The sequence below is a fragment of the Nerophis lumbriciformis genome, linkage group LG10 (assembly GCF_033978685.3).
Source record: "Nerophis lumbriciformis linkage group LG10, RoL_Nlum_v2.1, whole genome shotgun sequence".
Classification (NCBI taxonomy): domain Eukaryota; kingdom Metazoa; phylum Chordata; class Actinopteri; order Syngnathiformes; family Syngnathidae; genus Nerophis; species Nerophis lumbriciformis.
Window position 1 is genome coordinate 24,990,938 of NC_084557.2, and position 72,089 is coordinate 25,063,026.

The window sequence follows — 72,089 nt, forward strand, 5'->3', positions numbered from 1 at the left end:
TGTTCATTATAAAGTGGCCCGAATATGAGTTTAAATAAATAATTATATAACCTGTCATTATTCACTCAGTTTCCCCTCACTTCATAGCGTAAGGTAGAGAGCCCCTTTAGTGCGTCGGTATCCAATCCATTCCACTTGTTCATATAGAAAATGCCCACATCACTCAAAATCCAGTCCGCATTTTCTTTGCGACCTTGCATATATATATATATATATATATATATATATATATATATATATATATATAAGAAAAACCCAGACACCATCTTTGTAGTCATTTTTCTCCTGCGTGGACTTCCGTCTTCCTTTACAATGAGTGAAGCTGCACGAAACCTTGTGTCTGCAATTGTAAATAATTTAGTTTTTAAGTTTTGTGTTTCTGGTAGAGTCTATATAAAGTAATATACATTATCCTATTGTTAAAATAATGAAAAAAACATCATTAAATATATTTGTTTTATTGTATTGTATTTTCAGAGGGAGGAAAAACCAAGACATTTAATATCAAATGTAAAATTAATAAATACATAAAAAGAAAAAGAAAAACAATGGTTAAAAGCCATTGTCCCGGGGAGCATTTCATTTCGTCACGTGCATTTTTTTTACCGTCCCCGGGACTCCGTTAATCTCAAGCCCTGGAAATTACATTTTATTGTTTGCATTATTTGTTTCAGCATTGCACTTTGAAGATGATCCCTCAACTCTTTGACAGCTTTGGCTCTTTTTCAGATCAGCAGAAAGCAGTCTTTCTTATTTACAGTATATATAAACCTTTCTCATTTCTATTCAGACTTCCATATATATTTAATTTCCTTATCGGCTTGCCATAATATATATATATATATATATATATATATATATATATATATATATATATATAGGGCAGCACGGTGGAAGAGGGGTTAGTGCATCTGCCTCACAATACGAAGGTCCTGAGTAGTCTTGGGTTCAATCCCGGCTCGGGATCTTTCTGTGTGGAGTTTGCATGTTCTCCCCGTGACTGCGTGGGTTCCCTCCGGGTACTCCGGCTTCCTCCCACTTCCAAAGACATGCACCTGGGGATAAGTTGATTGGCAACACTAAATTGGCCCTAGTGTGTGGATGTGAGTGTGAATGTTGTCTGTCTATCTGTGTTGGCCCTGCGATGAGGTGGCGACTTGTCCAGGGTGTACCCCGCCTTTCGCCCGATTGTAGCTGAGATAGGCTCCAGCGCCCCCCGCTACCCCAAAAGGGAATAAGCGGTAGAAAATGGATGGATATATATATATTATATATAAGCCAAATTATCCCGATCCAGATATTATTTTAATTCAAGTAACTAAGTAATATTTCCAGGGCTTTAATTTACAACCATTTTAGTCACATATGTGCCCAAAATGTAATCTGTGCAACTTCAAAATATTTGGGAACAAACAATTATTGTATTGTGAGCTAAAGTGGTGGCATTAGCCTCTATGTTGTGAAGTAATAACATAGAGGCTAATGCCATGACTTTCATTGTGTTTCAGTGTATCTTGAAGGATCATGCAAGTAATTGTTTCTTGTTGATGCTGTAAACAAAATATCACTGTGCAAAGCCATGTTTGTTGTTGTACTGAACACAGATTGAAAATAAACCGACTGAAATAATAATAATAACAATGAATTATTTATAAGTCTTTGTTAGCCGTTTGTGAAGTGTTTTGCTCGTGCGCTACGTTCGCCCGCATCCTGTGCATCTCCTAGGGGCTAAGCCCCCCCCCCCCTTAAAAGCTAGTGACGCCCCTGTTATGCCTTATTATTTATATACTTTTCAATGCTTCTTGTAGTCAGACAATATATATTGTTTGTCTAAAATTATAGTTTAAGTTAATGTGTTAATATTTACACCTAGCCTAAATACAATAATCATAAGACAAAAAAATTGTGTAGCACAAACATTTGGGACAAGTTTGGGGAGATTTTGACAAAGTGTGTGTGATGGTGGGGGCTGGATGACATTACTCGTCAGAACATAAAATAACTTAAAAACCTTAACGGTAGAAACATAAATGTTTACAGCACAAACATATTGCAGTGTTATTTTGATATTTGCAATAATAAAGTGGGCAACTTCATATATGTCTGTATAACAGGTTCCTTTATTTATTTTTTACAAAATGTTAATTTGCAGAATACACTGCACAAGAGAAGAAAACATTTTAACAAACCTTATATATCACATATTGTTCACTGAATAAAGTGCAGAATTGAAGTGAAAATGTCTATTCCATAGTTGCCATCATTTTCAAGTGGGTTCACTTGTTGAAAAATGTTCATTGTTGTCTCATTAATGTTTACATCTATGTCTGGAATTACACACCGACAAGTATTGAAAGCATATGAATAATAAGACATAAGGAACCTTTCTGAGCCAAAAAAGGTTGTTTTCAACACACTGTTGAAAATAATAATCACAATGTTTCTATGTGAAATTGATTGAATATTCCAATTAATATATTTGTGTGCAGAGAAGTTCCATGAATCCAGAGGTTGTTTATTCTGTCCTTGTTGAAATGGTCACGCAGCTGTGTGGTGACTCTGGAATAACAATGTAACAATCAGATCACATGAAAACAGCCAAGACAATATAAGTCATACAGGGAAATGCATTTTTAGACAATATGATTTGCCTGAGCGGCTAGGGGACACCAAAAAATGGATTAGAAAAAACAGATTGAAAATAATAATACAACTTTTTTTTTCTCCAACAGACCAGATGTTGGACTTTGGTGGACCGTAACCGGCCCGCGGGCCGTAGTTTGGGGACCCCTTATCAAGTCGATAGAAAAACGCTAAATAATTGTAATCCATTATCATTAGTATTTGATTAGCTACTGACGTACCACGACGTGACTCACATTACGACATGTTACCATTGTAGCGCACTACAATGCCATGTCGCCTTACATTTCGAGGGATTCAACAATCATTTAGAAATAAATAATGCCTAATTACCTTTTCCTCCTCTTGCTTCGATGTCCATGAACTGAAACGTTGCACTTGATGATGTTGCAGTGTAAATTCGCAAGGTAACATTTGCTCCAGGCTGCTTGGCTGTCGGGAGGAGAAAGGCACCTGTGTGGCCGCTCAGGTGCCGCGTCCTGTAGGGGCGACCCTTGTTGCATTGAAAGTGTTCTTATATTCTCCGCTGAAGCCCTCAAATTATGAAGTGGAGCTCCCGCCTCGGTTAAGCTACTTGTCGGCAGACATTTTTTCAACAACTTGGCTTTAAAAAAAATAAAATAAAATAAAAAAACTTGTCTGAAAAGGGGCGGGGATTATTGGTGACCGGAACCGGAATGCAACATCGCTCACACACACTAGTAAGATGCTCTTACACACACTGGTAAAATGCTTGCATACACACTGGTATGATGCGCTCATACACATAACTGAAATCTTTGCACACATACTACTGAAATTGTTTCTCACACGGACGTGTAAAAAGCACACACACACACACAGGTGAAATCCGTTTATACATACTAGTAAAAAATAATTCCAGGTGTGTGTGCGTGTGTGTGTGTGCGTGAGACAAAAACATTTCAGTAGTGTTTATAAGAGTGTTTCAGTAGTGTATGTAAGAATGTTTCAGTAGTGTTTATAAGAGTGTTTCAGTAGTGTATGTAAGAATGTTTCAGTAGTGTTTATAAGAGTGTTTCAGTAGTGTATGTAAGAATGTTTCAGTAGTGTTTATAAGAGTGTTTCAGTAGTGTATGTAAGAATGTTTCAGTAGTGTTTATAAGAGTGTTTCAGTAGTGTTTATAAGAGTGTTTCAGTAGTGTATGTAAGAGCATTTCAGTAGTGTTTATAAGAGTGTTTCAGTAGTGTATGTAAGAGCATTTCAGTAGTGTTTATAAGAGTGTTTCAGTAGTGTATGTAAGAGCATTTCAGTAGTGTTTATAAGAGTGTTTCAGTAGTGTATGTAAGAGCATTTCAGTAGTGTTTATAAGAGTGTTTCAGTAGTGTGTATAAAAGAAAAACATTTCAGTTGTTTATGTGAGAGCATTTCATTAGCGTATGTAAGAGCATTTTAGTAGTGTTTATAAGAGTGTTTCTGTAGTGTGTATAAAAGAAAAATATTTCAGTTGTTTGTGTGAGAGCATTTCAGTAGTGTATGTAAGAGGTAATTCTGAATAATGTCCGTAACGGCCCCTCATAGTTTGTTGCAACTTTGTGACTTTATTGGACGCAGCCATCCACCAAGCTAGAGCACCTGCACGCACTCACTGTCACCGGTCCCTCACCTCTCTCGCCCACTCACTCACTGACGTCACTCACCTCACATGCTGTCATATCTTAAAGGGCCACACACACACACACATACGCTACTCTCATAACAACTAACAAGACATCATGGCGAAGCCAGAAGTCGAGTTTTTTAACATGGAGATATTCTCAATACTTTTCTTTTGTCGAGCACAAAGAAAATAACATTTTAGTTAAATGTAAGTTGTGTCTTGGATCAAAGATCCTATCTCCTTAAAGTTAAAGTTAAAGTGCCATTATGTTACAGCTATTTAAAATAGTTTTGTCAATTTGTTCTGGCCTGAAATAAATTGGCCCTTTGAAACATATCTTTGTCTTTGTGTGTTGTATGTAGACCACAATGCTTTCTGAGTTCAGTGATGCAAATGCATGTCAAGTTGATCAACAGATTGTATTATTCTCCAGTGCAATAACAGTACTGAAATGAAGGCTAAAAGGGCATTAATGGGAGCCTTAAAAAAAAAAGGGGGGGGGGGGGGGGAGAAGTAACTAAATAGTTACTTTTCACAGTAACGCATTACTTTTTGGTGTAAGTAACTGAGTTAGTAACTGAGTTACTTTTGAAATAAAGTAACTAGTAACTGTAACTAATTACTGGTTTTCAGTAACTAACCCAACACTGCTCTTTCTGTTATTTTCCTCCGCACATGTTAAAATCCTCATCCAGCAGAACGGTACGGCAGACAGCACCTCCATCCATCCATTTTCTACCGCTTATTCCCTTTGGGGTCGCGGGGGGCGCTGGCACCTGTCGGTGATTATTAACCCTTTATGTAACTGACAATAACAAACGATCGCAGGTTCGTACTGGCCCTTTCGACAGCTGATCCCATTCTTACTTTTTCTGCTCCAATGTGTGGTTTATCGTTCACTACTGTCTTTTGTTTGCAGCTCATTGGTATCGCCTGGCCGGGTTTACTCCTACAGCTTGCCACTTGCCTAGTACAAGTTTTTTTTCACCCAACGAGTGATTATTGGGTGAGTGAACTGTTGTTTTTTTTGTTTTTGTGCAGTAAACTCTAAAAAGTACTTTGCAACCTGGCATCATATTGGGAAACATAACAAATTTCCATGTACTCATTATTGCCTTAACTTTGACAGCCCTAATTGTATTAGTTAAATAATAAATAATCACAAGTGTCATTCTACATTGTCTATTAACTTGTCGCATAATTTAGCTATCTGAGAATAGTCTTGGCGTGCTTTTACAGTGTAAGCAAAATATAAAAACAAAGGCACATGATTGAGAGAATGGGATGAGATGGGTATCGGTCTTTTAGAGTGCTTTTTTCTGTTTTATGAAACTATAATGTAATTAGCCATCTCAATCAAGAAACCGGCATAACTGTATAATCAGTCTGTTTGCAATCATTGATCCTGAATGCATCCACTTGTTCAGTAATTCAGTCAACTGCGCTATTTAACAAGCTTTGGTTAATTAGTTCGTAATTTTAGTGACTTCCTTCCACTGGGACTGTTTTAATTAATTCTGAAGGATGACACTAAGGCCAAAGCAAAAAAAGTCACACAGTTAAAACACAGCAGTGAGGAACAAATGGAAACAGTTGATAAAATGAGGCGTCAATCATAATCCTACTATGCAAACAAAGTTTGCGATAGCCATGTAAAACTAAGTTAAGATTAGGCTCTATATTTGCATATGAGCACAAAACCACAATTGGCTTCTGTTATTCACTCCGATTTGATCTTGTTGGGTTTTTATTTATGTAGATCCTGCTGAAAGCACCATGTAGCACCATGGCGCTGTTGGGAGAGTGGCCATGCTAGCAACCTGAGGGTTCCTGGTACGATCCCTAGCTTCTACCAACCTAGTCACGTCCGTTGTGTCCTTGAGCAAGACACTTCACCCTTGCTCCTGATGGGTCGGGGTTAGTGCCTTGCATGGCAACTCCTGCCATTAGTGCGTGAATGTGTGTGTGAAAGGGTGAATGTGGAAATAATGTCAAAGCGCTTTGAGCACCTTGAAGGTAGAAAAGCACTATACAAGTATAACCCATAATTTACCATGGTGGCAATGGTAAATGATATGAGATTTAATACCAACTGTATTAGCTCCTTTTAAATTCCAGTCATTCAGTCATGTATATTCATCCACAATATTCCAATTAATGGCATGTTGTTGCATACAGACAAAAAAAACTTTGTACCAAGACTAAAAAAAAGATTGTTTATTTTAAAAAACACATTCACATACGAGGAACAAAATATGACAATACAGAGATAAATATTACAAGTTAATCGCAAGTTGCTTGTATTTCATAGCTGCATAGTGCTTATTTGATGTTATTCGTGTTTCACTTTGATACTGTGATCGTCATCCTTCCCATATTCGGCATCCGACCTTTATTCGGGATTATCTGATCTGCAGTCATGCTACTGGTGTTTTATTGTTAGGTTACTTTGTGTAAACATAGCTTTCACTGAAGTGTCAACAAAAAGGTACAAAGTTAAAGTCAAAGGTTTCAAATAGCTCTCATCTGTCAAGCTAATGTTACATTACATTGTAATAACAGTATTCATTACTATACAGAAGAAAGACGACAGATGATACAAGGACAGTCTTATTTCTCTGACTCTCTCCAGCCTCTGGCATTCCTACCAAATTTGTAGACCAATCTGCGTCCGTCTACTCGTTCTAGGATTTCCCTCTTGTAATAATATCTGTCAGAGAAAAATGATACACTTATTAATGGAAAAAACATGACAGCAATTGTAACATTACCTATAGTTCATTGCAACAGTCTCTTGATTGATGTTTAATCAGTTGAGTTATGTATGTACGTGGTATTTTAGTTAAGCCAATAAAAACAGTATTACCTGTAAATTTATATTTATATTTTTTGGATATATGGACAGACATGCATTAGAAATCACTGAAATATACACATACGATACATATTTAGAGGTAAACGAAAATCTAATGTATTTCTTAAAAGTGAAGTAATGTACCAACAAAAAGAAAACATAAGACTTTGGTGTGTCAAAACGTCTTACTGTTTGGGGATACTATTTTGCATATTTAATATTTCGTTTTTTGAATGGTTATTTATCAGGTTTTATAGGCGTAATAGAGGAGCTCCCATTGGCTTCACTAAAAGCAGACTTTTATTTACGTTTATTTAATATTTAAAATGCACAAAAAAAAAATTCATTCGTCGTCATGTCTTTCATAATGATTGTGAACGATAGGCAAAATTCCAAAAAAGTGCAGTTCCCCTTTAAGCACTTACATATAGTCACATTAGACTCAGCAATGCATTTTTGCAATGTCTCCTACGGTGGACGTTAAGTACTTACTACTTGTACTTATTAATATAAAATAATGAAGATGGTTACTTATTTTCTACAAAACAGCAGAAAAAATTATGGATGAAAAAAATATATAATTGACACTAGTTATTGACAAAGACAACCTTTTTGACAAATTAAAACTATTATGGTACACTTAGTGCATTGAATCGATTGCAACTTGAATTTTCAGATTATTTTAGAAGACATCTGAGCAGGCTTCATTAGGTAATGCTTACAGCCTTAGATAGGACAGCTTTAGTCTGAGGACCTGGTGCAGGGTGAAAGTATTTTGCCTCTTAGACAAGAACTGTCCCATCTAAGTCTCTTAGCATGACCAAATGAAGCCTGCTTCTAAGACAATCTCAACAGTCCAGTCGAGATCAGTTCAAATCAATGCCCTGACAATACAATGACCTGGATGAATGAGAATATTCATAGATCCATTGTGGCATATTTCTTGTCTTTGAATTGTCTGGTTCTCAGTGGTTCAGTCAGTAAATTTGTCTAACATAGAACATGCATGTATAATTAAAGACATTTCACATATTTAATGTTTTTTAGGATTTTGTTTTTGTGATGTGTTTAAAAGTTTACCCTTCGTCATGCAAATATTATACTACAAACTTTACCTTGCCAGTTCACATATTTCCACACAAAAGCATGTTAAATAATAAGGTGATGATTAGAGGTGATAAGAGTTGAAGTTAAAAGTCAAAGTACCAATGATTGCCACACACACACTAGGTGTGGCAAAATTATTCTCTGCATTTGACCCATCACCCTTGATCACCCCCTGAGAGGGTAGGAGAGCAGTGAGCGGCAGCGGTGGCCACGCCCGAGAATCATTTTTGGTGATTTAACCCCCAATTCCAACCCTTGATGCCGAGTGCCAAGCAAGGAAAGGCATTGAGAATCTAAGAGGATAGTGGCTTGATTTCACTTGCAATTTTGGAAGTTGAAGCTGTAGTGTGGAGTATATTATACCATACTACCATTGGGTAGTACACTGAGGGTTGATCAGTCATGGCAAAATATTGATAGACCAGCTCAACGTTCCAACGCCATGCTAGAGTTAGTTAGCATCTACACCTATGATGACGAGCTCATTGGAATGTAAATCTGCAAAATATTACCAATAAGTCAAATACAATTTGCAGGAAAAAGGCTTAATTAAAGGGAGCATATTCATTGGGTCGAGCAATTATTTTATTGGAATTTACATTGGTGTATAGATAAGGATTAAAAGCAGTACAAACGAATAAAAATAGAGATTAGTCACTTTTACAACAACGGTAAATTGGTATGTATATTTCTGCTGACTCAGCTGTGGAGAATAATAAAACAGTCTTCGGAGTCAGAATGCGCAGTTCTCCCCTTCAACGTAAATTATACAACCACTGAGTGTAATAACTCACTACAACCCAACTCCTTAAAACCCACAGTTTCTTATTTTTTTATTTCTCACGTTAGCAGTGTTGTCATACCTCATTGCTCTGCTCAGCTTCTCGTACGTCATGCTACTGTTGTTTTTCTTCTTGCCCCACAACTGTGCCACTTCCTCGGATTTTAGGAAGCGAAACACCCCTTCCTTCCTATCCTCCCACTTGATCAGGCCTGGGTTGCGTTCAGGGTACAGTAGAATGTCTCTGATAAATTCCCATAAGTGGGTCCCCCTTGGATCTGCAGAGTATAGCAAAAGAGTATTGTAGAAGTACATATTGTATGTATATTATTTATTGTAAAAAAAAAAAAAAAAAAAAAGGTAACAAAAATACACTAAAAGGACAAAATGTATTGGGACACGTGTTTGTTACATGAATTAATCAGAAGTAACTGATGTTAGATTTGAGATTGGGTCTGGCTAACAACCGCTGTTTCCTGTCAAATGTGTTTAATGGGGTTGAGGTCAGGTTTCTTGGGTTGTTCCACACAAAACTCATGTACTCATGTTTCTTTCTACATTTCTACAAAAGCTTTTCTTAATGTGTTTTTGGCCTTAATTAAGTGATTAATTAAGTCTTAATCATGTTTTTTTATTTAATTCAGTGCAGTATTTGTCTTATTTTCAGGCATGTGAGCACCCTTTGAGAAAAAAATAACATTTCTATTGGCATGAAGTGCTGCCACGCCCCGAAAGACAATTTTGAAAATCAAGACTACATTTCTTAAAATCGGGTGCATTTCTACACTATATTTTACATCTAGATGTATTGTCACTTACCATCCTCTTTTGGATGTCTTTTTTGACACTTTCGTGGCCCATGTACTTATTTATTGTATTATTTGATTTTTAGTAGATCATTTTTCGAACATTATTATCATTGAGAATGTAATGTACAATTCTATAACATGCATGCAAAAAACTTAGAAAACATTTCCCATTTGTTCAACTCTAGCCTACAGCCACGCACCCTCAGGTAAAATACTTCTGGTGCTGTGACCTCTGTTTACATCCGTGAATACTCCAGAAGTACAATTGGTTCAGAACTAACAGTCTTTAGATTGTTATCATTCAAATATGATTAGCAAAGTGGACAGCCGCCAACGTTGTGGCTCGGAGAGCGAACAGAGGCGACAACAAGTAAGCTAGCTGGATTGTAAGCTAAGTAGCGAGTGGTTTGTTGCTCCAGACGTTTACCCGTCCTGCAACTCAATGCGCCGTTTAGGCAAGAGTGAGGCGAGTGTTCAACAATTTAGTTTTTTTCATTAAAAAAACGCAGGGGTGAGATTGTGACTTAAAAAATTATTGTTTGCTATTATTTTGTTGTGGCGATCAAAAGATAAAAGTGGGACTTCTGTTTCCGGGTTGAGAGTGACCACTACTAAACAATAACACAAATGGCTATATCTTGACCAACTTTTGATAGAACAACCTTTTGATGTACTTCATCTTCAACACCTGTCTCAAAAGACAGCAGTGGGACGTAGCATCGAGCTAACAAGAATAGCAGCTGTCTGGCCAAAGTCGAGATTAATTATTTTGATGGACTTCTACGACATCAATAACACAGCTTTGGCTTGAGGGGTGTGAAATGATAATGCAGGACACCATGGAATGCTGACAACAGAACTAACGATCATAGTTGCGACTGTCAAGTTGACAAAGTTTTTGTAGAACACTTACGCCTGTGGTTTTAGCACATGGAAGCCCAGTTCTAACTTAGAAGGATTACCCAGAACGAGAGGAAACAATTCCAAGTCGTGGCCGTCTTGTAGTCAGCGCCTCCATACATTTTTCATAGAGGTGGCCGGACCATGGTCACATTTGTCTACTATCAGGTGAGAGCTGCATTAATTATAATGGAGAATTTACTTTTAGCAAGTTTGAGACGAAGCAGAAGCAGCCGTCGGCTCAGTGTGTCAACAATAGCAGCGTAAACTAGCAATAGCTCACTGCTATGCCGCTAAAATAGTCTGTCTACATTGGCGCTTATAATAGCAATATTGCTCATATTAGGTTAATTTTCAGGCCTGTAAATTGAATGTTGTTGGTAGTTTTTGGACGTTTTTAGAGAGCATGTAATGAGCACAACAGAGGACCCTCAAACTGTTGAATCAATTGTTGGCTTTTTATTTATGCATAAAAAAAGCCAACCACATGTGTTCTTGTCTTATGTAAGGATTGTGAATGAAAAACACCACATCTCTTTCAAATGTTTGCATATTTCGAGTATGACGGATCTGATAACATTGTCAGAGTGCAGAAACGTTACTACTGCGATGTCTGCGCAATATTCAAAATGGCTGACTGAATTTGTGGCATTTTCTGATGTTTAACCTGTGTTTTCACATACAGTACTTCGCGGATTGTAAACACAATTGAATATGGTTTAATGGATACAATGAAACACAAATAAGCCTAAAAAAGTCAAGTTGTTTTTCCACTCTACTGGTACTTTAAATCTTGGAGTGGTACATTATAACTATAAACCATCATTTCAGCATTTTATTCTACTGTTGTAGTAAACCGGCCTGTAGAAAGACTTCAGGAAATGCCTCCTGATATAATTTGTTTTATTTTGTGGTCTTGATTTACTAAAAAATATTTTCACTGTTTACTTGTTTAGGTTAGACTTGTAGTGGCCCGGTGACGACCATAGCCATGACGCTTGGAGGATCTTTGGGGCCACCGGTGAGTATCCACTGTAGAAGACAATCAAAGCTACTACATTGAGTGAAACAAAAAGTTGACTATATGGGTGTTATTTCATGTTTAGCGAGATTTTATAATGTTGAAAAAAAAAACATATTTTAGAAGGTTGCAAGACTTAAACAGTTTTTAATGCTCCAACGATGAAAATACGTTGTTTATTTCCAATATTCATATTCTGTGAATATTTGTTTATTTCAGTCAGGCCTGGAACTAATTGGCCGCGGTTGACGAGGGACGACTGTATGTATGCTTTGAAGCACCTTGCTTTGTTCAGTGGGCCAATGCCATGCTGAAAAGGAAAAACCTGCCCCCACAAAGTTGGCAGCGCAGAATTGCTAAAAACGTTATGATAGAGGTTGGAAAACATAAGGCACTGTCTTCAGGGCTCTGATGCAAAGTTCACCAACATTTGGCATTCATTTCAGGAACATGTTGATTACTTGAGCCTGGATGCTGCTGCTATTGTTTAGGCGCACCCCATTGATCAACTTAAAATTCTCAGTTTACTTGCTAAACATTATACATTCCAAGGTATATTAGCGGCACACACTAATTTAATTGTATTATTACCTTAGTAGGTTGTTTTTTTTGGAATTTGTATTTATTTTTTGGGGGAGGGGCTTCATCTATGTGTGTGTGTATGTTTGTATACATATATGCATATCCTTAGTTTTATGTTTTCATAATGCTTTACTGTATTTGTGTATGTGGGTGTGTGTGTAGGTATGTATGCATATATATACTTTTTTTTTTTCTCCACTGACTGTTAAGTTTAGTCTTATTGAAATGTCTCTTCTTGTTGTCTCCTTCCCCCTGTTGTTTGTGGTGTTTTGTGGACATTCGCATTGCCAACATGTCAATGTATACTGCTCTATATGTGTTGTAAAAATTTAAAATCCTAAATAAATCTTTAATAAATTAAAAAAAAACCCATTATGGTAACCCAAAACATTGACAACATGGGTAAACTAAAAGGTTTTTATACTCCTGATTGATGAAATGTTCAAGATTTGTGTCCCAAGACTGTGGTCCAAATGATGTGAAGTGAAGTGAATTATATTTATTTAGCGCTTTTTCTCAAGTGACTCAAAGCGCTTTACATAATGAAACCCAATATCTAAGTTACATTTAAACCATTGTGGGTGGCACTGGGAGCAGGTGGGTAAAATGTCTTGCCCAAGGACACAACGGCAGGGACTAGGATGGTGGAAGCTGGGATCGAACCGGGAACCCTCAAGTTGCTGGCACGGCCACTCTACCAACCGAGCTATACCGGAGGTTTCAAGGGTTTTTTATTCTACTTACTGTATTTTTTGACTTGCTGTGGACGCTTGTAAGACACTTGGATTTCTAAGAAAAAGATAATATACATAATTGGATTTTTGTTCCCCTTACAAATGTGACATGTAAAAATATTCATACGTCATTTGTATATTTATTTATTTACTCTTACCAGGGCTGGAAAGCGAGGGTGAGACATGAGGGGGGATCAAGGAATCAAATACTTCTATATCAAACAGAGGTAAAGGCAACACTTTAATCATGTATTTCGAATTTAAAAAAAATATAGAATCAAAGATGGTATGTGTACATTTACTGTACCTATTTGCGGATAGCTGACATCTGAAAATGCACAGGAAATGTCTACTGTAAAAAAAACAAAAAACATTGTATAAAATAATTGTTAGAAAATTACAATGTGTATCCAGACGAGACAATTAGATTTTTCTTACACTCTGGTTTTAGTTCTGGTTGATTCATTTCCACATGGTATTCCCCTGCAAGGTAGTGAGAGAAAGCATAGAATAAAAACATCATAGTTTGAGTTTTTCTTTTAAAGGGGAACTGCACTATTTTGGAATTTTGCCTATCATTCACAAGCCTTTTGTAAGACAAGAAAACATATGTTTTTCTTTTCTTGTTGCATTCTAAATTTTAAATAAATGCGATCAAAAATCTGCTTACAATGGAGCCTATGGAAGTCGCTCTATTCTGCTTATAAAAGCCCTTAAAGGGAAACTGCACTTTTTGGGGAATTTTGCCTATCCTTCACAATCATTATGAGAGACAAGAAGACAAAAGGTTTTCTTTTTTCCCCTTTCTAACATGTAAAAATCGGGTTGTTCTTGGTGGCTAGCAATGCATCTAATAGAAACAATCAATTCTACCTCTGAATCACTTTAAAAATGAGAAATCAATGCACTAAAGAAATCAGTCTTGGTGTTGAATAAAATTATCAAAATACAGTAAATATTATGGTAACACTTTAGTATGGGGAACACATATTCACCATTAATTAGTTGCTTATTAACATGCAAATTAGTAACATCAGGCTCTTAATTAGTCAATATTAAGTACTTATTAATGCCTTATTCTGTATGGCCTTATTATACAACCAGTAAGCCATTAACTAAGAGTCTTCCCTCAATAACCTCAGAATTATTGCTTATTAGTAACCCTAACCCTAACCCTTATATGTTCCCCTAGTGTCCAAATAACTCTAAATTAAGTCTCTGTTACTTTAATAAGCAACTAATTAATGGTGAATATGTTCCCCATACTAAAGTGTTACCAATATTATATATTGTTTTGAATGCGTCTGTTACTACATTATAAATATACTTGCAGTGTTGATGGAGGGTTTTGAAGTTGTTTTCAAGACTATAATGGTGACTCCTATGAGCCGCATGTTTCAAGTGTTTTTCTCATCTTTAAAATCCTAAAAAAAAAAAAAGACGTGTGTTCTTGTTTCTCATAATGTTTGTGAACGATAGGCTAAATTCCATAAAAGTGCAGTTCCCCTTTAAGAAAGTATACTTGCTACAAACCTCTGTACATCCTTAATGGTTAAAATACTGACATATTTATATCAGTCGTATATATAGTGGTACCTCAACTTAAGAGTGCCCCAACTTAAGAGTGTGTTGAGATAAGAGCAATTTTTGGGCTAATTGTTGTCCTTAAAATGGCAAGCAAACATTTGAGTTACAAGCATCAAATGCAATTCAAAATGCTACAGTGAAAAACATTCCAAAACATTTGGTCTTACTCACTAGCATTAGCTTATAGTTTAAGATAGACATAACTTTGTTTTCCAACCCTGGGAAGGAAGGGAAGAAAGTGAGTGTGAAGGACAGTGATGAGAAGAAGTGTATGATATTCTTTGAATTAAAAACAAGATATCATCAAATCCTTGACCAAGCGTGTCACCAGCTTGGGAAATAAATTCAAGCATGTCACTGCTTGTCTGCGCTGTAGCAGAATGAGTCTAAAAGCAACCAAGAATGTAATAATAATATCTAAATAGAGGCCATTTATCCATAAAAATATTGAGACGGAGAAGCAGCTGGAAAAAGATACCGTAAAAGTCCACTTTTCAAGATAAATACTGTAGATTATTATTCCTATTGCATTACTTCAAAAACTACTGTAGTTGTTGGTATTACACTCTATTATAATGGTTTATACAAGCTTTATACAATAAAAGTTAGTGTTTCTCACCGTAACACAACATAAACACAACAGAACAAATACCCAGAACACCTTGCAGCCCTAACTCTTCCGGGCTGCAATATACACCCCGCTACCACCAAACCCCGCCCACCTCAACCGACGCACAAGGAGGGGGGGGGGGGGGTGCATGGGATTCTGGGTATTTGTTCTGTTGTGTTTATGTTGTTTTACGGTGCGGATGTTCTCCCGAAATGTGTTTGTCATTATTGTTTGGTGTGGATTCACAGTGTGGCGCATATTTCTAACAGTGTTAAAGTTGTTTAAACAACCTCCTTCAGTGTAACCTGTATTGCTGTTGATCAAGTATACGTTGCATTCACTTGTGTATGCGTATAGAAGCCGCACATATCTTGTGACTGGGCCGGCACGTTGTTAGAATGGATGAATAGCGGACGTGACAATAGCGGACGTGACGACAGCTCGTAGAGGACGTTAAAGGCAGTGCCCTTAAGGCACGCCCCCAAGACTGTGGTCCGGGTGGACTACGAGATATACTGACTGATGAACCCCTTCGTTCGATAATGAAGGTTGCCTCAGCTCAAAGCCTAAGCCCCGACATTAATGAACTAGCATCCACGAAAAGATGCCAGGTATCTGGCTTGGGCACATCAGATTAGATCAGTGTGTTGCAAACTGAGCAGTTTAAAGTCCTGAATGGTTGGTTTATGCATTGTTATTTTATTTTCAAATGTATTAGCCTGTGGAAAAAGTTAATTTTGATATTTACCTCAGAAGGCTGCAAATAGCAAAGAGGCATTCAAGTTTTATTTAAATTGTATTTGATATGCCATTGATATTTTTTAATTATTATTTGAAACTCGATTTTGCATGTCACTATAAAGTTATATAAGCCTTGCTTGTTCAATATTAAATGCAAAACTCTTTTGGGTCCCTATTATAAGGTTAATTTGTTCAACCTTGGCCCACGGCTTTGTTCAGTTTTAAATTTTGGCCCACTCTGTATTTGAGTTTGACACCCCTGCAATAGAGAGAGAGAGCGAGAACTACAGTTTTTGTTGTTGCTTTGCACTGTGACCTTTCATTCAAACCTGTTGTACACCTAATTGCGTCATTTCATGTGTTAAAAATGTCTTTGATAGCGGGCGTAGATAAAACGGTTGACAGAATTCACCGGATGCTCGTGAAGCTAAAACATTACGAGGAGATTCATGACTTCATTACTTTATGTCAGTTGCCTTTTCGTTGGATTCTTGATTGAACTTAATGTTCATGTTGAGACACACAATGGTTACCTGAAAAGTCCTTATTCCTTGTGTCTCTATTGTGTATGCTATTGTAGAGTATCACCTCTTTCTGCCTCTGTGACTTTTCTCCTTCTACACATTTTTTCCTTTCACTTTAAAGACAGTCGGAGTAGACGTACCGTTCCACTTGAGCTGTGTTATGCCGTGGAAAAGAATGGGTCCCAGACTTCCTGCTGCTCGAACAAAGTCCTGGTAGGTCAGTTTGCAGAGCTGGTGGCCATCCATATCAAAATTATGGAACGGGATATTGGAGGCATCAATCTGGTTTATGTCCATGACCTGCTGCAGCCACTCCCACACTTGGTATTTACTCCAGAACTCAGGCTGGGAATCATGAGTCCAGAGGCGACCACTTCTGTATCCAGACATCATAATTGGAACTGGAAGATCACGTTAAGAAGTTACAATTTTTTCTGCGAGTTAAGACATGGTAGAGGGACAGAATGGGTGTGCAAGTGTGAGTCGTATGTATCACCATTTGGATGATAGCTGGTCAAATTCCACTGGTTATAGGTGGTAATCTGAGTGTCCAGAGAGATGTTTAGTGGAGTAACGCTCATTTTGTTGCTGCAACACTGGTTTACCCTGGCATGGGTGCAGCTGGAGAAGAGGACTATTGGCTGAAAAGAAAAGCATAATTCTTTCAGCTCCGAAAAACATCGATACATTTTACAGTAATTCTGATAGGCAAATTGGAACCCAGTGGGCATTTAACATCAATATGGCATCAATAAGTTCTGACATCAAGATCTTATCAAATATAGATATGAAAGTGTTAAAACATCGACCCCCGTTTCACAGCAAAAGACTCAGATTAATTTGACCTCAAAATGTATTTTTACATGTAGTGGTTTAAAAAATATCAGTATTATACATTTGTTTTTATTTTGTAATCAGGTATAGTTGCAAACATTAAAACTGCCAATAGAACATTACATATGAAGTAACATTACACGATCACTAATAAAACAAGTTACAAGTCTGAATAAATTCACAGCAATTACTTTGCTAATAATTGCATGACTTGTACAGTAACAGTTCAATAACTTGGTAGTTGGTATTCTACAATTATTTACAACACAGTTATAACAAAAAAACTGAAATATGTTGAGTCTTAACAGTGAATTAGGATGCAGTTAGACTGATATGCTGCAACTTCACATCTGTGATTTTATGATCATGTCTTGTTTTTTTAACATGATTTTTATACATTGAGAACTCAAAAAGTGTTAATAAAGTTCATGTAAATATTTATAATAAAGTCAAGTTTTAAGGTACAGTTGAAAAGTACGGTTTGTCACTTGTGACTGCAGGCTGTTATAAAAGCCAGAGTTGGTGCAACAAAGTACTAGTTGTGTGTTGTAATGTGTAAATTGTTTCCTCAGAATTGAGTGATTCCAAATTTGAAAAATGCAACTCTTTCTTACTACCACAATACATGTTCTTGATTTATTTTAGGGTTTCTTTAAGCAAGAAAATACTGTTATCTGCTTTGTCTACAAAATTAAAGGACTAAATGAACATCGTCCATGTCTGGGGATTTTATAATTTTGCCAAGGTTTTTTGTTAAGGAGAACAATTGTCACGTGGGGGTTGCAGCGGGGTTGTTCTTCCAACGCAAGAACGGCTCCGGACGACAGCGTAAAGGTAGGAAGTGATTTATTTCTCATAAAACACTCACTACCACAAAACACAAAAATACAACCAAAAAAGGCAAGTGTGCCTAAAACATAAAAAGCTGCTAATTAACAAAAACTAGGACATGGACATGGAAACTTACTTTGTCAAAACGAGACCTGAACTGGAGTGACATAACGACAATGCAGGCAGGACAAGTGATGAACAAGGTATGCTTAAATAACAGTGACATGATTGGTGACAGGTGTGTGTGAGTCAAAACGTGAAACAGGTGCGTGACGTGACAGGTGAAAACTAATGGTTGCTATGGTGACCAGACAAGGGAGTGAAAAGACAGAAACTAAACAAAACATGACTTAAAACAAAACATGATAATACAGACATGACAGAGCCCCTCCCTTAAGGACAGATACCAGATGTCCAAGAAAAAAAACTTTAAAAAAGTCATGGGAGGGCGGGAGGGGGACATGGCGGTGGGTCGCCAGACCACGTGTCCCCGTATCCACCGGGGCAGAGTTAGGTGGCGGCGGCGAGTGGAACGCCGCTGCAGCAGGCGAGGCGGGCGCCCAGGGAATGGCCACATTCGTGGCCGAAAGGGAGGTGGGCGCACTTGGCGTGGCGGGCGACCAGGTAGCGGCCATATCCGTGGCCGACGAGGAGGCAGGCGCGTAGTCATCGTGGCAGGCGTGGCTTGGCGTGGTGAGTCAGGCGGCGAAGCTCGGCGTGGCGCGTCAGGCGGCGAAGCTTGGCGTGGCGCGTCAGGCGGCGAAGCTCGGCGTGGGTCTTGGTATAGGTCTTGGTCTTGGCGTGGGTCTTGGTCTTGGCATGGCAGGTCTTGGTCTTGGCATGGCGGGTCTTGGTCTTGGCATGGCGGGTCTTGGTCTTGGCATGGCGGGTCTTGGTCTTGGCATGGCGGGTCTTGGTCTTGGTCTAGGTCTTGGCATGGCGGGTCTTGGTCTTGGTCTAGGTCTTGGCATGGCGGGTCTTGGTCTTGGTCTTGGCATGGCGGGTCTTGGTCTTGGTCTTGGCATGGCGGGTCTTGGTCTTGGTCTTGGCATGGCGGGTCTTGGTCTTGGCATGGCAGGTCTTGGTCTTGGTCTTGGCATAGCGGGTCTTGGTCTTGGTCTTGGTCTTGGCATGGCGGGTCTTGGTCTTGGTCTTGGCATGGCGGGTCTTGGTCTTGGTCTTGGCATGGCTGGTCTTGGTCTTGGCGTGGAGGGTCTTGGTCTTGGACTTGTTGAGCTGGTACCGGAGCTTGGCGTCGTGGAGCTGGTACCGGAGCTTGGCGTCGTGGAGCTGGTACCGGAGCTTGGCGTCGTGGATCTGGTACCGGAGCTTGGCGTCGTGGAGCTGGTACCGGAGCTTGGCGTCGTGGAGCTGGTACCGGAGCTTGGCGTCGTGGAGCTACTGGTGCAGGTGGAGGTGGTCTAGCTGGGGGTTGCGGCTTGGCATGGTAAAAGACTGGTGGTGGCGGCCGTGAGGGAGGCTGTGGCTTGACATGGTGAAGCTGAGTCACCCCACCAGTGCAGTTCCCAGCCCTAGCCCCCCCTCAAGGAGCGGATACCAGACGCGCTCCCTGCGGTCTGGAACTCTCTTTAAGGGTGGGTGGGGGGAGGTATGGAGGGGGGCAGAATCCTCCCCATTAAATTGTCCAGAAAATCTATTCACCACCCCCACTTTAGACTGGGTCTGAAAAAATCTAAATTTAGAAAAAAATTTCTCAAAAGGATTATTTTTTTAAACGAAGTCCTTGGTGGGCGGCTGACGGAGGGTGTAAATAGACTCAAAAAAAAAATCTTGGTTTCTGACGTCATCACCAGTGGGCGGGATGACGTCATCAGCACGGGTCTCCTGCGGCGGGAAGGGAGAATGGGCTGGTTGTGGAATCTTGTTGTCCGGATGAAGATTTTGGGGGAACAACGCGTTATGCTGGCGAGAAAAAGCCTTTCTGGCTGGCTTCCATTTTTGCCAGTGCGTCTCCATCACCTCCTCGTGGCCGGTCTGCGGAAGAACGTATGCTGCCTGCATTCTGTCACGTGGGGGTCGCAGCTTGCTGCGGGGTTGTTCTTCCAACGCAAGAACGGCTCCGGACGACAGCGTAAAGGTAGGAAGTGATTTATTTCTCATAAAACACTGAATACCACAAAACACGAAAATACAACCAAAAAAGGCAAGTGTGCCTAAAACATAAAAAGCTGCTAATTAACAAAAACTAGGACATGGACATAGAAACTTACTTTGTCAAAACGAGACCTGAACCAGAGTGACATAACGACAATGCAGGCAGGACGAGTGATGAACAAGGTATGCTTAAATAACAGTGACATGATTGGTGACAGGTGTGTGTGAGTCAAAACGTGAAACAGGTGCGTGACGTGACAGGTGAAAACTAATGGTTGCTATGGTGACCAGACAAGGGAGTGAAAAGACAGAAACTAAACAAAACATGACTTAAAACAAAACATGATAATACAGACATGACAACAATTGTGTTGAACAGGCATGCATTGACTGTTTTACAATTTGATACTTAACAAACTCCCTTTAAGATCTGGGTCACATCTTCATAAAACACATTCACTTTGACCTGTGTGATTATAAACAGAAAGATCTGGCAAATCAGGTTAAGGCGCTTACAGATCAGTTTGCGCCAAGAGAATCATACCAAACTGGATGAGCGCTATAGACCATAGCAGTGTGTTTACTGGCGGGGTGCCTACTGGCCTTAAAACCAGTATTGACAAAATGGTGTGTAATTTCTGTCAAGAAAACATGCATATTTGTCTTTATTGAACGTCCACATGGAGATATTTTATACAACTTTTTTTTCCAGTTTCTTAGATGTGTTGACAGTGTAAAAGTGCATTGATTATTTGACAGTGTAAAAGTGCATTGATTTTGAAATGTAATGCATTATAAAGGGTTGGTAGAGTATGTATTCCTTAGCTATCTATAGTAAAGCAAACACACATTTGCTATTAACACTGTCATGGTAATTCCACAATGCTGTTTGTAAATGAACAAAAAACTGAACTAATGGGAAAACAGCAAAATGAGCTGTATTTTCTTTTCATTTAGAGTTGTCACACAAAAGTCAAGCTAACGTTTATTTGAGTAATGAATCAAACCTCTCTATTTTTTTATTGGTTTCAGTAATAATATAAAATTGCATGATAACTTACCAGAGCAGGTAGACCCAGGCCTGGTGAAGTCTGTAGCTTTACTCACAAGTTCTATCAAAGTTCTCCCAGTGTGTTTTCACTGAGAAGTGCCTCCCAAATGTGTAAATTGCTGATACACGACAGGTGCTTCCCCATAACAATGGGTATTTTTATACTTCTAACTTCCTTCTGCTTATCCAATTGAGTAACTCCCTTGCTCTACAACAAGGAGATATTTGCATGTTGCTTGCTGACGTCTATCACACACACCCCTGACACCGTTTATTACTTTAAATTTTTTTGTTGGCTTAACCTTTCAGTGCTGGCATTGACTTTTCTCAGTGAATGAAGAAATCACACACTTGTTTAGTTTAATGGCTTTATGTCAGTCAAGTGCACACATCAATATATAACATTGTATACATATATGTTCAAAAACGAAACAGAAAGAAATAATGAAAAAAACAATTATTTTTTTGACTGAAAAGGTGTAGGCTGAAGCATCATTTTATGTGGGCTACTCATCATATATTAACTTAATTTTTTTGTTCATTGATTTAAAAAAAAACTTGCAAAGGGACTTATCAGATATGCTTGGATAAAAAAAAAATCATTGTTGATATGTGTCACCCTTGTGACTGGTTTGGACTTGTGTTGTTTTTTCCCATTTGTGTGGTGTTTTAGTTCTTGTCCAGTGCTCTTAGTTTGGAGTTCCACTTCCCCTGTCTGTCCACTGAGTACTGGCTCCCACACCTATGCCCGTTTGCCAATCAGTCTCCTATTTAGAGTGGCGCTGCTTCACAGCTGTTGTTTTTTGCATGTCATGATTAGATAATAGTGATGGGCAGATGAAGCTTCATGAGGCATTGAGCCAATTGGTTCAAGAATTTCTGATGCTTCAATGCAAGCTTCGGCACAAGACACCACCTGCTGGCCAAATATATAATTACAAGTAGCTGTATCTTAACTACATAATGTGTGACACATTAAATTGTTGCGTCTGTTATGGCTCTTGTAAAATGACCATAAACATAATAAATGTTTGACTGAATGGTTTTGCTAGGTAAGTTAACCAAATATAATAAAATATGTATTATATGTGTATGTATGTATTATATGTGAATATGTACTGTGTGTTCATCATATCATATGATAATGTTTTTCTGTCACATTGAGGGAATGGTATAAAGAGGAAGATGACAATATAATGTAACTTGGACAAAGATGTACATAACAAATGAGATTTAGTGGATTTTAGTTGTGTTTTTTTTTTGACAAAACCTCTCCATCAATCAGCTATTGATTTCTGTTGGCTAGTTAAAAAATATTAATTACAGAATGAGCCACTTTATTCAACGTAATGTTTACAGTGATAAACACATTCGAGAAGTGACGTTGCCGAGAATAGAACCCACGTCAAGTGGCATAAAAGGTGTGCGCACACACCATTACGCCTCCTGAGGTCTGCTGAAAGACTTAATACAGGTTAGCTATTTTATATTAAAGAAGCTAATAAGTTTCGATCAAATTTGCCGTAATTCTTTGATTCTATTGGCATTTTAAAAACAATTTTTATTCTCTATCCAGATCCTGAACTGTAGCTTGGCCAGTTTATGAGTTGTCGAACCTCGTCCCGAAGCGATCACGTGGTACTGTTGTATTTTATAATTTCCCTGCCTTCTCCTTTATTGTGATGTCGGTTTTCTTCAGTTCATTAGTCCTCAGCGAGGGGCGGACACTAAGGCACACCTGCAACCAATTTAAACCTGAGAGTATTTAAGCTCGCCACTGACAGCTTGGCCTTGCCGATTATTATCTCCTGAACCTCTCACGTTCATGCGCCTGTTTCACTTCACCAGTCCTGGTACGTTGTCTCTCCTTAGTCCTGTAATCCCTCACCTCTTTGTGTTTGCCTCCTAGCCTCCCTGAGGTAAAGAGGATTCTGTGTTGGACTTTTTGCTGTGCTCACTGCGCCCTGGCCTGCCGACCACTGAGGAACCTGTTTTTGTTTGTAATTCATGTTGTTGTGCGCTTCTGCCCCATCACCTTTTGTTACACCTATTGGACTAATTAAATTTTTCCCTTTTTGTAATTCAAACTTGCCTCCCGTCTCTGCATCCTGGGGTCAACACCTTGAACAGTTCCTAACAATTATTTTCCAAAGGGGGGTTAGGTTGTCTTTGTTTACTCTGACTCCGGTTTCCATGGTTACTGTTCCTCTGCAGGCTTATTTTGATGATTATTGCCGCTCGCAAATACCACACACCCTCATGTCAGGGCTCTATTGTGTGTCCCTTTTATATGTGTTACCTTCAAACTCACCATTTACAGTAATACCTAATGATATACAATAAGAATTATATGATAGTTAGCGTGCAGAAATATTATGATAAAATCATTATACTCATATCGTTAGGTGTACGTATATGCGAGCAAAATCTGTACTTAGCATTACAAAATGTCAAATCCCTCAATCCTTCAATTTCACACTACCTGTCTAGGTGAAGGTAGAACTGAATAAATTGGCACGGCAGATGATATTGGACCTGTCATCTTGGAGGATGTTGAATCAGGATTTGGTTGTTGTGGGCAGATCAAGGATGGAGGTGTGCGATCAAAGTCATGGTCCACTATATAAGTCACCCAGGCACTGTTGGAAATTAAAAAGGAAACATTCTGAGAAAATGTGTCAGTTCTTTTCATATCAATGTACGTGTCAGATATTTTGAATGTAAGTGTATTAGGTCCTTGTCACAAGAAGTGCCTTCAATGTCTTCAGCATATTCTTTTTTTTTTTTAAACATTCTCTGCTTCAAGCAAAACATTTCCATTGAGTGAATGCTCTCTGAGTTCCCAAATCACCATAAATATTTATATAAATAAATATTATTCATCTTACTTTTCCTGAGAAAAAAACAACAAAACAAAACAAAAAACTAACAACAAAATATTTTTAAAACTCTCTCCTTTCTTTCTCAAATGTTCCCCATAATTTAGACTCATGCAATCTTTTCCCAAATTGTCTAACTTTAATGCATTAAAAATATGTTTATGCATTTTTAATGAACCACAAAATAGCTAAAAAAAAACAAAAAAAAAAACAAGAAACACATTCTTCCATTCATCAAAGTTTCTATATGGAAATATATGTACAAAAATGTAATCATTGATGTCAAAAATAGCACTTAATCATTTTAATGTGCACCAGGATGACCATCCTATGCCCAGGACAAGAATATGTGTGAGACAACTATTAATGTACTAAAACTTTAAAATGATTCCTGAATACCTACTAATGTGTGATGTGTAACCTAAAACAAATTGCGTAAAATGTGTATGCATGAATTTATACCAAGTCTTCTTTTGGCATCGTTTAAAAGGAAAGTATTCCATGCTGACATACCAAACAATGTGAGTGTGAAGGTTGTCTGTCTATCTGTGTTGGCCCTGTGATGAGGTGGCAACTTGTCCAGGGTGTACCCCGCCTTCCGCCCGATTGTAGCTGAGATAGGCTCCAGCGCCCCCCGCGACCCCGAAGGGAATAAGCGGTAGAAAATGGATGGATGGATGGCAATTTGAACGGTTCATACAGCTGAAAACAACACAAGCATAGGGCATTTTTTCTTCGAGAAAGGCTAAATGGCGCCTCGTACTCATTGAAAACAGAGCTACCTTGACCACCACCAATATTCCTTGGGCGGGACGTGAGCTGGACGTGACGTCAGTAACATCCCAGCAATACTTCCAGCTTTCCAACCATCCATTTCCTACCGCTCGTCCCACTCGGGGTCGCAGAGGCGCTGGAGCCTATCCCAGCTGCATTCGAGCGGACACAGTAGGTTAGAAATGTGTGAATGGTACGTTGGCTCGATTTGTTGTGTAGTTGGCTTAGCCTTCTAATGCAAAACAAAAGTTTCACCGTCCTCCAGCAAAATTAAGTGGGAGCTCAATTTACGAACACCTCTACATGCATACTTAGCATACGGGGCGGGGGCGTGGTTGGGGGCGTGGTTAAGATGGGAGGAGTATATTTACAGCTAGAATTCACCAAGTCAAGTATTTCATATATACATATATATGTATATATATATATAAGAAATACTTGACTTTCAGTGAATTCTAGCTATATATACAGGTAAAAGCCAGTAAATTAGAATATTTAGAAAAACTTGATTTATTTCAGTAATTGCATTCAAAAGGTGTAACTTGTACATTATATTTATTCATTGCACACAGACTGATGCATTCAAATGTTTATTTCATTTAATTTTGATGATTTGAAGTGGCAACAAATGAAAATCCAAAATTCCGTGTGTCACAAAATTAGAATATTACTTAAGGCTAATACAAAAAAGGGATTTTTAGAAATGTTGGCCAACTGAAAAGTATGAAAATGACAAATATGAGCATGTACAATACTCAATACTTGGTTGGAGCTCCTTTTGCCTCAATTACTGCGTTAATGCGGCGTGGCATGGAGTCGATGAGTTTCTGGCACTGCTCAGGTGTTATGAGAGCCCAGGTTGCTCTGATAGTGGCCTACAACTCTTCTGCGTTTTTGGGTCTGGCATTCTGCATCTTCCTTTTCACAATACCCCACAGATTTTCTATGGGGCTAAGGTCAGGGGAGTTGGCGGGCCAATTTAGAACAGAAATACCATGGTCCGTAAACCAGGCACGGGTAGATTTTGCGCTGCGTGCAGGCGCCAAGTCCTGTTGGAACTTGAAATCTCCATCTCCATAGAGCAGGTCAGCAGCAGGAAGCATGAAGTGCTCTAAAATGTGCTGGTAGACGGCTGCGTTGACCCTGGATCTCAGGAAACAGAGTGGACCGACACCAGCTGGACTGCTGCTGAGTGGTCCAAAGTCATGTTTTCTGACGAAAGCAAATTTTGCATTTCCTTTGGAAATCGAGGTCCCAGAGTCTGGAGGAAGACAGGAGAGGCACAGGATCCACGTTGCCTGAAGTCTAGTGTAAAGTTTCCACCATCAGTGATGGTTTGCGGTGCCATGTCATCTGCTGGTGTCGGTCCACTCTGTTTCCTGAGATCCAGGGTCAACGCAGCCGTCTACCAGCAAGTTTAGAGCACTTCATGCTTCCTGCTGCTGACCTGCTCTATGGAGATGGAGATTTCAAGTTCCAACAGGACTTGGCGCCTGCACACAGCGCAAAATCTACCCGTGCCTGGTTTACGGACCATGGTATTTCTGTTCTAAATTGGCCCGCCAACTCCCCTGACCTTAGCCCCATAGAAAATCTGTGGGGTATTGTGAAAAGGAAGATGCAGAATGCCAGACCCAAAAACGCAGAAGAGTTGAAGGCCACTATCAGAGCAACCTGGGCTCTCATAACACCTGAGCAGTGCCAGAAACTCATCGACTCCATGCCACGCCGCATTAACGCAGTAATTGAGGCAAAAGGAGCTCCAACCAAGTATTGAGTATTGTACATGCTCATATTTTTCATTTTCATACTTTTCAGTTGGCCAACATTTCTAAAAATCCCTTTTTTTGTATTAGCCTTAAGTAATATTCTAATTTTGTGACACACGGAATTTTGGATTTTCATTTGTTGCCACTTCAAATCATCAAAATTAAATGAAATAAACATTTGAATGCATCAGTCTGTGTGCAATGAATAAATATAATGTACAAGTTACACCTTTTGAATGCAATTACTGAAATAAATGAAGTTTTTCAAAATATTCTAATTTACTGGCTTTTACCTGTATATATATATATATATATATATATATATATATATATATATATATATATATATATATATATATATATATACATATATATATATATATATATATATTTTATTATATATATATATATATATATATGTATATATATATATATATATATATATATATATATATATATATATATATATATATAAATAAGAGAAATACTTGAATTTCAGTGTTCATTTATTTACACATATCGTATATACATATATATATATATATATATATATATATATATATATAAGAAATACTTGACTTTCAGTGAATTCTAGCTATATATATATATATATATATATATATATATATATATATATATATATATATATATATATATATATATATATATATATATAAATAAGAGAAATACTTGAATTTCAGTGTTCATTTATTTACACATATACACACACATAACACTCATCTACTCATTGTTGAGTTAAGGGTTGAATTGTCCATCCTTGTTCTATTCTCTGTCCCTATTTTTCTAACCATGCTGAACACCCTCTCTGATGATGCATTCTGCTTCGTCTCCTTGTTGTGTGCGCAGTTGTGCACTCCACTCTCTAAAAGCTGTAGATGTTATTGTCACATATGCATGTACAGTAGATGGCAGTATTGTCCTGTTTAAGGGTGTCACAACATTGCTGTTTACGGTAGACAAACTGTTTTACGGTAGACGAAAACGTGACTGCTGTTGTTGTGTGTTGTTGCCGCGCTGGGAGGACGTTAATGAAACTGCCTAACAATAAACCCACATAAGAAACCAAGAACTCGCCCTCGATCATTCTACAGTTATAACGTGATTGGGCAGGCACGCTGTTTATATTGTGGGAAAGCGGACGTGAAAACAGGTCAGGTCCGCATGGAGCTGGAGGGGGCGTGGCCTCCAGCTCCGCCTGAATTTCGGGAGATTTTCGGGAGAAAATTTGTCCCGGGAAGTTTTCGGGAGAGGCGCTGATTTTCGGGAGTCTCCCACAAAAAACCGGGAGGGTTGGCAAGTATGCCTTTGAGGCTTGTTTATTTCCACGATTGTCGTAACTTGCGCCGGTCAGAGCTCTATCAGCCTATCTTAGAGATCACTTTGTGTGATCAGAAACGCTTTAAATGTGTCCAAACTCCCACAGTATTGCCGTATGGCTTTGGATTGCCGGACAACAACTAAGTACAGCCTAGGGACCATTTTTAGTACAGAGCTCAACTTTTTGGCCCGTGGCATATTGACATATTTATTGATTAATAATGAAAATGTGAATGTTATGATCAGATAGCATAGCATTGGATAGGAATATGAAGGAGATCCTGCCCATGCAAACACACATGTACATGTACACATTCACTTTTGAACCTTTTGCTTAAGGTCTTGTTTTAATTTAGATGGTTTTGCTGTTTGGTATACCATCCATCCATCCATTTTCTTCCGCTTATTCCCTTCTGGGTCGCGGGGGGCACTGGAGCCTATTTCAGCTGCACACGGGCGGGAGGCAGGGTACACCCTGGACAAGTCGCCACCTCATCGCAGGGCCAACACAGATAGACAGACAACATTCATACTCACATTCACACACTAGGGCCAATTTAGTGTTGCCAATCAACCGTGTCTATGGAAATGGGAGGAAGCCGGAGTACCCGGAGGGAACCCACGCAGTCACGGGGAGGACATGCAAACTCCACACAGAAAGATCCCGAGCGCAGGATCAAACCCAGGACCTTCGTATTGTGAGGCAGACGCACTAACCCCTCTTTCACCGTGCTGGCCCCATTCAAATTGCTGAAAGGATAAACGTTTCCTTCGAGTTCTTCGCGAGGTTTAAAAAAAAAGCAGAGGAGTGCAAGATTTGTGGAAACCAATCCAAGGTTGTGCTAACAAAAGTCAACATTTTATCCATCCATTTTCTACAGCTTAGTCTGTTTAGCTGGTCACCCGTCAATCACAGGGAACATACAGAGACAGACAGCTATTCACACTCACTTTCTAAATGTCACTGTGTGAGGACTAAACCTCCGCTGCCCGCACGGAAGTCAGGTGTGACAAATCCGAGATCATCAGTGACTTTTTCTAAACAAAACAACTGTTTCATCACATCAGGAGGAGAGAGTCCAACAGTTATAAGGACCTTTAGCGTCCAGATGACTGACATTTCACTAACAGGTTCTCTTTATGTGTTTTCGTGCTCCTGAAAATGAGTCAAGCAGGCATTTTCTATTATATGAATTCGTTTTTGAGTTATCAGCAGATAACTAATTGTACTTGGAACAGCCCTTTCCATCACCAGACTTGATATGTCACCCCCTCTTGGTGTGACGTCATCTGCAAAATAATTTTGATCATTTCCTTGCATGTTTTTGTCGCCCTGGTCCATGATTATTTCAAAACTGATGAAATGGTTAACATTACGAGCAAAACAAAAACCCAAATATTATAATATATAGACACCGAGGGCCGGACCAGGCCCGCGAACAGGTTATATCCGGCCAGCGGGATGAGTTTGTTAAGTGTAAAAATGTACCGTATTTTTCGGAGTATAAGTCGCACCTGCCAAAAATGCATAATAAAGAAGGAAAAAAAACATATATAAGTCGCACTGGAGCCCAGCCAAACTATGAAAAAAACTGGGACTTATAGTCCGAAAAATACGCTACCTGAAATTTTTTAATGAAATAAACTGCTGTTCTAAATGTGTCCACTGGATGTCGCAATAGCAATTATTTGTATCTTTGTAGATGATGCTACATATGTACAAAATAAACCACATGATGTTAGTACATCAGTCGAGGAAAATGATCGAACTACATAAATAACATCCTGTAATTTGATTTTGATAAAAAAAAAAGATCTTCATAGATTGAAAATGAACCCCAATGAGTTGACTGATGAACATTATCACATAATTTATTCAGAACATATAAATAACGACAAAAAAAATAAGTGTAAAAAAAAAATCTATTTTTAAAACTATTTTTAAACAAAAAAAAACAATCTGAAGTTGTCTTTATTTTTAAGTTATCGTGCCATGATATTACCAGTCCAACCCACTTGGGAGTAGATTTTTCTCCATGTGGCCCTCGATCTAAAATGAGTTTGACACCCCTGCCATAGGCTAAGAGGCTTTGTTTCCTTATCTTCAATGTCTGCCTCTCATGTCATTTTAAACTTTGTATTCCCCTGCGTTGCCTCTTTTGTGAAGCTACTGGAAATGAGAATTTCTATTGAAGATGGATAAAGTATATATATATATCTATGTTATTTCAGAGTTTTCTCAAGCACAATTCAACTCTACTAAATGTAAAATTTCCGCAATAAAACATTAGTAAGACGCAAAATAGAATACTTGGGGCTTACCTTCTTTTTATCTGCTGTTTGAGCGCTGGTGTAATTGCAGGGGCGCTTGTGTCCACTGTTGCGACTGTGAAGCCGACCTACACTTCCGTATTTACAATTAAAGGGGAACTGCACTTTTTGGGGAATTTTGCCTATCATTCACAATCATTATGAAAGACATGACGAAAAATTTATTATTTTATTGCATTCCAACTCGAAAGTAAACGTAAATAAAAGTCCGCTTACAGCATAGCCAATGAGAGGTCCTCTATTCCGCCCATAAAACCCAATAAAAGACGATTCAAAAACGGCCAACAATGCTCTATATTTACATTTTGTGACTTGAATATTAACTAAGTATTAGTGATAGTGATATGTGGGCTTTGTACCGAGGATGTCGTTGTGGCTTGTGCAGCCCTTTGAGACACTTGTGATTTAGGGCTATATAAATAAAGATTGATTGATTGATAGTGTTATTATAAGTGTTCTAGTCTTACATAAGGATTGTGAATGATAGGCAACATTCCAAAACAAGTGCATATAATGTAAAAAGGAGCCGCAAAGTCAAGTCAAAGCCACCTCATACACTAAGGCGAAAAAGCTTCATTACACTCGCCACTAGTGTGTCAGCTCCAAGAAGGAACCGCAAAGTCCAGGGGCTTCATGTATCGGGACTTGCGAAGATTTCCTATTAAAACAGGGTGTACGCTCAAATCCAGAAAATGTTGTACGCTGAAACAAATCCAGATGTAATGAAGTGTGCGCATGCATTAATTTCTTTTGTACACTCCCTGTCTATGCTCCATTTAAAAACCCAAATCAGTGATGAGCGACATCATATGTCTTTCAGATCCGATACGAAGTAAAATTCAGGCTAAGACAAAATCTGTCTGTAGGAAAACATGCAACTTTTCTCTTACTACAATTGAACATTCACCTACTGAAAATGCAAACTTTTGACCACAAACTTAGTCGCTGCTAGGTGACATTCGTCTAGACGTCAGAACCTGTCTCTCGTCATGCTTATTTAAATTAAAAAGCATTCATTTCAATTTAACAAATAATAACGCTAACATGAGAGGCGGTGAGTTAGTACCTGTTGTATTCAGATGACACATGTTAGCGTTACTGCTGCTGGGATGAGTTTGTAGCAATGGCAATACAGCATAAATACAATAACCTCACTGAGAGGAGATCTCCTTCATAAATAAAGCACAATTGAAATGTTGCCAGTCATTTTAGTGAAACAAACATCTCACCTCTCTTTTTGTCACAGTAGTTTTCATAGTGATGAAAGCTGGAGACCTAATCTATCATAAAGCTGCACACTGAATGTATTCCGTTTTAAGTTAAGCAGGACATGCCTCTGTTAAAGAAATATGTGTATTTGTATTAAGTTAAGCAGTTAATGTTTATGTTTAAGACAAAAAAAAAAGGTGCACTTAATTCTTACTGTACTTACTGTCACCAATTTTTGAGCAAATAATGACTTGCAGTTCAGCAAAACATTTAGAAAACGTTTCCGTATGACATTCTGACTACACAATTGCATTTGTATCCAAATATTAGGGTATTTTTTCATGCAAGCAAATAATAACCTGTGATTAATCATGATTGATCTGATTAAAAAAACGTTAGTCATATATATATATATATATATATATATATATATATATATATATATATATATATATATATAAATCTCCTGACGATTGAGGGTACCCCCCTCATGAAACAGGCCTGTAGAGATGAAATAGTCTTGTGATTTTTTTTCCCCACACATACATATATATATATATATATATATATATAGTCGAGGTTTCTGTGGTTTATCCATCATACAGTGCTCAATACCGGGGTAGAGCGGAATATACGTTAGGTCAGGATATTTATATATATATATATGTATATGTATATATATATGTGTGTATATATATATATATATATATATATATATATATATATATATATATATATATATATATATATATATATATATATATATATACACACATATATATATACATATACATATATATATATATATATATATATATATATATACACATAATTATATATATATGTATATATATATATAAATATGTGTGTATATATATATATATATATATATATATATATATATATATATATATATATATATACATATATGTATATGTATATATATGTGTGTATATATATATGTATATATATATATATATATATATATATATATATATACACACATATATAAATATATACATATGTATATATATATATATACATATATATATATATGTATATATATATATATATACATATGTATATATATATATATATATATATATATATATATATATACATATATATATATATATATATATATATATATATATATATATATATATATATATATATATATACATATGTATATATATATAAATATATATAAATATATATATATATATATATATATATATATATAATATGTGTGTATATATATATATATATATATATATATATATATATATATATATATATATATATATATATATATATATATATATATATATATATATATATATATATATATATATATATATATATATATCTATACCTTAGGTCAGGAAAAACACATAGGCTATGTCATCCCTACAAGCCTGTTTCGCAGGTTTCCTTGCTCGTCAGAGGATTCTATTGAAGTGACTGTGGCTGTTACATGTACTGTACGCAACAAACAGGTCCCATCATGCTGACACAAATACAAGGCACTATTGTGCAACAATGGCCACACTCCCATGTAATGTACCCTATATGTACATGTAACAGCCACAGACACTTCAAAAAAATCCCTTGCGAAACAGGCTTTTAGGGATGCTATAGCCTCTGTGTTTTTTCCTGTCAAAAATTCATTCATTGGCTATTTAATGTTAGAGATTGCTTCTTCCTGTCTGTGTTGAATTAACTGTAGGCATTGTTAGTTAGTATAGTAAGTGTAAAACCCTAACATAACATCAGGACCCAGTAGTAAAACAGCACTGTACTGAACTGAAGCCTCGTGACCGTGGTGGCCAGCAGTCTGAAGGCAGGGCGGTTCTGAGCGAGGGCGATAAGGTCCGACAGGGGCCTGGTTGATGACATCTGGGATGTCCAGGTCCCCTATGGGTGGTGGGTGTGCACACACTATGAAAGCCTGTTTGGCTTGAACTCTATCATCCATTCTTGCGACATGGCTGAAGAATTGCAGCCTTCACCTCTATAAATTCAGTTGAAATCGCCTGCTTTTTTGTAAACTGCATCATTTCTGACATGGTGGAACCACCAGATACGAAGAAGCAGTTCCTGTGAAATGCAGTCTCTGTGGAAAGAGTCAAAGTTTCAAATTCATACAGGAGCACTGGCACCACGCATGAATTTGAAGATGCGCATCTTCGTGGACAGGCCTGGAACGGCCCTGGTATTATTTTTACGATATGCGGAGGCACACAACATACCAGAGGATTTATGCGCACATTGTGTTGTTTCAAACATGTATATAAAGTGTGGTTAAGGTATAGTTTAATTAATGTTTAGGTGAAGTCCGAGAGCCAGCTCCAGCTCGTGGTGCCCAAGACCAGACTTAAATCCAGGGGAGACAGAGCCTTCTCTGTGGTCAGCCCTAAGCTCTGGAACACTCTGCCCCTCCATGTTCAAACTGCTCCCACAGTGGAGTGTTTTAAGTCTTGTCTTAAGACCCACTTTTATTCTTTGGCTTTTAACACTACGTGAGTTGTGTGGTCCTCTGTCCTCTGTTGTCGTCTGTGTTTCTGTCTATCTGTGTTGGCCCTGCGATTAGGTGGCGACTTGTCCAGGGTGTACCCCGCCTTCTGCCCGATTGTAGCTGAGATAGGCTCCAGCGCCCCCCGCGACCCCGAAGGGAATAAGCGGTAGAAAATGGATGGATGGATTTCTATTTACTGTTTTAATTGGTTTTACCCTTTAAAATTGTTTTTGATCAAATGTATTTTTATATTGTTTTTATATTGGTTTTATCTTTATTTATTTTTTGTTTTTATTCAGTCATTGGTGGAGCTAAGGATAATATTTGAATATTGTTTTTAATATTGTTGTATTGAAGTGACAGATCGTCACAGAGAAGACGCTGTCGAAGGTGAGCCACGTAAATAAGACCGCCCACAAAACGGCGCATCCGAAAGCAACTGTCAGAAAGCGGCTTGAAGATGATCTGTGAAACATAATCTGTGCAACATTTTGACCAAAGAACCACCATTACATGTTATGTAGACCACAAGGAAGTGTTTACATTTAGAAAAAAATAAATAAATAATATGACTCCTTTAATGCGCCCTATAATCCGGTGCGCTTATATATGAAAAAAGATCGAAAATAGACCTTTAATCGGCAGTGCGCTTTATAATCCGGTGGCCCTATGGTCCGGAAAATACGGTAATACAAATCAATAAATAGGCATTGATGACAGTTGATGACAATAACACTTTATTACCCACATTAGTAACATTTTCCCCTGGTGATCAATAAAGTTAATCTTAGTCAGACATTATTATACTATTGTTTGATTATTGGTATTTCTGAAATGAAAACTTAGACTATAATCACACTGTCAAAATATATAATCGTTGCATCCCTAGGCGTCAGTCATTGACACGAGAGCACATTTTGACTGCTGGTTGGAGGGCCCCCCCTTGTAACTTTTTGCTCCAAGGGATTCTGGCTCCTGACTACAGGGCCCTTCCGCTGCCCAGGGATGTCATTTGGATTTCCGCTCACAGCTCAGTCTCACATAATGAGGTAGTTCTGTGTTAGCATGATTATTTCTGAGAAGCCCCTTATCCTACCTGATAAGGCAGATAGCTCCAGTTCTAACAAAGAGTATTGAATAGGCTATCTGATAAGTTGCCCCTGGTGCTGCCAAGTTGTAACACAGGTGATATTTTCTTATCTTTTCCTGCAGACAATTGCATTCTTTCCAAAGACCAAATTGCCTCTTGGGTATAATTTGGGACCCACGACGCATTTGTTGGCGTACTACTTTGAATTCTTGACCACATTTCTAGGACTATGATGTTAACTGAACTGATGCACTTCTCATTATTGTCACAATTAGAAGCCCTATTCCGGATGCTTGCTTTTCTCTTACCGCACATCTCAAACGTGTCATTTGCCACAGGATAACAGCTTCCTATTCCATCTGATTGATGTTGTGTGCTTCTTCGGCCCGACTTCTGCAGAGGTCTGCTGGGTGACGAGCAACAGATACAGACAATGTGAGAGAGATCAAAGTCCGTCAAATTAACTCCACTCTCCGTGAGTCAGGCAGTGATCCACTCAGACACGAGAAAATGCCATCCAATTGCTGGCGTTGTAGACAGTGCCTTCTATTTTTAAACACTGAGTCACATCGGGGCTTATGTCACAGTCCAACAATAGCATAACAAAAGGGGCTTATACAATAGTTGGTGAAAATATATTTTAGGATGCAACCAAAAGTTTCTATTTGACACGAGAGGCTGTCAAAACCGTCAGTCAGAGCAAACGGACAAGATGCGAGGAGGGTACCGCCTGCATGCTCTAATGAACAGGAACTTATTAGCGGGAGTGTGCATTACTGTCCCACTTGCCTCCTGTCTTTCATTAGCTGCTTATCTCACACACGCTGGTGTCATCTTTCATACTTCAAAATTTGATTAGCATACGAGCCACAGGGAAAAGAGGAAAAATCATTTTATTAGTGTCAATTACTGCTACAAGTGATCATTTCACCACAAGTTTAACAGGAAAGACAATGAATTATTCACAAACATGATGTTGTGATATTTCCTACGCTTTCGTGTTGCGGGACTGTCTCTGCCATGTCTTTTTGATTTAGCGACATTTATGCAGGGTTCGTAAAAACCTTGAAAATGCTTGGATTTTAATGTTGTGTTTTCAAGGTTTGAAAAATACTTGAATTTTGGGTGAAGTGCTAAATGCTTACAAATGTTCATCATATTTCTCGGCAGTTTGACTCAATAGGCTAATTACAAAATGAAAAAAAAAAAAAAGTTTCCTTAAAAATGAAAGCTACACGCTTGATCTGTTGGCTTTGCACGAGCCCTTACATTAGGTTGTTGTCATGCCAGAGCCGTGTATACGGCTCTGTGTCGACCCCAAGAGGACAGTGGTGCATCGGTCCATCATGCCGGGAGGTTGTCGTTTTATTGAACATTGGATGGAAAATGACTAATACAAACTTTGGATAAAACGTGGACCAAATCGAGTCATATGTAAGGTAAGCCATAGAGATTACGAGCCCTACAAGTTAACTAACGTTAGCTAAAGTTTTGTTTTCTAACCTGTTAGACCTATACTGTGAGATCAGCGCTAGATTACATGTTAATTACGGACAGTTATCACGAGCTATGAAAGGAAAAAAGAGAGCATTTGTCAATGATGAATTATAATGTTAAAAACTTTCCTCAACTAAAAATCGATGTGTTATCTCAGCCACAGTTATAAAGCTAGATATGCTTAATGAAAGGTGACTGAGGTGTTGTGAAAAAAACAAAACATTTTCCTTTAATTTATTATCCTCATATTAATGTGGAACAGTTTTGTTAATAAATGAGTAAAATTGACATTTTGTGGGTGCGTGTATTGATATCACATTATGCAGTTTACAAGCACAAATACTGTGTGAATCAATCTGTGCTGTTCGATGTCATTGAGTGCTGTGAGTAAAAAAAAAGAACAAGAAATTTGAAAAACAACACAAATGGAGACACGTTTGCAAACACCAATGAGATTGAATAGTCTACAGAAACACCCCATTCAGTTAATGATAACTGCTGGTTCAATGTCAGGCTTAGGTTTTAGCAGATTTTCCCTATTTTTCCTACAGACAGCATTTGGTGACCTCAAACAACAAGGCTATGGATTGATTCACACTGGTTTTCGCCTTTTGAAGGGTACTGGAAAAACTGGAAAATTGATCTTGAAAGTCCTTAAAAAGTGCTTGAATTTGGCCATGGAAAAGGTGTACGAACCCTGATATGTGTGTTGAAGCATGGCATTAATGATTGCAAAAAATGCATCTTCACCTGCACTTGAAAGCACTTAAAGTATACATCTAATCACCAGTAGATGACACTGTTGCCTCATATACTGACTGGCTCTGTTCTACTGTATACACACACATGCATTGTATAGTGATAAGGTGTGAAGGTATGGTTTTTGGGAAGGAATGCACGTGGATGCTACTAACCTCACAGGTTTCTGTAACACATTTTCATGAATTACATGTTGGTGAAAGAAGGATTCCTTTGCATGGCTTTTGAGAAAACAGCTGAGTACTCTTTTTGGACATTAATGTTAGAATGGAACACAATATGAACCAGCATGTAAACAGAGAAGCTGAGGTTTTGGTTTACAGTTCAAACTCAAGGGCAGGACTCATAAATACATTAGTGTGTCAATATGCTTAACATAAGTGGAAAAAACAACAACATTTGCATATACTGTACTGTATAAGAATAATTTGGTTCTGCACTAAAGCTGAACTTCTTACTGACACATAGGGTTGTAAGCCATACAGGTATTAGTACCGCAGTACTAATGAATCATTCGGTACTATACCGCCTTTGAAAAGTACCGGTTCACCCCCCGCACCCCCGTCGTCGTCACGTCATGACATTGCTGGTTTACAGCAGAGGAGCATTTTCGGCAGCGCACAATCACAGAGTACTTACAAGCAGACACAGTGTGTAGACAGAAAAGGGAGAACGGACGCATTTTGGCTTAAAAACAAACGATAATGGTGAAGTTATAACATTAAAATGCTCACCGGAAGAGGTGCTTTAAGACATGGCTCGCTAGCTAGCGGCTAACATCCAGCCTGTTAGAATAATTATGTATACATCATCATAACTTTATGCTTAAGGGCCGTTGTTATAAAGTACTGTCAATTGTGCTGAAGTGGTATTTTTGTATTTGTGCAGAGCTCGCAATCCAAAAGATTGCCAGCCTCTTTATCAGTGTTGTGTCCAGACTCGGCCTGCTGACTGCCAAGGTCGAACATTGGGTACCGGGACGCAGACAAAGCAGAGACTGGGCGATAGCACCAAGTGTCAACATATTTGCATTTTTGCGTGATCATATATTGTGTCTAACTGGAGTTGTCAAGATTACCCCCTTCCCTGAGCGACAGTGATGTAATGGGACATTCCTAATAAATTGAGGAGACACGCGGGCAGGATTTTTAGAGCATAGTTTGGATCTGTAACTAAATACAGCCACACATGTTTCCTCATGAGCTAAATTGAACTCTGTCTCAGCATGATTCCTTGCTTCTTGTCTGATTATTAGATGTCATCAGTGTTTGAACCTGACACAGCCCCAGTCGACAGTGTTTTAGCTACTTCTAAATCACTAATCCTCGCCTCCATGGCGACAAATAAAGTACTTTTCTTATAAGTATCATCCCTCCAGGACGAGGAATAGCTAAACATGCTTCACTACACACCGTAGCTCACCGGTGTCACAACTTAAACAAATGCCATTGGTGAATCTACACCTAACATCCAATGTAATGATACCAAGTACAGGCGCGTATCAAGTCGATACTACTATGATTATGTCGCTATTTTTTGGCATCACATCTTCTTTCGTTTTTTTTTAATTTATATTATATTTATAAACTCAGGAAATATGTCCCTGGACACATGAGGACTTTGAATATGACCAATGTATGATCCTGTAACGACTTGGTATTGGATTGATACCCATTTGTGGTATCATCCAAAACTAATGTAAAGTATCCAAACAACAGAAGAATAAATTATTATTACTGTACGTTTTAACAGAAGTGTAGATAGAACATGTTAAAAGAGAAAGTAAGCAGATATTAACAGTAAATGAACAAGTAGATTAATAATTCAATTTAATTTTGACAAAATAATAGAATGATAAATGACACAATATGTTACTGCATATGTCCGCAGACTAATTAGGAGCCTTTGTTTGTTTACTTACTACTAAAAGACAAGTTGTCTTGTATGTTCAGTATTTTATTTAAGGACAAACTTGGACTAATAAACATATGTTTAATGTACCGTAAGATATTTTGTTGAAATAAAGCCAATAATGCAATTTTTTGTGGTTCACTTTATTTAGAAAAGTATCGGAAATTATTTTGGTACCGGTACCAAAATATTGGTATCAGGACAACACTCCTCACACAACATGAGTGTGTCTCCTACGATACAGAGTTGCCACTGAAAATGGCTTTTTGAGAAGGGGATTGGAGAGCGTACTCCATCTACTGTTTGAAAACGGGGATTACAATCTTCAGCCTCACTGACAGACTACTCCACAGTGCTCGGGCCACATATAGTGAAGCTTGTTCACACACAAAACCTGGCCAAAAAGTTGTGTATCGTAATTTTGTGATCTATTAAAACTAGGGCTGTCAAATGTAATTTTTATCACAAAACATTATCGAATTAAACATGTATGAATGAAGATTTAATTTGACTGTACATGATCCTTCACCTTAACATGGATGTTACCTGAAAGGCGGCACAGGTTGCTACATGTATGGTCAGTTATCAGATCAATGCATACATCAGTGCAAAGATGACTTTTGCAGATTTCCAGCTGGCTTCATCAGGGCAGGGTCTTCGGCTGAGTGTGAAGCGACTGGGCTCAGAATCAGCACCTCCAAGTCCCAGTCCATAGTTCTTGCCCGTAAAAGGGAGGAGTGAGGTGATTTTGCACTTTGCTGCTGCTGTATTATACTCACTGCCAGAACCGCAATGAAAATACTTTGCGGGTGGTCCAGTTCTTTCTCTCTCTACAGTTGACACAAAACATAAACAGTATGCTAACTTTAAAAGAGATGAGAAAGAAAATACTATACGGGTTGCTTCAAGGATTGCATTATTTTAAACAAACAATTTGCGTTTTTAAAGTTGTTGAAGACTACTGTCATCATAAACTGCTATTGCTGATGTGGGCGACAGAAAGAGCACCGATGAGTGATTTCTATAGAAATCAGAGAATCATTGGCATCCAGTAACAGTGTGTGCCAAATGAATGGAATAGAATAGAATAGAGTTTTATTGTCATTATTACAGTGAACAGGTTCAAAGAACAACGAAATTGGAGCAGATCCCTAAGGTGCATACACAATAATATAAATAGTAAAAAAGATTTAAAAAAGTTATATATCTACAAACGTTTGTATATATATCTATATATCCACCTAAATGCATATATCCATACATATGCGCATATATACATATACACATACAGTCAGTCATCGGCGGTCACTCAAACGAGTATGATGATCCTCCTGGTAGGAGTGTATCCCTTTATGGAGGATGCCTGTGCGTGACTTTGTTTTACGTGGGGAGACTCGTGCACAGACAGTCACCACACGATCCTTGACAGAATCGGGTCAGGGTCCAGTGGCATGGAGTCCAAGACGACTGGGGACCCTTTTCTGCTGCAGCCTTCTTCCGCCATCGCAGTCGTGGTGGTAGTTCTTAAATCTACCGTCTTCCGCCTGCTCCGCCGTTGAGGTCTTCACCGTATCCCTGGCTAGGGTGCAGTCAGGTACTAGGCCTTTGCCAAGGGCCACCTGGGGTAACAGTAGTAAAGGGGTTAACCTCCTAGTGCCCCAAGACCCCATAGAGTCTTGGGGCTGGTCATGACTTTAACGTCATGACCAGGACAACACACATATATATATATACATATATACACATACATACATATCAGTGACGTGCAATCACTAGAGGCAGGTGAGGCGGGGCCTCACCTGCCATCATGGAAAGAAAAAAATGTAAAAAGAAAAAAAAAAATTAAATTGTTATATGTATCCAGTGATTATACTATAAAGTTGTTTTCCATTTAACTTTGCCAGTTTTAAATTATTTTTATTCAAAATCGCTGAATTTTCACATTTGCCGTTCAAATACTGAGAAGAGACGGTGCGGTGAACAGCAGCCAGTTGAGGCACGTCACTCAGTGCCGCAACATGGATTGTGCAATGACTCGGCTAACTGCTGACCTGCTGTGCAGTGAGACCGTATTGCTATATGAACTATATTATACATTTCCATAGTTTAGTTAGCTGAGGTATATAATGTACAGTGTATTTTGTCAACAACTGTATGTGTGTAAAGTATTTCTTGTGCTGAGCGATCATAAAACGGCTGCAAAAGACGCACTGGCTGAGGCTCGCCTCCTGCACCACCGCCGTAGAATTGTTGTATCAACTAAAGCCCACACTTAAACTTTCCACGTGCAAGATTGAATCTATTTTAAAAAATGATTTCATAAGAAGCCAAAAAGTGCAAAAACAATAATGTTGGTGTTGGAGGAGTTGTGAATGACTGCCGGGACACAACATTAGATACACCTGCAGACTGCAGATGTACCTAATTCACAACTCCTCCAACACAAACATTATTGTTTTTGCACTTTTTGGCTTCTTATTAAATAACTTTTGTAACCTATTTTGATGGGCTTTCCTCTTTGTGATGTTAAGTTCCTGTTATGCGCTGTTATACAGTATATGCCTTGAGCTCTTATTTTGAAGGCGCTAAGAGCGGAAGTGATGTCACGTTGCGGAGGTTTTTGAAAGAAGGTAAATAAAGTGGTCCTCGTGTAAACTGGAGCCTCCGTGTTTGTTATTTTGTAGTTTCATACAATATAGGCAACCCTCGGTTACACTTTTTTAAATAGATTCAATCTTGCACGTGGAAAGTTTAAGTGAGGGCTTTAGTTGCGGCGCATGGACTTAATTTCTAAGTAAAGGTAAGACCATAATAATGTTTTTTTTTAATTAAATGTGCTTTTTTGTGTGCTACAGTTTGTATGTGTAAAGTTAAAGTTAAGTTAAAGTACCAATGATTGTCACACACACACTAGGTGTAATGAAATTTGTCCTCTGCATTTGACCCATCCCCTTGATCACCCCCTGGGAGGTGAGGGGAGCAGTGGGAAGCAGCGGCGCCGCGCCCGGGAATAATTTTTGGTGATTTAACCCCCAATTCCAACCCTTGATGCTGAGTGCCGAGCAGGGAAGAATGCTGGTATGAGCTTTTAAACATAACCCGTTAACTGCTGCCAATCAAATGGTGAATACGATACTCTTTAGGGTTCATATGTTTGTAAATCTGACTGTGATGAAGTCAGTGCCTCACCAGCCATGAACCTCACCGCACGTCACTGATATATACACATATACATATACACACATATATATATATGTATATATATATATATACATATACATATATAAAGTGACAGAGGTGTAAGGTGACAGGTTATTGCACATTATTCTATTTCACAGCAAATGAGTTGCTGCACCTTCAGAGCTGCCCCTAACAGTGTTCATGTAGCTCCCTCCCTATTGCATGCCTACCATTCTGTAGACTGCGATTGACAGTCAAGTAGTTAAAGTGTACTTTCAACCAAAATAAGCTTATATAGACTAAGCCTTCCCTATTTAAATTAGTTTTTGCAAGTATTACCAGCTGTGAACATGAAGACGGTCATTTACCTACACATACCGTATTTTTCGGATTATAGGGCGCACTGCCGATGAGCGGGTCTATTTTCATACAAAAGGCGCACCGGATTATAAGGCGCATTAAAGGGGTCATATTATGATTTTTTTTCTAAACTTAAAACACTTTATTGTGGTCTACATGACATGTAATGGTGGCTCTTTGTTCAAAATGTTGCATAGATTATGTTTTACAGACCATCTTTGAGTCTCTTTCTGACCGTCGCTTCAGGTTTGTGGGCGGTCTTATTTACGTGCCTTTACTTCGACAGCGTCTTCTCCCCGTCGTCTTTGTTGTAGCGGTGTAGCATGCAAGGACGGGAGTGGAAGAAATGTCAAAAGATGGAGCTAACTGTTTAAATGACTTTCAGACTTTACTTAAATCAATAACGACGCATCTCCTCATCCGTGGCTCACTAGTGCAACAACAACACCGGGAATGTGTCCCGTGAAAAACAGTCTCACCGGAACTCTTTAATAACTAAAGTTACGTGGGTGAATTATGTAAACTCACTACATCGGTAGTTATTAGTGCTCCATAGCGAGTCTCCTGACAAATATAAGTTAGAACTTTACACTATTTTAGAAATGGCAACAGCAGAGGGTGAATGCTCCATAACATGAAGATAGAGACAAAGAAGAAGCTTATCGACTACGGGGTCGGCACGTACTAAAAAGGCCTTATATTTTCAGGACTTATGCAGATCCCAAATACACATCAGCTACCAGAAGGTAAAAAAAAGTTGGTTTTGCATAATATTGCAAAACAAAACGCCAGATAATGTCTGCTAATAGGTGCCATTTTGCAGTCCTTATACATACACCATAATAATACCCGTATGTTGAAGAGTACGTCTGACTACGGTAGCCGTAATGCGCCGACAATCCATCAAGCGGTGCGGATTCATAGCTTACCAAAGTTGTTCTAAAATATTTTAGCCCCGGCCGTGTGTAATGTTCTACATTCTCAACGGAACATTTAAAGTTTTGGTGTTGTTTACTGGCGTCATCTTGCAGTCTACGAGTATCTCTTGTGTGACTGATATCTACTGGTCACACTTAACATCACACCATGTACCAAATAAAATAGCTTTGAGGTCGGTAAGCACAACCAAAATTATTCCGTACATTAGGCGCACCGGGTTATAAGCCGCACTGTCCATTTTGGAGAAAATTAAAGGATTTTGAGTGTGCCTTATAGTCCGACAAATACGTTATATGGCCTGTGGTGTTTTGCAATGTTGTGGAACATGTCTTACCCAACTTTAATCTGTACCACCTTTTTTGGAAATATAGAAGCACTCCTTCTGTTTGATTTACAACAGAACCAACATTTAGCATGCTGAAGGTGGACTCCAGAGACGCTGGGACTAATTGCGATGCTGTCCTGGAATGACCAAGTTGCTGGAAGTTTTTTTTTATATTGGATATATTGATTTGTTTTTGGTGTCGGCTGGCTCCAAAACAGCCTTAAAGTCATTAATACACTGAAAGATGGAATTGCTGGACAGACAATATGTCAAATATTTGTATTTATGACAGAAACACATCAAATATCAACATGCAGACAAAAACAATTTCTCTCCCTTGTTAGTTGTTGCACTGATTGCCTCCTTCTGACCACTCTGCAGCCATTTGTGCATTTGTGCCATTTGCATTTAGACGCAATAGCCGACCCAAAACAGTTTCAGGCTTGATAAATCACATTGTGAGTGCTAAATGATTATCTTCATTTGCATCTCCTCCTACTATCTCATGCATTCTAATAATCTGCATACATTCTGCACATACATGAAGACTTACACGCTGAATGGTTGCGCTCGATCCTAGGTGCACACCACGCTTAGTAGATCAGCTTTGCGCATTTTTTAGCACAGGGAAACCTCTAGTAGATCAGGTCCTATAAGTATATTGCATCCATCTAAAGCTGTTTCGAAATATTGTCGAAGTACTTTGCGATGCTGTCAGAGCGTTTTTGATCTGCTCGTGGAAAACATCTAATGTTTCAGAACACATAAGTGTTTGTGCTTGAGAAAAAGTAATAACTCACATGTCAACTATTATATGAATACAAGTAAAACGGTCACACAGATGCAATGACAAAGACATAAACACATTTCATTGTTTTAAAGTTGATGAATGAATATGCCACATTACATCGACACACTCTTCAGACATAATGTAAATATGATGCCACCTCGGCAGCAGTATGAGGATCAGTGTTGGGTTGGTTACCGAAAACCAGCAACTAGTTACAGTTACTAGTTACTTTATTTCAAAAGTAACTCAGTTACTAACTCAGTTACTTATAATGCGTTACTGTGAAAAGTAACTATTTATATATATATATATATATATATATATATATATATATATATATATATATATATATATATATATATATATTTTTATTTTTTTTATTTTTTTTTAAAGGCCCCCTTTAATGCCCTTTTAGTCTTCATTTCAGTACTGTTATTGCACTGGAGAAAAATACAATCTGTTGATCAACTAAACATGCATTTGCATCACTGAACTCTGCTAAGAAATGTGGTCTTCATACAACACACAAAGACAAAGATATGTTTCAAAGCGCCAATTTGTTTCAGGCCAGAACAAATTGTCAAAACTATTTTAAATAGCTGCAACATAACATACATAAGTAACAAACAGCATAATAAAAACATAGCTGTAAACCAAATAAGGCACACACTACATACACAAAGCCTAATCAGGCGTTTTTTTATCTCAAGAAATTCTGACATAAAATCATGTCTGAACCCCAGAACACTCTACACATTTCCCCAGTTTTAGTTTAGAGATAAGGAAAGATTGGCCTGGCCCACTAGGATCCCTCTTTATGTTTGTGAACTTTATAGTCTATACATTTAGAGTGATGTGATAATCAAACACTCTAGAAGTCTAGAATGAAAGAGTATATAAGAGAATTTACAGAGTGTGTACCTTCAGTGCGCAGTGCCTCGTTAAAATCCAGCCGCTGTTGAAGGTGGAGGTGAAGTGTGTCTCTCTTTACTAGCTTCGTCGAAGCATGTTGCTTTTGTAGCTGTTTCAGCAGATTTGAATTGCTAGGATATGATCTTTGATCCAAGACACAACTTACATTTAACTAAAATGTTCTTAACTTTGTTCTCTACAAAAGAAAAGTAGTGAGAATATCTCCATGTTAAAAAACTCGACTTCTGGCCCCGCCATGATGTAAACACAGACACGCCCCCTCCCACACACACACACATACACAGCGCGCACCTCTTTTACGGTCGCCTCTTCCGCACACTCAGATATTCTCAGTTTCTAGCCGATACGACATAAAAAATAACGTAAAATAACGCAGTAACGCATCATGTAGTAACGGTAACTGAGTTACTGAATATAAAAAATAACGCGTTAGATTACTATTTACTGCCGAAAGTAACGCGTTAGTCCCAACACTGATGAGGATGGCAGAAGAGTATTGATTTTTGAATTTTCCTTAAGATTTTCTCAAACAGTGACCACTCTGAGAAAGAGCAAAAGTGGCCACAATAGGCAGGTGGCTACCAATGCAGGTAGCTATGACAAACTCACACGTTTAACATTATGGAAGAAACCACACATACTCATGTTAAGAGTAAAGAAGTACAACTGACCCCTAAATTCCATCAAGTGTGCTTTAAAATAAATCTGGTTGATTTTCAGAACAAAACATTCTGTTTGATAATAGCTTATTTAGGCATTTAAAAGCACAAAATGCAGGGGAAAAAAAGACAAATCCAACCCCTCTTCTCCCTACTCCAGTTGGATTAGGGTATTAGGGTAAACACAGGTGACACAAATTCAAAGATGTGCAGCTCGAAAGTGCACAAAGAGCATACATGCGTATGAAGCACAAAGCAAGCAAGGCCAACACATTGAGATACAGAGCAAAATTATATGGATTGCCAATCGGGGACAGGTGTGTCCTGATTGCTAATTTGGGATAGGTGAAGTGGTGGCAAATGGAGGAAAATAAGAGTGCGGGACAGGACACTATACAAAATACCAGACACTAATGCCTGTAATTGATAACATAAAGAACAATATGTATCAATGCAACATTTTTTTATATTAATGGCCTTGGTCACTGGGCATCATGCATATCGCTTGCTGTCAAACACTGACCTCTGGTCTGTCACTCAAAAATGTCCATGTGCAACATAACCAAAAATAAAAATTCTTGTTTTTACAAGACAGAGAAGTAAATCGAAGGAGATGTCACATAAGTGTGCTGTAAATGCTTTACTGTCATGGCCCGGGCGCATGCCAATGCGCACTCATCTGTGCGCCCTGTTGATTGCGCCTCCAAGAGCGCACCTGCGCGCGTCACTCCGCCGGCAGCCGGCAGCTGCAGTCAATATGCAATCAGCACACCTGTCGGTGATGATCTTCCTGGACTTCTTAAGCAAGTGGAGACCTGCGTTTCGTGCCAGAACATAGTGATCTGTTCCCGTACATGTTTTCGTCCGTCGCCTTGGATTCGAGCTGTGTGTCTCTCTCCCTTGGACTCCCCCTGGATCTTGTCTGCCTTCCCGGATCTCGACCCCCTCGCGTGGACACGGAACTTGACGCCTCTCTCTCTAGCCCCCGGATAACTTGCACGTACCACGGACCTCTGAGCGCTGCCTTGTCCCTCCTGATCTTCCGCCTTTCGCCCAACACTCCCGGTAGCACACTACAGTCGCACACACATACACTCTCTTGGATTTTGGTCACAATCCATTCTCTTGTTGATTAATGTTATTATTGTTTGATTATTATATATATATATATATATATATACATATATATATATATATATATATATATATATATATATATATATATATATATATATACTGTATGTATATATATATATATATATATATATATATATATATATATATATATATATATATATATATATATATATATATATATATAATAAATACCTACGAGTACCCCCTTCCGCCCGAATGCAGCTGAGATAGGCTCCAGCATCCCCCGCGACCCCGAAAGGGACAAGCGGTAGAAATGGATGGATGGATACCTAGAACTATATTGCCCCCTTTTGGTCTGTGCCGTCTGTACTCCTCCTGCAAACATAACATTTACATTGTTATTACATTACTTCATAAAACTACTGTAGTTGTTTGTAATACTTATGTTGTATTGTTTTTCAAATAATATTAATAAATTAATAATAATAATTTTGGATAAATAATAATATTTGTCAGAGCCGAGGATGTCGTTGTGGCTTGTGCAGCCCTAGGAATAATGACAGGATAAGGAATTATGTGCCCTATAAAAAGTCACACTGGGTCACACAGGCAGCAGTTGTCACCACAATTCTATGTTTTTGAATTATAACTTTTCCCCCGATACGGTGCCCCTGACAGTAGTTACATTATTGCATCCAAGTGGGTGTGTAAATCAGAACAAGGTGTGGTCGGTTGCATTGCTGCCACATTCTTATGTTGATTCGGAAACTATTGCATATGAGGGTATCATTAATGTCTCCAAATTTGTGTATCTTTCCTACTTGCGCCAAACATGAATTGCTCAACTTTTGGTAATTAATTAAAAAAAGAACATCCCATTTTGTGTTATGTACACACACTTGGTATTTTTACCTGCATGATTTTTTTATTATTTTTTGCATGGATTTGTTTGAAATCATCTTTTTTAAACCGTGTGGATACCTTAATTAGGGTTTAGACTTTTTAAAGATGGAATTAACATAACTATAACATATCTACATAATTTAAAAAAAGTATATATTTTTTTCTTTACAAAAAAATGCAGAACAAATCCACTATGAAGTGGCAAGAATACTATTTTTTTAATGATCATATAACCTGTCATTATTCACTTAAATATGATTATAAATCTGTCAAGTTTTCATTTACCTCAGAGATTACAGTAGAGATTAGCTGATACACATATGATTATCATCAGTGGATAATACAAATCATAGTAACACACCATTATGTTTTATACCCTTCTTAAAACCCATTTTTATTCACTGGCTTTTAACCCAGCATGAGACTTTAAACTGTTTTTAACTTTTAACTTTTTTAACTTTTTTAACTGTTTTTAACTTTTTAACAGCTTTTTATCTAACAAATTGTTCTTAGGATAATTTGTATTTGCTTTTCAATGTGTATTTTACTTCTGTTTTAAATGTTATTTTTTTTAGTCTGCCCTTTGCCTCTATTTCTTTGTGGTGTACAGCCATTTGTTCTTCAACTGTGCTTGTTTTTAAAGGGCTTTATAAATAAAGTTGGTATAGTATGGTATTATATTATACTATTATTAATGCATCTCCTGGGAATTAAGTCTTCTCCTGTCTTTAAAAAAGTAGTAATGACTCTGTAGAGTGTCCTCGAATGCACCACAGTTATGTGTAATGAGATATAAAAGTAAAATGCATACATCACTTTCTCCAATGCTGCCACAGATATATTTATTATATTTTCACCTTTATTCTACCACCTCATCTTTGTCCTAAAATGTTGGTGTGTGAATGCTGAAAAGTGAGCTTTGATGCCTGTGTTGAGTGATGTGTTCACAGTTAGGTTTGCAGCTATCCAGGTGGAACGAAAATTTTGCATTTTTGATCTTAGACATTCTTAATTTGATTCAATCAACCTTATTATTCAACGTTTCCGTAAAACCTTTTCAGCCTTGGTACTGGTTCTGATCTGATCTGATACATTGAAAGCAAGTGCAATTTAATCGTTATATGAATTTCAAGGAAAATGCGCATAATCGTATTGGTGGACCTGCATGGCGGATTTCCCTGAGATTCGTAACGGATATGCGTCATCGTGCTTCGCTGTCCGTTAATACCAACCAGCAGCGTCTGTCACGGCACTAACTTGACGTGACCCGCGGAAAAGACAAAAGTTTATAACTACCTTGGTTTTGTATTTGGAGTAAGCAACAGCACAGCCGCAACAAACCCTACTATTAGCTATGCACACCACTTCTCATTAGTGAGAAGTGGTGTGGTGCCTATCCGATACTGAGTATAATTCCGACTGGTATCAGCAATACCGATCCGATACTTTGTTCAAATATACCTAATGTGTCAGGTAAAATGTAAAAATATATAATATAAAATATTTAAAATGTTGCTGCCTTGGGGAATTATCTTCAAACGATATAAAATCCCAGGGAGAAACAAAGTATGGCGTTAGTCTGCACTGAATGTGTAATACTGAGTAACACATTTTAATTGAAAGTCATTTTCTTGCTTCGCCATGACATACTTACCAAGGCAGAAGAAAAAGTTGTTCCACCAATCTCTTGTCATTTACAAGATTTACAAAATACAAGATACTAATGATTTAGTTACCGTATTTTTCGGACTACAAGGTGCACTTAAAATCCTTTCATTTTCTCAAAAATCGACAGTACACCTTATAACCCGGTGCGCCTAATGTACGGAATACTTCTGGTTGTGCTTACCGACCTCGAAGCAATTTTATTTGGTACATGGTGTATTGATAAGTGTGACCAGTAGATGGTAATCACACACAAGCAATATATGTAGACTGCAATATGACGCCAGTAAACAACACCAAAACTTTAAATGTTCCATTGAAAATAAAGAACATTACCCACAGCACTTAAAAATCTATCAAAATGTTTTAGTACGACTTTGAAGCCGCACTGCTTAATGGATTGTTGGCCCTTTGCGACTACCGTAGTCAGATGTACAAGTATTATTATGGTGTGTGTAGAAGGGCCGCAAAATGGCACCCATTAGCAGACATATTATCTGGCGTTTTATTTCACAATATTATGCAAAACCAACTTTTATTCCCTACTGGTACCTGCTGATGTGTATTTGAGATCTGCATAAGTCCTGAACATTTGCGCAAGTACGCCACTGTAGTCCGTGCCGATTACGTAGTCGATAAGCTTATTCTTTTTCACTATCTTCTTGTAATGGGACATTCACCCTCTGCTGTTGCCATTTCTAATATAAAGTAGCGTAAAGTTCTAACTTATATCTCGCTATGGAAGCGCTAAAAACTACCGGTGTAGTGGGTTTACATAATTCACCCACGGAACTTTAGTTATTAGACGGTTTTTCACGGGACACATTTCCGGCGTTGTTGCACTAGTGAGCCACGGATGAGAAGATGCTGCTCCGTTATTGATTTAAGTAAAGTATGAATGTCATTAAAACAGTTAGCTCCATCTTTAGACACTTCTTCCACTCCCGTCCTTGCACGCTACACCGCTACAACAAAGATGACAGGGAGAAGACGCTGCCGAAGGTGAGCCACGTATATAAGACCGCCCACAAAATATGACCCCTTTAATGCGCCTTATAATCCGGTGCGCCTTTTGTATGAAAAAAGACCTGACTAGACCCGCTCATCGGCAGTGCGCCTTATAATCCAATGCACCCTATGGTCCAGAAAATACGGTACTTTACACTGTCTTGCTGTTAATGATATACATGATCTCAAATAACTCAAGAATCAAAAGTATCACTATTTTTATTTGAGAATCGATATTAGAGCATAAAGATCTGGTATCAGCAGTATTGATGTTTCTGTCACGGCACAGACTCGTACCCGCATTCCTCCTGCAACTGTTTGTCAGAGTTCCTCCTTGGGCTGCTCGTCTGGACACGCCCCTGGGCGCGGCCCACCCACGCAGCAACAAGGCTGCAAACAATTGTGCATCAGCACACCAGGACTTGACGAGAGGGAGCGGCATAAAAGCCAGTGGACCCAGGAGACCTTCGCCAGAACGTAGCCAATCTCCCCTGAGTAAGCATCACGTCTGTCACCCCTACCTCGTTCCTTGCTCGCCTTATTTGTGCTCTTCCTCGTTCCTTATTGATGTCCTTTGTGTCTTCCACAGTGTCTTCCCTGTTACCCGAGTTCGTGTCTTGCCTCACAACTCCCTCCCGGATATTTGCTTGCCTCCCTCGATCCTTGACCACTGCCTGGACATTGACATTGTTGCCTCTCTCCTGCCCTCGACTGCTTGCATCCCCGCTGACTGCCTCTTTGCCTTCCCCCTTGGATTTGGTGAAAGATTCACTCAACGCTCACCGACAACACCCACTGGTAAATATCACATTGTTAATTCCACACATCGTCCGCATTCATTCACTAGTGGTAGCATACACACCCCACACATTCATCAAAGGTTTAAATAAACCTTTTCTAAACCGCAGTTCTGCCTTGGTGTCGCCTCCTTCCCTTTGACATTACACAACAGTTTCGGTATTAATCCGCACATCACTACTACTCATTCAACTACTGCTAATCACTCCCCTGCTTCTCTCACCCCTGTGTCGGGCCAGAGGTCAGATTGACTTGTAGTCCTCCTTTTTGCTGAATTGATCCACTATCTGGCAAAATTATTAGCTCTGCGCACATTTGACAAAATACTTTATTTTTTAAATTGAAGGTATTTATTTTACATTGGCAAAGGGATTTGTTTTTTGTGTGTTTATTGTTTATTTAAATTGTTTTATTCATGTAATGGGTTTTGGACTGTGCCAGTGCCAAGAACAGCGCGTCCACCGGCGGTGGAAACTGACACGTGGACTAGAATGCAAACTTATCGGTGGTGTTCAGCAGCCTAACGGCTGCTGAACACCACCGATAAATTTCGTTCTTATCTGTGATGTAAAGTTCAAATTTGAATGACAATAAAAAGGAAGTCTAAGTCTAAGTCTGATGCTTATGTGTGCTATAGCTGAGTTTTTTTCCCCTTGGCCTCAGTCTGGACCTCCTTCTCCAGGGGCCTAGGCTTGGACTGAATATGCAATCTTTTTTTTTTTTTTTTTTTTAACTCCCCTTCCTCCTCCCTCCCCATCGTTTACCTGTTTCTCACTTTTTTTGTAAGGAGCGCCAGAAGTTGGCAGACCCGTCAGCGATCCTGTTCTGTCTCCCTGTAATGTTTGTCCGCTCTTGAATGGGATTGTGCTGAAAATGTGAAGTGAAGTGAATTATATTTATATAGTGCTTTTCTCTAGTGACTCAAAGCGCTTTACATAGTGAAACCAAATATCTAAGTTACATTTAAACCAGTGTGGGTGGCACTGGGAGAAGGTGGGTAAAGTGTCTTGCCCAAGGACACAACAGCAGTGACTAGGATGGCGGAAGCGGGAATCGAACCTGGAACCCTCAAGTTGCTAGCACGGCCACTCTACCAACCGAGCTATGCCGCCCCACAAAATGCTTATTTATTCTGATTCTGATGTCATTTTCCTTTTATCTTGAACTGCTTCCCAGAGTACCTGCATCCATTTTAATATTCCCAAAGTCATAATAGAAGGCTTTGTGTGGAAAACTACCTACACAATTAATAACTACCAATATCACCATCCACCACCACCATGATAAAATTGTCAAGATTGCAAGAAAGTAAGGATTAATGATGTGGTAGAGCTGTGAGTGAAAGGATGTATTCTTCCCCATCATGCTCCTCTCACTCGTCCCTTTTCACTCATTCGGCCTTTTGAACAGCTGAAACTTCTGAGATACGTTATTGGAGCTAATCAGATTAAAATGAGGAAAGCGATGAGGTGAGACAGCAGGAATTAACTTCCTCCGCTGCCTGCTTGTGCGCTGCCCGTCTTCACTGGGCTTCTGTTCACACGCTCTCTGATGAAGGTGGAGGAATAATGGTGGAAGGAGGGAGGATGGCAGAGGTAAAGTCATGAAGCTGCGACTCTCCACCCTGAAGTGATGAATTGATTCTCTAATCCAATGAAGGGAAAATGAAAAGAAATGAAGGTTACAATAGAGGGTGATTAAAGCTTAATATCATTTCATTTTTCTTTCTTGTGGTCCAGATGGTGGTAGTTCTTATGGCCGAGCCTTTTTCTTAACAACATATCAATAAGCGTAGAGGAGATATTTCATGGTGAAATCCGTTCTGACATCATATTAAAACACAATTTTGTTACAGTCAGTCTCACTAAAGGGAGAATAATTTTTCATCTGTCATCACGGCAGATTTTATACAATTTCATCCCCATAGATTTGTATTATGAAGCAACAACCTATGTAGGTTGTGTCCAAAATTTCTAACAAGCATGAAGTTTACTATCTCTACCAAGGACTTAAAGGGGAACATTATCACCAGACCTATGTAAGCGTCAATATATACCTTGATGTTGCAGAAAAAAGACCATATATTTTTTTAACCGATTTCCAAACTCTAAATGGGTGAATTTTGGCGAATTAAACGCCTTTCTATTATTCTCTCTCGGAGCGATGACGTCACAATGTGACGTCACATCGGGAAGCAATCCGCCATTTTCTCAAACACATTACAAACACCGAGTCAAATCAGCTCTGTTATTTTCCGTTTTTTCGACTGTTTTCCGTACCTTGGAGACATCATGCCTCGTCGGTGTGTTGTCGGAGGGTGTAACAACACGAACAGGGACGGATTCAAGTTGCACCAGTGGCCCAAATATGCGAAAGTGGCAAGAAATTGGACGTTTGTTCCGCACACTTTACCGACGAAAGCTATGCTACGACAGAGATGGCATAGAAGAATATCGACCCTAGCTTCCCTGGCCTGCTGACATCAACTCCAAAACTGGACAGATCAGCTTTCAGGAAAAGAGAGCGGATGAGGGTATGTCTACAGAATATATTAATTGATGAAAACTGGGCTGTCTGCACTCTCAAAGTGCATGTTGTTGCCAAATGTATTTCATATGCTGTAAACCTAGTTCATAATTGTTAGTTTCCTTTAATGCCAAACAAACACATACCAATCGTTGGTTAGAAGGCGATCGCCAAATTCGTCCTCGCTTTCTCCCGTGTCGCTGGCTGTCGTGTCGTTTTCGGCGGTTTCGCTTGCATACGGTTCAAACCGATATGGCTCAATAGCTTCAGTTTCTTCTTCAATTTCGTTTTCGCTACCTGCCTCCACACTACAACCATCCGTTTCAATACATGCGTAATCTGTTGAATCGCTTAAGCCGCTGAAATCCGAGTCTGAATCCGAGCTAATGTCGCTATACCTTGCTGTTCTTTCCACCATGTTTGTTTGTATTGGCATCACTGTGTGACGTCACAGGAAAATGGACGGGTGTATATATCCATCCATCCATTTTCTACCGCTTATTCCCTTTTGGGGTTGCAGGGGGCGCTGGAGCCTATCTCAGCTACAATCGGGCGGAAGGCGGTGTACACCCTGGACAAGTCGCCACCTCATCGCAGGGCCAACACAGATAAACAGACAACATTCACACTCACATTCACACACTAGGGCCAATTTAGTGTTGCCAATCAACCTATCCCCAGGTGCATGTTTTTTGTATATAATGATGGTTAAAATCAGGCACTTTGAAGCTTTTTTTAGGGATATTGCGTGATGGGCAAAATTTTGAAAAAAACTTCGAAAAATAAAATAAGGCACTGGGAACTGATTTTTAATGGTTTTAACCCTTCTGAAATTGTGATAATGTTCCCCTTTAAAAGTGGGCTTCACATGTTAATATTCTTTAAGTGTGACAGATACCTCAAAGTGGTGTGGTCTAGGGTTGTACGGTATACCGGTATTAGTATAGTACCGCGATACTAATTAACAATTTACTGTACTATACCGCCTCTGAAAAATACCGGTCCGCTATCCCCCAAATCCCCGCCGTCGTCACTTCATGTCATTGCTGGTTAACGAGCAGACGGGAATGTTCCGAAGTGCACAATCACTGAGTACTTACAAGCAGACACAGTGTGTAGACAGAAAAGGGAGACAGACGCATTTTGGCTTTAAAACTAACGATAAAGGTGAAGTTCTAACACTGAAACGCCGTCAGAAAGAGGTGCTTTAAGACATGGCTAGCTAGCTAGTGGCTAGCTAGCCCCAGTCGTCAGTCTTTTAGCTACTTCTAAATCACTAATCTTCGCCTCTATGGCGACAAATATAGTAAGTTTCTTACAAGTATCATCCCTGCAGGACGAGGAATAGCTAAACATGCTTCACTACACACCGTAGCTCACCGGCGTCAACATGTAAACAAACGCCATTGGTGGATCTACACCTGACATCCACTGTAATGATACCAAGTACAATCGAGACAGGTTTTGTAGCTCCTTTCGATACACGGCAACACAGGAAAGTTCTTTTTTGTAAAACGGGCATTTATTGACTCCTCCTTCTTGCTGTATACACCATCCACGCCAACACGCCGACACGCCAACACGCCAACACGCCTACACGCCTACACGCCGTGAGAACTTACAAAATACAGTATAATACAATACATCAGACTTTGATTTCACAACAATAAACACTCAGAAAGAAATTAAATTACAAAAATACAATACCTCGTTGGCTGCTTGTAACGAAAAGAGGATCTAATAATCACTTGCTTGAAGTTTTGCACAAATCATCGAATACACTTAAATCTTTTGAGGAGCTGAAGACAACGTGCTCAAGCACCCTCCCCTCTTGCGTGTTCTGCCTTATTTACTGTCCATGGGGTCGCAACATCACAACAATCGTTCCGCTTTGCAACACAAGTAACACAATACATTTACATTTTACTCAAGAGATTTTACAATCACACATTTTCTAATAATATTTTATAACTCTGCATCAGTAACTTATTTATTAATATTTATTTATTTATGACACATATTTAAAGCATGCAAACTCTCAGCAACAGCTACAGGTTTTTTTTTTACAAGTCGAGTCGATACTACTGTGATTATGTCGATATTTTCTGGCATCACAACATCTTTATTTTTTTTCCATCCATCCATCCCATCCCATCCATTTCCTACCGCTTATTCCCTTTGGGGTCGCGGGGGGCGCTGGAGCCTATCTCAGCTACAATCGGGCGGAAGGCGGGGTACACCCTGGACAAGTCTCCACCTCATCGCAGGGCCAACACAGATAGACAGACAACATTCACACTCACATTCACACACTAGGGCCAATTTAGTGTTGCCAATCAACTTATCCCCAGGTGCATGTCATGTCTTATTTTTTTTCCAATTGATATAATGTTTATAAACTCAGGAAATATGTCCCTGGACACACGAGGACTTTGAATATGACCAATGTATGATCCTGTAACTACTTGGTATCGGATTGATACCCACGTTTGTGGTATCATCCAAAACTAATGTAAAGTATCCAAACAGAATAATAAGTGATTATTACATTTTAACAGAAGTGTAGATAGAATATGTTAGCAGATAATAACAGTAAATGAACAAGTAGATTAGTAATTCATTTTCTACCACTTATCCTTAATAATTTTGACAAAATAATAGACTGGAAAATGACACAATATTTTACTGCATATGTCAGCAACTAAATTAGGAGCCTTTGTTTGTTTACTTACTACTATAAGACAAGTTGTCTTGTATGTTCACTATTTTATTTAAGGACAAACTTGCAATAAGAAACATATGTTTAACATACCGTAAGAGTTTTTCTTAAAATAAAGCCAATAATGCAATTTTTTGTGGTTCCCTTTATTTAGAAAAGTATCAAAATATTGGTTTCGGGACAACACTAGTGTGATCTTATTGTTCTTGCACACAGCATCTGTGAATCCTGTGTCAGTGGGTCCCCACATTGCCGGTGCCCAAATTTCCACAAAATAAATAAAAGCATTCCCGAGACTTACCTTTTCTGTAAGGGAAGGCATGGATGTGGCGTTTCTCTCCACTGCCTGTCTTCCTTCTTTTGCACTGCCTATGGTTCACTCAGCTCCAAGGACGATTCCTGTCGCTCGGCTCCCTTATCATCATCTCTCCCGCTGGCTTCACGCTCACTTGCCTAACTTGGCTCCTTCACCGTACTGTTGTGTAGCACTCCTTTTGAGTGCGTCTTTTGTTTATTTCCCACTCTGTTTGGAAAAAATGTAAATCCAAGATTTCAACTGATTGTGACGGGATTGATATGAAAACGATAAAAAAAAGGTTATTGAAGAGATTTGAAAACCTTTAACATATATCAGCAACCTACAGTAGAGTAGAGTTTGTGTTTATTTCGAACATGCATGCATACAATATGATACATCACAATTTCCAGATTCTCTATTCAACATGTTTGAAAAGGAGTAGGAAGAAGCTGAGCTTATTTAATCCTACCCCTTTTCCTTTACAGAGCAGTTGCTAAAACTTTTGTTCACTTCCTGTTCTCAATTTATTCACAATATACTCCATAAGTAATAACATTAAACATAAATGAATAAATACATAATAATGAGTGAAGTAAGTTATATTTCATATGGTGAGATAAATAAGAATATCTAGAAAACAAATGAATGGATGAAATACATTCAGAATGTTTATCATGGTTCTTCTTCTTTGTACTTTGTAAACACTTTAAGTTTGAAGAGTTTCATGAAGTGGATCATAGTGCATTGTTTGATTTCTTTGCTTAATCATTTCCATAATTTAATTCCACATACTGATATACTGAAGGGCTTAAGTGTTGTACGTGCGTATAAATGTTTTAAATTACATTTTTCTCTAAGATTATATTTTTTCCTCTTTTGTTGTGAAGAATTGTTGTATATTATTGGGTAGCAGATTGAAGTTTGCTTTGTGCATAATTTTAGCTGTTCGCAAATTCACTATGTCGTGGAATTTCAGTATTTTCGATTCAATGATTAAAGGGTTTGTATGTTCTCTATATCCAACATTATGTACTATTCTAACTGATCTTTTTTGTAACACGGTTAATGAATGCAGTGTACTTTTATAGTTATTTCCCCATATGTCTGCACAGTAACTCAGATATGGTAACACTAGTGAGCAGCAGAGAATATGAAGGGAGTTTTGGTCGAGAACATGTTTTACTTTATTCATTATTGACGTGTTTCTTGCTACTTTATATTGTATATTTTTTACATGAGATTTCCAGTTAATTTTTATCATCAACCATTATACCTAGAAATTTGGTTTCATTTACTCTTTCAATTTCTATTCCGTCTATTTGTATTTGTGTTTGACTTTCTCTTCTACTGTCATGATTACACATTTCCGGCGTATGTAATTGCAAACAGACCAATTCACAGATAAAACGAAAATAGCAAAAGTCGGACCTCTTTATAAAACGGGAGACAAACACCAGTCTACAAACTACACACCTGTTTCTGTTTATCTGCTTCCACAATTTTCTAAAATTATTGAAAAATTGTTTAACAACAGATTAGACAAATTCATGAATAAAAATTAAACACTCAACCAACCAATACAGACGCAGAGCCAACATCTCAACATCAATGGCATTAATCAAAATAATGGAAGGGATTACCAATGAAATAGATAGCAAAAAACTTGCTGCTGCAGTGTTTCTGGATTTAACAAAAGCATTTGCCACAATTAATCATAATATCTTAATAAACAAATTAGAACGGTATGGAATCAGAGGGTTGGTCTTGAACTGGGTGAGAAGCTACTTAACCAACAGGAAGCAATACGTGAAGATAGGCAAACACACTTCCAAAGAGCTGAAAATATCTTGTGGCGTACCTCAGGGATCAATACTGGGACCAAAATTGATCAATCTTTATATAAACGACATTTGTATGTTACAAAGGACTTGAAGTTAATATTATTTGCAGATGATACAACTGTGTTTTGTTCAGGAGAGAACACACAGAAGATAATACAAATAATAACATAAGAAATTAACAAATTAAAAAGATGGTTTGACAAAAACATACTATCTTTGAATCTCAGTAAGACTAAAATAATGCTATTTGGTAACAGTAGAAGAGAAAGTCAAACACAAATAGACGGAGTAGACATTGAAAGGGTAAAATAAAACACATTTTTGGGTGTAAAAATAGATTATAAAATTAACTGGAAACCTATATGTTCTTTACTGCTCGCTAGTGTTACCCTATCTGAGTTATTGTGTAGAAATATGGGGAAACAACTACAAATGTGTGCTTCATTCACTAACGGTGTTACAAAAAATATATTAGAATAACACATAATGTTGGATATAGAGAACATACAAACCCAAACCCCACCATTAAATCACATATATTACAATTCAATAATTTGATGCATTTGCAAACATGTAAAATGATGTACAAAGCAAACTATAACCTGCTACCCAAAAATGTACTACAATTCTTCTCAACAAAAGAGGAGAAATATAACATTAGAGGGGAATATAATTTAAAACATTTGTATGCACGTACAACACTTACAACCTTTAGCATATCTGTATGTAGAATTAAATTATGGAATGGATTAAGCAAATAAATCAAACAAAGCACCAATATGATTCAGTTTAAGAGACTGTTCAAACTACAAGTGTTAACAAAGAATTATTATGATAATTATGATGAACATCTTGAACTTTTTTTTTTTTAGATGATTATTTATCTAATTAATATTTGTTTACTTACTTTGGTGTATTATTTATTTTTTATGTATTTATTCACTGTTCTGTTACAAACAGAGAACAAGGACATGGGATAAAATTGCTAAGGTATGAAAAGGGGTAGGATTAAATAAGCTCTGCTTCTTCCTACTCCATTTCGTAATGAAACAACTGGAAAAATGTGATGCATTACATATATATGCATGTTTCAAATAAACTGAAAGTCAACTGAACTGAACTGTTTGAGTGTGCCTTATGTAATTTTTTTCACTCCTCGTGAGTGCATTTTTTTGTTAAACATTATTGTTTTTTCCTAAAGTACCAGTAGAGTGGAAAAACATGTTGCCTCTATATTGAAGGTACTATCATATATTTCTGATGTATGACACCAAAAGACTTACAACGTTTGCAAGTAAATAGATATGGTCAAAATAGTATTAATCTCACAAAGATTCTTGAGCCATTTTGAGAGTTAATGAATTATCCAGTCACTTGATCGCGTGACATAGAGGTAGGGACCGCAGATCTCTTCCCCACCAACAACAATGCAAATCATGCAGACTTTGTGAAAGCCAATAACAATTTTTTTGGGAAAAAATATGATCCAGAAACGTATATTTTGGAACCTGAATATAAAGAGAATGAGTTACACGTTTTAGAAGCTCTGCTAAACAGATCCATCCAGCCTTAGTGAAACACTAAGCATCTTGTAGCGGTATCGCTAAGTGCTCTACAAAAAATACAAACTACCGACATAGTAAAACGATGTCTGCTCTTACTTCGATGATGACTGATAGAATGTCCATATCTTCCCGTTTATATGAAGAATTAATCATGATGCACACGAAGGGTTAACAAGGAAAAGTCTCCCTTCAGACACTGTCTTTGGTTGCGTGTTTGTCTCCATCTCCGGGTATGAATTGAATGTCACAGATGAGCGACTTCTAGATTTATGGATAAATTCTCCTAATATCCAGATGAGATGCGTGGTTTTATAATCTAAAAAAACCTTTGACGAGCTGAGGCGCGATGATGCGGTAGCAGCAGGACATCGCGGCCAGCTCTCAGTAAACCAGCAGAAATCTACTAAACTGTGTGTTATCAATCCTCCGCTGAAATATAGTTTGTCTGCGTTGGCGCTTATAATAATAACATGGCTAATATTTGGATAATTTTCAGGTCGCAATATGTATACAGAGTATTGTTGGCTGGTTTTTGATGGTTATTTAGAGGGTTTTGTGGGCGGAATAGAGAGCCCTCATTGATAAAGTTAAAATTAAAGTACCAATGATTGTCACACACACACACTAGGTGTGGCGAAATTATTCTCTGCATTTAACCCATCACCCTTGATCACCCCCTGGGAGGTGAGGGGAGCAGTGAGCAGCAGCAGTGGCCGCGCCCGGGAATCATTTTTGGTGATTTAACCCCCAATTCCAACCCTTGATGCTGAGTGCCAAGCAGGGAGGTAATGGGTCCCATTTTTATAGTCTTTGGTATGACTCGGCCGGGGTTTGAACTCACAACCTACCGATCTCAGGGCGGACACTCTAACCACTAGGCCACTGAGTAGGTTTGAGGGACTATTTATGTATTTATTTATTTACGACGTAGAATGCATTTAAAAAAATGCATAAAAAAAGAATTACGTGTTCATGTCTTACATAGGGATTGTGAATAATAGACATCACATCTCTCTCTAATTTTTACATATTTCCAGTATGACTGATCTGATACTATAGTCAGAGTGCAGAAGTGTCTAATTAGCCTCTAAACGTTTTCATATAAAGGTTCATATGTAAATGGCTTTAAATGTTAATAGAAATGCATTTATTTTCACAAATATATTTTTTTAGATCCTTCAGTTGCTGGAACTTTGCCGTAACACTACATACTTTCAATTCATGGGAACGTTTTACCGACAAATACATGGTTTTACCATGAGATCACCTGTTTCCCCAATAGTAGCAAACCTTTACATGGAGGACATGGAAAAGAGAGCTCTAAGCTCTTTTAAAGGAACAGCACCAAGTCATTGGTACAGATATGTGGATGACACATGAGTGAATGTCAGAAACCAAGAAGTGCAAGCCTTCACTGAGCACATTAACTCAGTGGACTAAAACATAAAGTTCACACATGAGGACATCAAAGATAATACATTGCCTTTTTTGGACTGTGATGTCCACATTGGAGAAACCAGGGGCCTCCATGTTGGGGTTTACTGAAAACCCACAGATACCGATCAATACCTACTTTTTGACTCACACCACCCACTTGAACACAAACTGGGCGTTATCAGAACCCAACAACACAGAGCTGATAATGTTCCTACCAGCCCACGGGCCACAGAGAAAGAGCATAGGCATTTGAGGGAAGCCCTCAAAACCTGTGGTTACCCCAGCTGGTCGTTTGTGAAAAGTGCATCCAGTTCCAGAAATAACAAGAACTGAGTAGATGAGGAAGAAAAAGGTAACAGACGCAAAAGTATTGTCATTCCATATGTATCAGGTCTATCTGAGAAACTCAGAATATTTTTTTAACCAACACAACATCCCAGTACACTTAAAATCGAGCAACATCCTGAGACAGAGACTGGTGCATCCTAAAGACCAGACACACCCAAAAAAAACAATCTGGTCTATGCTATCCAGTGTAATGATGAATGCACTGATTCATATATTGGGTAAACCAAACAACCACTAAGCCAACACATGGCACAGCATAGACGGGCAAACTCTTTAGGCCAAGACTCAGCTGTCTACCTGCACCTCAGGGAGAAACAGCACTCCTCTGAGAACAAACATTTACATATGCTGGACAGGGAGGACGGGTGGTACGAAAGAGGAGTGAGGGAAGATGAATGTAAAACAAATATGAATTTAAACACTAACTATTAATTATGAAAACATTTCTACTCATTTGTGTACAACACAACATGTGGGAAGATACTCTATTTATCTTTTCTGATGCTGCTTACACTTTGCAGGTCATCATATAGCTCCCAGACAAATGCAGCTCTTTTGGCAGTAGGATACATAATGTCCAAGAGCATCGTGGGTCAGGCCTGCCCGAAAAGCAATGACTGCCCTCAATAAGAAGGTCTGTCCTTGGAGCATCATGTTGGAAGGGAATTCACACAAGGTAAATCCTCTCTAGTGGACACTTGCTGGAGTGGCTGAGCAATACAAATAAGCTCTCCTTCCTATAACTGTGGGTAAACCTCCCTTAGGTTGCAACACAATGAAGAACATTGTTTTGACAAATGCAATGTTCTCTGTATCATAGCAGAGATGTTGCAATGTGCATCTACTTGTAGCGTACTAGATGTTAGTTGGACAGCTTCAAATATTTTCTTCAGGTGTCTTGCCCTCTCTACGTAGACCTGTTGGGTCACACCCTGTGTGGAGATGGCTTTTACCAGTTTAAGGAATTTGTTGCTGTGTTTGTTGCAACTTACACCATTTTTAAAAGAAATACTGTCACAGAAAGAACTACATAAGCTATGACAAAGGCATCAAATGCACAAGTGTTTAGCACAGATATTTTTGATTTGTCGACTTTAAGAGGCTGCTAATGGTTTCCATTTTTTATCAATGGCAGCTTTACTCTTTTTCGACTTGCGGATGGAGCTGCATGCAGCCATTCTGGGATAAGGAGAGAACTCATCTTCCTTTTTTGTGTGGAAATACTTGGCTTCTCCAGTTTTCCATGGCATATTCAACAATTGGGTGTGGGTTTGTGGCAGCATCAGAATCCTCACAGGGTTAAGCATCCTTTGGTCTCTTCTCTTCCACAGTGGTTGCAGAGTCAACAGCATCAACGTCTTTTTTTTTTTTTAGCAGAACAAATCTACATGTTTCCTTCGATGAAGGAAAGGAGGAGAACAATAAAACGATCCACCCTTATAGGTAAGCGTTCATGTTTTATATATTTTAACTCTGCTTCAACAGCGGCTGAACTTGCAGTGATGCTGGTACTGTGGAATAGTGGCACCATTATTCCTGTCCAGAGTGGTAAGTAACTTTCAAGTGTTATTATATGGGAAATAATCTCAGGAAGGAAGTAAATGTTATCACGATCTCCATCAGTGACCTGCTCTCCTCACATATTTCAGTTACCCACTGCCTGCCGGGCGTCAGTCTGAATCTGAGCACATGCATCCACTTTTTCCTGTTCTTCACCTTTGTCACCTGGAATGGCGACATACTCTTGTGCAAATTGTGCTCTCAGGTATTTCTTGCACCTTTCTGATGACAGCATTTGCACGACTGGGAGACTGCTGTGCCGTGTCAGAACATCCTGGTACAGGAAGATATGGCCGAATGAGCCATTTGGTCTTGTCAGTTTTTTTTACAACAGATCCACTTGCATCAAAACATACTGTCTTATTAGTTTTCTTTATAAAGGCTTTGCCCTGGTGTATCGTCAAATTTGGAAGGCGATGGCAGCCACTCAAGGAGCCCATGTTTGTCGCAATGGAAGGCATGGGTCGAGCTGTGGGATCACAGACTGTGGCGATTTCTGAACTAAATCGTAAGTTGGATCACATCATGGATAGGCTTATTGAAATGCAAAAGTTGGATATGAGGGGATGGACGATTAGAACAGACAAGCCATGGAAATGTCTGCTCGCTTGGAAAAACAACAATCCTAGTCTACGATTTGACTCACTCGAAACAACACCTGGGAGTTGAAATTTGCTTGTACTGTCTCCAGAGCGGCTCCAGGCCTATAGACACAACTCCTTGGAGTCCAGCCTCTGACTGAATATTTTTTTACTCTCCCTCCCCAACGTTTACCTGTTTCTCACCTTTTTTTGTAAGGGGCGCCAGAAGTTGGCAGACCCGTCAGCGATCCTTTTTCTGTCTCCCTGTCATGTTTGTCTGATCTTGAATGGGATTGTGCTGAAAATCTCAATTTCCCCTCAGGGATTAATAAAGTACTTGGATGGATGGATGATTCTGATTCTGAATGTACATATGCATTTGTGTTTCACTCCAGTAGTGACAGGAAAAACTTGTCCAGTCCAATGTCTCTGATGCTTCCACTGTGACATGAACTGTATTTTAACAGATGCAAGGAATAAACAGGATTTTTGTCACCTAATTCCACATAATTCCTTTATTGTTTTGTTTTGCACAGTACGGCCAAATTGAGCAGATGAGTTGGCTATGGATCGCCAAAGTCCATAAGCTTTTGTGCCTGTGATGCCCTCCAAACGTTTGGTTGCATCCTGCCCTCACATAATTCTGTGGCTACCTGCACACGCAAGTCTCCAGACAAAAAAACGCTTTGAACAGCCAGTGTGCAGGGAGTCATCTATGTTTTAATACATCATTTGAGCACCATTGTGCTGTTAATTGCAGGCTCTATGTCACATGTTAAATGGACATCACCGTGATAGTCCTTACAGTAGCCTTTTATGTCAACGTAATTGCTGGTGATTGATGGATAGACCTTGGCTCTCTTAAAGCCAAATGTATAGGGACTCTTCACCACCTGCCAAAAGTGCTCATTAATACCTTGAGTTCATGTGACAGGCTTCAAAATTGTATATTCCCTTTTTTTTTTGCTTGATATTGTTTGTCTTTGTATTCAATCGTTTCCAAAATGAATTTGATCCATTGAAAAGCTAGATGATTTGGTCCGTAAGAAGGAAACGCTGAAGAATCTGTGTCACCAATAGTTTCAGGATCACTGTTGTGTCTGTTTAATTTAAAAAAATATATACAAGGCCTCTGTTTCTCAGCTGTTCACCCAGCACCATCCATATATCGGCACTTGGAGTAGCTATGTTGCTATTTTGGAGTATGGTCTCTTTTGATTTTCAGAGAACTGAAAAGATGAAATCCCTGTCAACAGCTATTTTTGGGGGGGATCTTATTTTAAGAAAAAATACATACAATTAGCATCAATTACTCTATTTCTGAAATGCATTTTACTACATTACACATTAACTTGTATTTAGGTCTGTTGAGTTTAGTTGAGACTAATTAACCTTGCATTTCTGCATTAAGTGTTTAAACATGCTTACGTTGGCCAAAGGTGTAATTTTGTGGGTCGGATTTACAGAGCTGGAAATGTAAAACTTGCAAAAGCGGCGTTACAACTTTCAATTCCACAGGTGTACCAGTCTGTCTACTGCCCCCAGACATAGTAAAGCGTAGTTCATGATGCTTATTTGTAACGTAATTAACAACTCATAAATTATGGCAAGGCAACACATAGTTTCAATGGCACAAACCAACAAAAACATAGCACAAACAAATGGGACTATTTTGTTATTGTTTGGACCACACATTAGACTGTTTTGTTCAAAAACATAGAACTCCGGTTCGCTTGTGACGTCACATCCTAAATTGTCGATGTTAATAATTCATAAACACAACTGATTATTTTAACCGCACAAACCAGACAAGACTACGACAATTTTGTCTTAATTTGAGATTATTTTGGCCTCGTTTGAGGAACCCCGGGGTGTCAGGTTCACGATGACGTCACTTCCGGAAATTTGAAACGTTAATATTTCAAAAACAAAAGCACCCCAATCACTATTTTGGCTTAATTTGAATTTAATTTGGAGAACGGGGGGGCTGGATAACCTTCGATTGACTTATGAACAAATATTTAATAACTCAGGAACGAAAGTAGCACAAACAACCATTTCAACTGCACAAACAAATGAGACTATTTTGGTTTAATTTGGAGAAAGTGGGGGGCTGGGTGACCTTTGATGGACCTATAAAAGAAATATAATAACTCAAACTAAAGCAACACAAACAACTATTTCAACTGCACAAACCAGCACAAACGATTGGGACTGGTTTGGGAAGGTTTTGACAGTTAAGGACTGTTTACATGTAATAACAACTCAATTACATGTTAATAAAAAAACCATACAACAATAATAACTTAGAAATTATAATAGCTAGACCGAAAATGTTTGCAGCACAAAGGAATGAAACTATTTCGGCTTTATTTAGACTTATTTTGGAGAACGGGGGGTGGGAGGTGGGGGTGGTGGTGGGGAGGGGGGGGGGGGGGGGGGTCTAGGTGACCTTTGATTGACCTATACAATTATCTTTAATAACTCAGAAACAAAATGGCGCAAACAACCATTTCAACTGCACAAACCAGCACAAACAAATGAGACTATTTCAACAGAGTTTTGCGAGGGCTGGGGGGCCAACTTCACACAGGTCGGGCAAACCCAAATTCACTTGTGTGGATTTTGCCATTGAAATTTTCAAAGTAAACCATCTGTTGTTAAGTAGCTTGTAAAACAAAGGCGTTCATCAGTCAAGTTCGACCGTGAGGGCTCACCACCTTCTTTAAATCAGCTTGGTTTGTGTTTTCAGGATTACCAGTGAGCAACAATGGACAAAAATAGTGATAAAGGGAAATAAGGAAACATGGTGAACTGAACCAAACTGTAGTTGTCAGGTGTGTTGTAATATATGCTGGAACACATTTAACTACTGTAACATATTAAACAACACCAACAATAATAAAGAGTCACACTTACTGCAAAATGTAGACGCTGACCAAAATACTAATGTTTTGTGACCAATTGCCTTCAGGGTTTAATATCTCTCATTTTTACATGCTGGGTGCTTGCTCACCCATGCAGTATAAAGGTGGTGTTATCTGAACTGTGATATCTTAGTTTTATTATTTTCATTCAAACACAACACACCAAATGACACTAAATGTTATGTGCTATTTAAGTGAATTCCGACCTATTATGTTTTTAATAGCAGCTTCAGCATCAGTTTGCAGGCAAACTTAAAAATAGAATACTATTGCAAGTATCATTTGTTTATTCAAAACGAGAAAAAAAGTCAGTTGCAAACGAAAAGCAATCCCTGAAAAATATGTCACTTTACTTCCATAAATGAGCAGAAATAAGCTGGAAATCAGGCTTCGCTATCAATTTTCACACACTTTGAATGGTTCCAATATAAATGTTTTACTACATGTTATTTTTATATTCCATGTTCTAACCCATAAGTGTATATCTATGGTGTTTGAAGCCTTAAACAAAGTGTCGCAGTCTCTGCTAAAATATTGTTTAGAATTTACCTTGGAGAGTAGACATTTTAGGTGGCGACTATGGGCTGTTTTTATGTCGTGTAAAAGCAGACATTAGGAAATTGTTTATGATACACACAAATGTATTTGAACAGCAGACTGAAGAGGTCAGAATTGACAACAAGCGATATGTATATCTGTGCACCAAAAGTAATGCTCGACTGTCCTGTTAGTAAAATAGTGGAATATCCTGAATATTTTTATGGATAAATGTTCATTGTTTAAACACTGGTTGCAGCTTGTGTAACGTGGACTGACGGTGTAATAGGTCGCCGAGTAGGCTGCTAACCGTAGGACAACATTTTAATGGTTTGTTTCTCTGACTTGATCATCCACTTCTTCTTCTTTGCACTAACTTTGTCAATTCTGGTGGTTAGAAGGCAGGATTGTGTCGATCTCTGAGCGGTGCTCAAACATGCTTGTCAACTGTCCAATCAAAACTTATGTTTGATTCTTGTGCAGACAAAGCAGGAACAACATTGTGTATCAATATATTAAAGGGAAACAAACTTTACACAGATGTCTAAACAGCGCTAACTTTCCAATGTATTTTCAGCGTTATGTCCCACCCTCTTACGGCTTCGACACCGTTACGTTGAGTTTCATTTAGATCGTTACATTTATTTATATCACAATTATTTATAATCTGTCAATTAAGGCTTGCAAAGACATATTAATTTGTCAGCGAGCCTTCTTTCTGCAAGCAATGTCACATGACTCACCAATTCAATGTAAGTACGAGTGACGTTTGACTCCATTTCACCATTCAAACAGAGCCTGGCATTCTACCTGACAAACAAAAAGCCGGTGGTAAGGGGCTGTTTACGCCGAAAGTAGAAGCTGAAATAGGTCAGTATGTTCAAAGCAGACCTGGGCAATTATTTTGACTTGGTGGGCCACATTGAGAAAATAAAATGTGTCTGGGGCTGGTGTGTTTGTGTGTATAGTATATATACATATACAGGTATATACATATATATATATATATATATATATATATATATATATATATATATATATATATATATATATATATATGTATATATATATATATATATATATATATATATATATGTATGTGTGGGAAAAAAAATCACAAGACTATTTCATCTCTACAGGCCTGTTTCATGAGGGGGGGTACCCTCAATCATCAGGAGATTTATATATATATATATATATATATATATATATATATATATATATATATAAATACATATATACACACATATATACATATACATATATATATATATATATATATATATGTATATATATATATATATATAGTATATATACATATACAGGTATATACATATATATATATATATATATATACATATATACACACATATATACATATACATATATATATATATATGTATATATATATATATATATAGATATATATACTACTCAATAGAGTAGTATATATATACTCAAAAAGAAGTATTCCGTTTTTTACACGGAATACTTTCTTACTCTTACTCAAGTACCGTATTTTTCGGACTATAAGTCGCAGTTTCTTTCATAGTTTGGCCGGGCTCCAGTGCGATTTATATATGTTTTTTTCCTTCTTCATTATGCATTTTCGGCAGGTGCGACTTATACTCTAGTGCGACTTATACTCCGAAAAATACGGTAATTATTTTGATGACTATTTTTTTACTTTTACTTGAGTCATAATATTCTGAAGTAACGATATTCTAATTTTAGTAAGGTTTTTGGGTACTCTCCTCACCTCTGAGAGTGTGAGTTCAAGAATCAGTCTGAGTTTAAAGAAGGAAATACCAAAGGATGGCCTGTCATTGTAATCAATCTTTCGGTTTTATTAACCGGCCCAGACATAAAGGCCTTCAGAGTTAGTTTAATTTACATTTAGGGAGTAGATGGATGGGTATAAACAGCCACCTACACACTCAGCAACCGCCCTGTGATAAATGCGCCAGTATGCTAACACCTCCTCAGCATCTGCCACCTCAGAGCAAGATCACCAGGTTTTACCACACAGTGACAGCCGCTCGAGTGTTCTCATTGTCCCCGCTGGCAGACCACTTCTACCCTTGTCCCCTTGCATTAACTCTTTAGTCATGACACTATCACCCTACGGATGGGCAATAGGGCTTAAAAGATTCATTAAGATTTATTTTTGTTTACTTTGTGGCCAGCATATGGAGTGTTATGGTACCACCGCAGCTGGACTGACCCCGCGGTTCAAATGCTCTCACCCATAAAAAGAGAGACAGCAAAGTTTTGTCATGCGCAGCTCACCAAGACCTTAAAATGTGTGTCTTAGGCGTCATCTTCTCTGAGAGCTGCCAAGACTATAAGCTTAAATGGATTTGAGAGTCTTGGTTGTAGTCCAAATCCCAGGAAAAGCAAAATAAATATGTATCTTTGGGAGAGGTGCTCTTGTTGTTCTGCAGTGTTGGGCAAGCTACTTGGAAAACGTAGTGAGCTCAAGAGGCGTTCAAACATTGCCAGTTTGGATGGCGTTTCTAAAACCGCCATAAACCGTGTCCCAACGATGGCAGAGAGCCTTTTTCAACACGTATTGAACACGGCGCCATCTCAGATTGGCTTGGGAATACCACACATCTCCCCAAAAGGCGGCGGAGTCCTCCACCCTCCACTCCGCATCAACCGCCATGGCTTTATGTAGCTCATTGATGAGCCATTGATTCTTCCATATTTAACCACCTCCGTATATTTACCGCTTTTACGTGGTGAAGGTCCAGAAGAAAAATGTGACTGGTGCACAGTATTATCGCGGATCTTGCAGCACAAATACGGAGACTTGCGTTAGTTACATGTGAAATGTGTTTTGAACACAGCCCATGTTTTTTTTTTTTTCAGCCCCCACAGTTCTCAGGGTTCATGGTGGATGACTGACGGATGACCAGGTTTTGTGTTTGGTGTTAACACGATCTTTGGCGGAGTACGCCTAATTGCCGAACCGCCATTTAAACCAGCAATGCGTGAATGCCCCTTTAGTTACAAGGTATTAAATGTAGCTTAACTACACTGAAGCTACCCACATAAAAGTGGATATACGCCCTGAGATCGGTAGGTCGTGAGTCAAACCCCGGCCCAGTCATACCAAAGACTATAAAAATGGGACCCATTACCTCCCTGCTTGGCACGCAGCATCAAGGGTTGGAATTGGGGGTTAAATCACCAAACATGATTCCCGGGCGTGGCCACCGCTGCTGCTCACTTCTCCCCTCACTTCCCATGGGTTGAGGGTGATGAGTCAAATGCAGAGGATAATCTCACCAACGCCAGTGTGTGTGTGACAATCATTGGTACTTTAACTTTAACTTTAACTTTATAAGCTACGATTAAATAACTAAAGTAGCTTAACTTCATAAGCTACTTTTGTTAACCAACAAATTCCAAGTAATCGCTATATGATGCATAAGAATGTGACACAAACAGATCGAGTCAGTTCAGTTAATTTTCCAACTTTGTAACTTTACAATAAGATTATGAATGAATATTTACTCTGTGATGCCTCTAAAGCAGGGGTAGGGAACATATGGCTCTCGAGCCAGATGTGGCTCTTTTAATGACAGCATCTGGCTCTCAGATGCATCTTAGCTGACATTACTTAACACGATAAGTAATGAATAAATCTGCTGGTAATCACTGTTAAA

At 38.5% G+C, this 72,089-nt stretch overlaps 1 protein-coding gene across 1 annotated transcript; it reads right to left on the reverse strand.

Annotated features, from left to right (window-relative positions):
* Positions 1-6,483: 6,483 nt before the first annotated feature.
* ehf (ets homologous factor) lies at positions 6,484-21,510 on the reverse strand. The gene is made up of 9 exons (XM_061969303.2): positions 21,354-21,510; positions 17,009-17,153; positions 16,653-16,913; positions 13,489-13,533; positions 13,358-13,402; positions 13,209-13,262; positions 13,061-13,105; positions 9,087-9,282; positions 6,484-6,972 (listed from the first exon to the last, which is right to left on the reverse strand). Exons 2-9 carry the CDS (start codon positions 17,091-17,093, stop codon positions 6,873-6,875), a joined length of 831 nt encoding a protein of 276 aa, XP_061825287.1. The 5' UTR covers positions 17,094-17,153; positions 21,354-21,510; the 3' UTR covers positions 6,484-6,872.
* Positions 21,511-72,089: the final 50,579 nt, after the last annotated feature.

Bases quoted from the DNA above. Each gene is read 5' to 3' on its own strand.
- ehf (XM_061969303.2), bottom strand. From the start codon at position 17,093: ATGAGCGTTACTCCACTAAACATCTCTCTGGACACTCAGATTACCACC. The intron at 16,914-17,008 runs GTGATACATACG...GTGATCTTCCAG, and splicing joins GACCAGCTATCATCCAAATG to TTCCAATTATGATGTCTGGA. The intron at 9,283-13,060 runs GTAAGTAGAATA...TATACTCTGCAG, and splicing joins ACAGCAAGTCAAAAAATACA to ATCCAAGGGGGACCCACTTA.